The following is a 70,410-nucleotide window of genomic DNA, read 5'->3' on the forward strand; positions in this document are numbered from 1 at the left end:
GCCCCGACGCGCGGCACTCTCCAACGAGCGTGCAAGGAGTTTTCCACGTCTCAGTGGAGAAGTGGGGTTTTCCCTTTCCGCGTTCGCTTCTGAAGACAACACAGAGTCCGTTGCTTTGCTTTCGGAGGAATTACGACGACGGTCCTCCTGTGTGTCTCCTGACATGTCTTTTAGAAGAAACGGGTGGTTCTAGAAGCAGGCGGTGATTTCTTCCCTGCCTGTTTCCTGCGCCCCCTGCAGTAGCCGGACGGCCGGTCAGACGGCTCAGTGCCTCAGGGGCCCTCTCTGTCCTCGCCTCTGACCGAATAAACCAAATGCATCAAAGCTCACGGTCGGTGAAGTGCAGGCAGACAGGTGTGTGCACGTACATGTATGTGACGTGTGCGTGTGCAGACGCGTGACGGAGGCAAATGCCACGGAAACAGTTTTATTTTTATTTCTCGAAGCGTGAAGACAGGTACAAAATCTGCATGACACTGAACACGGCTGCAATGAAAGGGAATTCTTCTAGAAACATCTAGTAACATCCGGTCTTTAATAGCAGATTTATTTCCCCGGTGATAATTCTGGATCATTCCCAAAGCTACAAGATTCCCGCCTCCCAAACACTAGAGGCTCCCGGTCCCCCAGCAGCTACACTACAGGCGGCCTGGTTCCGGCTCACCCACCCCTCCCCCCGAGTAAGCTGCAGGGACCCCACGAGTGGGGCAGACCGGAAGTGTCCTCGTCATCGCGATGCAGGCCACGGAGGAGGGTCCGTCACTTCAGCCAGATCCACTTGTCACCCACGTCCGCATTGTACCCGGGGCAGTACTTGCGTCCCGGCAGCTGTGGGAGGGAAAGCCACGGTCACATGCTTTACAAGGAACACGGAGTCCCCGGCTCACCTGCCCGAGAGCTTGTTCGAGTCCGAGCTTCCTCAGCAGGACCAGGGGGCCCGCCCCATGACGGGTGCTGCTCCAAAGGGAGTCACACAGGCCCCCGGTGAGAGCTCGGCCGGCTGACACGCTCCGGCAACCAGCAGACCTGGGGGCGGCCTCTGGCCTGGCTTTGACGGCCATGATTTAAAAACACGGTGACACTGCAAAACCTGCCAATGAAATCACACCTCCGGGGGGCACAGTCTGGACCAGCACACTCTCGTGAGTCCTCGGGTGAGGCTAACGCGGGGCCCTCCGCCCTCCGCCACCTATGTGGGCAGGTTATGAAGCGGGTGAACTGTCAGGCCCGACCTCAGTGGGAACCTCCAGGAGCAGGGGTGGGGGAGCGGCTGGACCCAGGAGGGCTGTTTGTCAGGGGAGCAACGGGGCCGGGAGGAGGGAGGTCTCCTGCCGGCCCGCCCGCCGTGTACCCGAGGGAAGTCAGGGGCACAGACGGGGGATGCAGGGCAGAGACACGAGCCCAGCCCCACGGGCAAAGGAGTCTGCATCGAGACCAGGGCTCGCCGGCCCTGAGTGGCTGCAAAAGGCAGCACCAGCGTGTGGCTCACCCAGACCCGAGTGACATGCTGCGCAGGCAGGGAAACACTCAGATACAGCATGTTTTTCAAGTTATGCAAATGGGAACAAAATACTGAATTTTCTTTTTCATATTTTCACATCGATGTGGAAAGATCTGTACATGCTACATGCAAAACTCTTCCAAATTTTGCACATAGTACTAAAGTATTAAAAAAGAAATAAGCCACGGGCACCTGGGTGGCTCAGTTGGTTAAGTGTCCGACTTTTGGTTTTGGCTCAGGTCATAATGTCACGGTTTGGGAGTTCGAGCCTGACACGCTATCGGCATGGGGCCTGCCTGGGATTCTCTCTTCCTCTCTCTCTGCCCCTCCTCTGATCACTCTCACGCTCAAAATAAACTTAAAAAAATAAAATAAAATAAATCAGTCTTTCCTTTATCCTGGTCAGCAAAAGGCATCCACCTGCAGCCACAGCGAGGGGAACCACGGAGGGGCATGTGGGCAGCGTGTCCGTGAAGGCCCTGAACGCCACTCCCAAGGCCAGACAGCCCTGACGACCAGCTCTGAGGCCCCCAACCCACGTTCTCTCCTGGCTACTGGAGCCGCAGGTTTGCGGGGGGATTCTGTAGCGGGCAGCGGAGGTCCGGCGACCGGGGCACTGGCGGGAGGGGTGAGCAGGGAGCTGGCACACAGGTAGAGGAGACAAGCGTGGGCCATCTCTACTTTCAGGCCCGGGGTGCCCCGCTAACGGGGCCCTACCCAGGTGCCACGAGCACTCCGGGAACACAAGAGGAAAACAAAGGACAAGACCCAGCTCTCCAGGAGTTGAGAGTCTCGGGGGCAGACTGGCAAGGGAGCACGCGTGACACGCCCACAGCCCACGGCGGCGCTGCGGGCCAGCCCAGCGCGGAGAACGGGGGACACCCCGGGGAGAGGCGGGCGCCTGGGGCCGCTGTGCGAGCTACAGGACTCGGAAGCGGCAGGAAGAGGTGAGCTCTTCTGCTCTCTGATTCCGACAGGCACTCGGGTGTAAGGTGGTGGCTGGGCCGGAGCAGGTGCAGGGAGTGCCGCGGGCGAGGGCCGCAGGGACCGACGCCGTTCTGGCCTCCTTGGGCCCGAAGGGCTCAAGGTCCTGGGTAAAGAGAGGGGAGCAGGGGGAGGACAGGCGATGTCCCCGGGGAATGGGGCCCCAGCCGGGCTGTGGACACCGCACGGGAGCAGCCCCGGGCACCTCGTGGAGATGGTGCGGGGCCCTGGAAGGCTGGGTCCGAGGCTCCAGAGACACGGCCGTGCAGAGATCCGCGGGCAGGCCCCCGCCACCCAGCAGGCGGCCCACCGAGGGCAAGAACAAGGAGGGAGGGCAGGCCGGGCGCCATCCGGAAACACCCAGCAAACGGCCGTCCGGGCACCAAGCCGCAGCAGGAAAGGAGAGTGCACCTGCCGGAAGACGGCCTCTCCCTGAGCACCCGCCGCAGCGCCACAGGCGAACAACACAACGCTGGCTGGCGTCTCCGCGCAAGAGCACTGAGGCTCTGACCCGCCCGACCCTGAGGCAACCCCGCGCGGCTGAGCCCCCGGGTTTCTGAGGTCAAGGTGTCCCTTCGTGCTGGCGTCTGCCACACGGGCCCTCATGGCAGCACCTGCCGAGGACAGGCTGGGCAGGCGACAGCTGGCTCTGTCCTCCTCTTCGCAAATCCAATTTCCCACCACGGAGCAAATAAAAACTAGCAGAACGTCAAACCTGCTGAGTCCGGCCAGTATCTGCTAACTGCCTCGTGAAGCCTGCTCCCCAGACATCTCAGGGCGCTGTTCCACTGGCCTTTGATTCCAGATCCTCAGGGTCCCTTTCCAGTGCATGTAAGCCCACAGAGACCCCAGGGAGGGTTTCCATTCGGAACATTTCACACCGCGGGAGCACAAGATAAGCTGCTTACACGTTACTTCATAGCTGCGTCTGCTCATTTAAATAGACCTGCAAACCAGCAGAACCCAGTTCACATTCGTCATGTGAGAAAACACAGCCCCGCGGCGGCACCGCTCAGGAACCGACACCAGAGCGACACCTGCCCGGGCCCGGCCACCCCTTAGCGCACACAGGCTTGTAGGTGCGCATCCCCGGACGAGGGCCACCCCCTCGGTGATGGGGCCGCTAGCCGGACTACTCTGTAGACAGGAGCTGCCCGGCGCCTCCCGAGTATAAGCCTCCAGCCTGTACAGGACAAATGACCACCTATCTCCCTCAAGCCGCTGACGTTCCGGTTTTCTGGTTCTCCCAGCTGAACTTACTTCTGGTCTTAATTTGTTCTTCATGCACGGGAAAATATCTTAGAAGAAATTGTGACTAGCGGAAGGCCCCCTCTTCACTCTGAAAACATCCCATGAAGCGTTACATGTGAAGTGTGGGGGGGCCACCTGCTGACCGGGCCTGAGGACCGCTGCGTGTGCACGGGGCGAGGGAGGAAGGAAGACGACCTAGGAACTCAAGCCTTCAGCGCCCCCTCTCCGAAATTCCACGTGGGACATGTGAGCTGAGGATAATCTTGCACACACCTGTCCTCTGAAGTCAAGGCACTGTGCCGGTTTAATACTCTCAGGAATTTGTTTCCCCACCTTTTCCATTTACCATCAAAAATCAAAAAGTTTAGGGGCACCTGAGGGGGGTGCTCAGTCAGTTAAGCATCCGATTCGATCTCGGCTCAGGCCATGATCTCAAGGTTCCTGAGATCAAGCCCCACGTCAGGCCCTGCGCTGACAGCGCAGAACCTGCTTGGAATCCTCTGTCCCTGCCCCTCTCCTGCTCATGTGTGCACGCGTGCTCTCTCTCTCTCAAAATAAACAAACGTTAAAAAAAAATCAAAAAGTGAATTTCCTTAAGAAAACACTGCAGCAAACCACAAACACAAACTCTTCCAGAAAAGTGGCCAAGCTGCCTGGTGCCCGATATTGTGGTGAGCCGGCCCACCCCTGGGGCTCTCTGTGATGAGTGGGCTCAGTGCCCCCGTAAACCTGGCGATCGGGGCTGGGCACTGGGAAGAGCCAGGAACAAGCAGGAGGCTCGGGTGAGTGGCACAGAGTGGGCACTGATGTCCTGGAGGAGGCAGAAGGGTGGCCTTCCACCCGAGCTCCCCCTGGGCAGCCCTCCTCGGGGTGTCGGGGGGCGCACAGCCTCGCAGTCCAGAGACCGAGGACGTGGGCATCCGAGGCTGTCCGCAGCTCAGTGGTTTCCTCCCCAGGCCCAGGTCTTGTTCCCACTGGCATCATCTTGATTGGCACGGAAGAGATGGGAAAAGACACGAATACCAAAGTACGTATTTGCAAAATCATTCCCGATTTCCCCAAATGATTTAATTGTGCAAAATCTGCATGTCAGACGGTCGTGTGTAATTTAAACTAACATTTATAACGGTGAGAACTGTGAGATCCCTGACCCTCCTGGCAAACAGCACACGACAGCTTACTGGAGAGCCCCCCCCACACACACACACATGCATGCTCGCACACACACGTATGCACACACAAGGCACGTACACACGTGCACACGCACGCATACACTTGCACATACACATGTACGCGCAAACGCGTGCATATACGCATACAGGCACACGCACATACACGCACACACACGCGTGTGCACGCACACAGGCACAAAAGTACGCACACACGCATGCACTGCTAGCACACGACCCCTGGAAGGGGACGTTCAAAAGAAACTTCTCCCAGGCTGCCTCTTAGGGGCCCAGGGGCCAGGGGCCAGGGGCCAAGGAAGGAGAGCTGAGCTAACTGCACATTCCACGCCTTCTGAAGCTCATAGCACACACAGTCCTTTCTCTTCTCTCTCTAAAAGAAAGGCTAAGTAGCCCAGGGACAAACAGCTAGAGCGTGCACGGGACTAGGATCCGAACCCACGTCTTCTGGCTCGGACTCCATTCCACTCCCTAGGCCGCCGGCCACAACTGCCTCCCGTGTGCAGCCCGTGGGCCAACCTGCTCCTGAGACTTTCCTGGAGAGAAACCATCTTCGACGCGTGCCTCCAGGTGTGTTTCAGGTACACTTGTAGAAGGGGGGCTGCTCACTCGAGGGCAAATAAACGGTGAGCAGACGGATGCTGACACAGCACTCAGAAGGCGCGGAAGCCGCCGGCCCGGATTGTGACGCCGCGGCTTGCCCCGCGGGGGCGATTCTGGGCTTCCACGTGTCCTTGTGCACTTAACACAGGCTGCTGGCCCAGTGCCGGGGACGGCCTAGTGCCGGGACCCGAAGACCACCTCCAGCCTGACGACTGTGCTCGGGGAAAACACGGTTTGGCTGGAAGTCGGTCATGCCGCTTGTCTGCAGACTGACTGTGGCGCCTCTCTGCCCAGAGAGGGGCCGGGTGAGGGGCCGTATGTGCCCAGGAGAGGGGGGCAGTGGGGGTACGTGCCCAAGGGAGGGGCCGGGGGAGGGGCCGGGGGAGGGGCCCGGGAAGCGGCCGTATGTGCTCTGCCACTGAGGACGGACCACGTGAGAGCCACCGGACCAATCCACACCAGGACAGACAGGTCAGGGTGGCTAGCATCTGTGGGCAGAGAGCGAGAAGGGAGGCCCCGGGCAAGGAAAGAGGCTCATCGCAGTGACCCACTGGGTCTGCGGCTGGGCACGTCCGTGCACGCGTGAGATGACGCTCCCGGAGGCAGGCAGAGGGCCACCCGAGGGAAAGAGCATTTCTGGGGGCTGCAAGGTGCTCCCCTCAGGCCGTGAGTGACTGAGCTCCAGGCAGCCAAGGCCCGCCACGCCACGTATCGGGCTAATCCTTCCCTAGAAGTCAGGCTACCTGAGACTCACCAAAAAGCTAAGGTATCAAACCCCAAAAGCTTGTTAAACTGATTTGCAGTTACCTCCAGCTGGCAGAGTACACGTTCTAACACTCTTCAGAGGAATAAAACAAAATCTAGTACTCAAAAACGTAGAACTAACAACACAAAGCAACCACTGAAAAGTCTCTAGACACGTGAAGGGAAAATGTAACTTGGGGCGCCTGGTGGCTCAGTCGGTTGAGTGTCTGAATCTTGGTTGCGGCTCAGGTTGTGATCTCCTGGTTTGTGAGTTCAAGCCCCGTATCGGGCTCTGTGCTGGCAAGGTGGAGTCTGCTTGGAATTCTCTCTCTCCTTCTCTCTGCCCCTTCCCCGCTTGCTCTCTCTCAAATATAAACAGAAAGGAAGGAAGGGAGGGAGGGAGGGAGGGAGGGAGGGAGGGAGGGAGGGAGGGAGAAAAGAAAGAAAAGAAAAGAAAAGAAAAGAAAAGAAAAGAAAAGAAAAGAAAAGAAAAGAAAAGAAAAAAGAAAAGAAAAGATCAAGAAAGAAAGAAAGAAAGAAAGAAAGAAAGAAAGAAAGAAAGAAAGAAAGAAAGAAAGAAAGAAAAAAAAACATAATCTGTAACCAGGGGAAAACAAATTAGGGGCAAAAACAAATCAGGCTCAGACAAATCGTCAGACAATGACGATGATGGATTAGGAAACAAGACCGTTAAAACAGCTGTTATAAAAATCTTCAACCTCCTCAAGGAATTAAATGAAAAATGAAAATAACGAGAAAACTAGAAAACATAAAAAGAAACAAAAATCCTAGGGTTAAAAGAAAATAGGATTTCTGAAATAAGATTCCACCTGACGGGGGTGGTGGTCACAGCAGCGCGCGGCTCAGATGTCCCCACCGCCCCCACGCGGACCCTGTGGTCCACCACCCCATTCGCACCGAGGCCACGCCCTGGTGAGGCGCTCGGCCCTCAGCTCAGAGCCACAGAGGGTCCAGGCCAGCCCGTCTGTGGGGGCCGTGGGACTCTCCCTCGTCCACCTGGCCAGGTCCATCCTGCACGGCTGCTACACCACGCTCCTCCCGTCCCTCTCCGGTCACGGACGGCACGCAGCGGAGGACTAAAGGCTCTCCCTGCACCTCGCATCTCTCCCCTTTACTCCTCACGGGTGTCTCCCAACAGTCTGGGCAATTTAATCCCATCTTGGCTTCTGTTCCTCGGAGGACCCAAACGAACACCAGGGAACTGCCAGCGTGTCTCACACACACGAGGAAACGGGGAACTGAAAGTAAGGCACAGAGACAAAAAGGCCCAAAACAGAATCTCGGTGACCTCTGGGTCACCGTCAAGTCGGACAACGTCTGTGCACGGAGCCCCCAGAAGGGGTGAGAGACAACACCCGGGGCAACAGGGCCCAAGCGTGCTCACAGATGCTACGGAGACCGAGCGAGCGCCGCGCACAGGCGGGACACGACGGCTCGCGGAGGCGCGTCGCGACGAAGTGGCTGGGAAGCGGTGACAAAGACAGAGAGCAAGAGACACAAGGGCCGCGGGCAAGCGGGACCTCACGCTCGTCCACGGAAGCCGTGTGGCCAGGATCCGCGGGGCCTCAGCGGGTCGGGGGGGACGCGCGCCAACCCGGGATTCTTCTCCGGGCGCCCGTGTCTGTGAAAGTGCAGCTAAAGCTGGTTCTTCTCTTTCTTCGAGCAAGAGCTCACAGGACGCGCTGCCCGCAGACCCGTGCCGTAAGCACCAGCGACGGAGGCGGCTCAGGCCACACGAGAGAGCCGCCAGACGGAAGCCTGGGACCGCAGAGCGCGAGCGCACGGAGGAGGGAGCGACGGGGCGGGTGGCGGGTCACGAAGAACCTCTCACTCCTCTCACAGAGAACTGACCGTTTGAAGCTGAGATAACAACAACAGGTCACGAGGCTACCGACACGGGTGACGTGAGATGCAGGGGAGCAACCCGGCAGAGGCGGGAGGAGCTGGGCGGGAGGCGCCCCCGTGAGGCGCCTGCGTTCCGCGGGGCCTGGCAGGACAGGACGGGCCGCTCGCGGGCAGCCGGTGGCAAGGGACAGGTGTGCGCTGGAGCGGCCCGGAGCGGTCATTAACGGTGAGACGGGTGTAGCCTTTGAGTCAACAGCGGAAATGAAACAGAAGTACAGACCATTATCAACCAAGCCAAAAGCAGCAGGAAAAGACAAAACGATGCAAATCACCCTCACTTGGCTACAGCGTCGACGCGTGGCGCGGAGAGCAGGTTCCCAGCAGGAAGAGACCTCGCCTCTCCCCAGTGGCTCACTGCGCGGCCCTCTCTGGGCCAGGCTCTGGCTCCTGCAGCCCTGCTTCCCCCCCCCTTCCCCCTTCCCCCTTCCCCCAGGACTGCTCCATCACCACCTCCCGGGAAGGAAGTGCCCTGGCCCTCGTCTGTGACAGAGACTAGAACACGGGTGCTCGGGGAACAGAGCGGCCCCACCTCCCGCACAGGCACCTCCCCGAGGGGGCAGCTGACGACTGGCTGTCCGGGCCTCTGCCTCTTCTTCGCTCCTGCCCTTCTGGGGTGCCTCCCCGGGCCGCTCTTCCTCCCGGCTCCTGCCCCTCCCTCCACGAGCCCTCCCTGTCCCCTGGGAGCCCCCGCAGCCGTCTGCAGACTCCCCTCCTGGCACTCGTCTCAAAGAGACGCCCAGGGCAGTCACCGGCCCACTTATCGACGCCAGCGATGGTCACCAAGTCCCGCCACCGGCACCGCCTCACACGTCCTGACGCCACGAGGGGCAGGCGGGCGCCGTCCCTACTTGACAAGATGTTACGTGACCTGCCCGAGCCACCGGGCTGCAAGCGGCAGGCTAGAACCGCGGGTCTCAAGTCAGGATCATCTTCCGGGACACCGGGAGCGGGTCGCCAGACAGGAAGTCCTCCCCGCTGCTAACTCTGGAAAATGATATAGTAGCTTTGTCTCTCTCGACCACAAGCTGCCTTTCCTGAGTTTTACCAAATTCCATTCACTCCCTCCGATTTTCTGTTTATCTGCCAGTCCTGGTGTATCATGCTGTGCCGCTCAAGCTTCTAGAATAGAGACGCCTGGGCATGTGTCGGGGCACGGTCCCCGCTCCACGCTGGCCTGGGAGGGTGGACGCCCAGCCTTTCCCACCTCCCCTCGTGTTTCCTGCAGAGTCCGGTCGGGAACCCTGGCTCTCAGCGGTCACTGCAGGGCACTCACTGAGGCTCACAGTCTCTTAGCGGCTCTCCAGAGAACTAGAACACAGGCAGGAATTCTGGCCTCAAATCCTTTGTTGTATTACTGTCGAGAGGTGAATTTTTTTAAAAGGATCAAATGTAGCCCTCCTTGCATTGGACCCGCCTCACCCCAGAGAGCCGGGACGTGCGTTATACCGGCTACGACGGACTCTGCTCTTTCCAGATGCTCTGCCGACTCGGTAAGTCTGGAGTGACCCCGGGATTCCAACTTCCGATCTCTATTTCCCATGATTACGTGGAAATGCTAATGGACTCTAAGAATTTTTCATTAATTTCAAAGAGCGTGGTGGAGATTATTTAGTAGAGGCACTTCTCTGATATACAATCTCCCTGATTTTCCATTACTGCTACGCGTAAATCAAGGATGAAACTCTGAAATCAACTCCCCCCTCAAAATCTCATTTTATCGAAGACAATTCTCAAAAGCCATCTTTTAAAGAACAAGTGCCTTCTATCTTTAGCACAAACACCACAGCCTGTTACGGACACGTCCACACTCAGCGGCCAAATCCGCTGCCAGAAGCACCACAGACTCGTGTGTTCGCAAGGACTCACGCGAGCAGTGAGTGGAAAAGGCCCTAACTCAAGCACTCGCTTAAATACCTGAAAACCGTATTCTTTCCAGAAACCCTAAAACAAAAGTACCGACTGAGCGCACCGCCAAGTCCGGGCACCCGGGCTTTGTCAGGCTGCGTGCTAAGGCGTCTCCCGTGACCTGCCACCAGCAGAGCCTCAGCTAACACGTGACAACCCGCAGTTTCCCTCAGGGGAAAGCACCTGGCGAAAAGCCCGCGTCGTGCGCTGGCGGTCTTCTCCGGGGGACACGTGTTATCCTCACACGCGGGACTCGAGGTCACGGGGCACACGGACCGATGCGGAGTCTCGGGGACGCGCTCTCCGGGCAGCGTGTGCAGGGGCACTCGCAGCGCACGTCTCGGCGCGTCTTCCAGCCCCGACGGGCGAAGGGCAGGCTGAAGAGCACTCTACGCGCTCCGCTCAACTAAACAACGTCCACGCTGAGAATCTGCACTTGGACACAAACACACGTAGCAGATTAAGTTCTAACTGAGGCTTACGCGCCGAGAGGAAGCGCGGGACAATTAAACGTCTGCACCTCTCCTCCCGAGCGTGTTCACGTGACGGATGCTGCGGCTCCTGGTCACTGCACGTCTGTCTTTATCAAAGGGAATCTCACAGGAGCGAGAGCACGCGGTGTTAGCATGCTGGCGTGACTGACCGACTCTGTTCTGAAACACGGTCACTAGGTGCTGCGGTGAAGACAACTTGAGAGAGTGGAGAAATAAAAACGGCAGGAGAGGAAGCAGAAGACCGTTGTCCTAGCAACTGTCTTGGAACAATCGGATTGGTGGAGGGAGCGCCGTATCTTAATAGCATCTGGCCTCCCTAAATTGAAAAGACACTGAATCGGTAAAGTGGAAACCAATTCACAGCTTGTCTGCCCTAAGGAAGGGCTGCACGGAAATAAAAAGTGACCCAATACCGTGTCTGAAAAATGACTTTCAAAAGTTAGCAGGCTGCTTCGCACACGTCAGCACCCCCGAGCAGGCCCCGGCCGTTCCAAGTACCGAAGGGGGCCGGGTGAACAGAAAGAGCACGGATGGACATTCTCAGACTCCAGGCACGCGTGCCCCTCTGCAAACATCACTTCGGGAGAAACTGGAGACAGGCGGTCACCCGGAGGGTGGCAGGCACCTGAAAGGACCCGGACCCCAGCCAGCGATAGAGCTGAGCAAACGCCGAGGTCACAGGATCAACAAAACCAGACGAAAACTAAAAAATCCTATTCCTGTGAAATCTCAGGTCTGTCTTCACTAGCCTGCACCCCCAGGTCACGACACAGCTAAGCCGGGAATGCTCACGCACACGCGCCTGCACGCCAGCCACCCCGGCGGCCCCCGTGTGGCTGCTGTGCCCGAAGGGCTGGCTGACGGGACGCAGCCCCAGTGCGTCCTCCGGGAACCTCCGCCCCCAACGGCAGATAACCTCTGTGCCAGGCGGTTCCTTTACAAATGGGAATGACGACAACGCTGCCTTCCTGGGGCAGCAGCACGGGGCCTCGCCCACAGCTCACAACTGGCCGCCCTCGTACTGCAGCCTCCCCGTCAGCCCTCTCAGCTCTCACCCCTGCCCCGGGACCCTCCTGCCTGCACCCCAGCCGTCCCCTCAGAGCCCCTCTCCTTCTCACTGCCGACCACCAGGAGGGCGCCGAGGCCCTCGGAGGATCCGGGCCCTGCTGCGTACCTGCTGTCTGCCAACAGAAGGCCCTCGCCAGCCAGGACGGCGTCTTCCGAACCATCACCCCAGACTTCCGCCCTTGACGCCCTTCCTTAGGAGGGTGCCGCCGGAGCTGATCTCTGAGCCCCGCCTTTCCCGAAAGGTGAGTCTACAACTCACCTCAGAGGCTTTCTTGTAGACAGTGAGTAATCCCAAGTGAAGCCCGCGGTTCAGCATAAAGGACTGACGAAAGTCCTTTCTACCGCTTCTTGTCCTCACCTGAAGCTGCACGGAGCCTGTCGGGCCCCGCGCCCCCCGCAGGCAGGTCCTCTACTGGGCCAGCGGCCCACCGGCAGGGGTCTCTGGCGCGAAAGAGCCTCACCCACCAGATCTCACGAAGTGGTGTCCACTCCCGCTCAGGGCGACCGCTCCTGCAGGCGCTGGGGCCCGCCTGCGCACTGTGCCCACGGCCCTGAGGGCGGCCACACCTGCTCGGCGGGCCGGCGACCCCTTCTGCACCCCTGCAGTCTCTGCCCACCTGCTGCGCCCATCCTCCGGTAACTTCTCCCTCACTTCCTGCTGGCTCTTGCCCTGTGCTACAAAAACACTGAGATCTCGGCCTTTCGAGATAAAACAAAATACGGGAAAGCCCACTGCCACCACTCTGCCCAAACTCTCGGTCGAGGGCCAGCAGCCCGCAGCACCCCGACCTTCCCACAGCACCCACACAGGCGCCGTGCCCTCGGCCGCGGGGGCTGGGCCGGCTCCGGGGGCTCCTCCGCTGCACCAGCCCTCCTCCCCCGCCCCTCCTCCCGCGGCGGCTCCCTTTGGCCCAGGCCCCGGGCCCACACGCTGCGGGGAAGGGGCAGCTCCTCCGGGGGCCATGGTACTTCCCCTGCCCCCCACCCTCCGAGGGGAACGGGTCATTAGTTCAAACAGCCACGCCGACGGTACTTGTCGCTGCAACTGCAGACTCGATCGAACGTTAAGAAAACAGAAAGCGTGAGCCTGAAAAGGAGAACGGGGCTGAAATGCTTTGGCCGAGTGGCCAGAACACAGCGTGGGAGCAGGTACAGGAGCTCGGTGGGGGCGAACCCTGTGCCCACTGTGCCCCCAGTGGTCCTCGTGCTTCACAAAGCTGGGCGGACTTGCTTCCACGAGCGTCCCCTAGGATGGCCTGACCGACAGGCAGTCCCACGAGAGCGCCACTCAGCATGCAGAGGGGACAGGCGTCCTCGGTGTCCAGTGGTCCTGGAAAGTTCTCTAGTGAGACACCTTTTCTGGGTTCACTCAGTTAACACAGGATCCATTAATAAGTGTGCCCGAGGCCCCACAATGGAGCCCGCCGTCAAAACAAGCAGCTGTGTGTGTCCTACAAACGCCCAGCTGGCACGTCACCGCCAATCCGCTTCAGAGCACGAGTCCTGGCGTCGTCTCTACCTGCACCCGGCACCGCACCCACGACACGGCTCGAAGAAACGCAGCGAGACAAACACCACGCCCAGCGCCTGCCCGAGGCGCCTGCCCCCGCCGTCACGGCCCTCCCTTGACCACTCTCCGGCACTTGAACCCTTCAACAACAGCGTCTTTCCTTGTAAACCTGTAGTGGGGAAGGGGGCCCTCGGGTAAGGGCACGTGAGCCAGGCCCCACCACGTCTCACCCAGACTCCTCAAACACCCCCCTTCCCTGCCCCCACTCGAGGGCCGGCGCATCAAGCGGAGCGATCCTTCCCGCGCGTGATACAGACGCGATCACCCTCAAAACACCGTGCTGGCTTCCGGTCTCACCAACACATCAGGCCGGTCTTCACAGCACGGCCTCCAGCCCCCTCTGACCCTGCCCTGCTACCTTCCCACCTCACCTCCAGCTCCGCCTGCCGCCCCACCGGCTCCGCTTCACGGGCGGGGACTCCGTGCCCAGCCTGCAGGTGCAGGGGTCACCTGCCCGTGCGGGCGCCCTCTCTCAGCGCAGCTCCCACCGGAGACAGCTTCACCTCTGCCCCGCGGCACTCAGACGCCCCGCTACGTACGTGTTTATGGTCTGTCCCGCCTTCCCCCAACCAGGATGCAGGCTCCTTGCGAGCAAGCTTTTGTTCTAGTCCCAGATGTGGCCCCGATGCTTACAACAGCGCCCGGAACAATAGGTATTTGCCGAGCGGTAAGTGAGTGAGCGTAAAATGATGACGACTGGGGGGAGGGACGGCAGCCAGCGTCAGGGGCAAGCCGTCATTGCTCACAGTATCTTCGTGCTCCCGAGATGCCCGAGGGCACCCTCTGCCTGGGATTCTCGGATGATGACAGAAGACGGAGTTCCCTCACCAGCCAGGTCTCCCTTCTATGCCCTGCGGGTCGGGCACTGAATGAGTCCTGTCCTGGGGGTTCACCAGGCAAACACCTGTTGAGCACAGAGAGACACGGAGCTTCCGACTCAGACGCCCCGGAGCTCGGACACGGGAAGCACCGGCACCAAAGCCGGCGTTCAGATCCCGTGGGAACCCAGCGGCTTTCCATTTCCAGCAAGGCAACAGCCCCAACGCCAGGAGAAAGCTCTTGATGTAAAACCTCTGGAAATGCTTTAAATGCACCGCTGAGCTCTGCAAGCAACAACAGGGGCTGAGAGCGAAGAGCAGACCGGAAGGCAGGATGGCGGGCTGTGGCCTCCTTGCCCCGGGGACATCTGGAGAGCCGCCCAGAGACAACAGGCAGGGCGCGGGGCCGTGTGGGAAGGGGATTCTTTACGGACGCGCAGCACAGCTCCCGGGCGGCCACGGTCAGTCCTCACCCTGGCGTGGGAGCCCGGAGTCCCCGCACAGTCCCGGCTGCCCCGAGGAACGGAATGTTCGGGGCATACTCACACCGAAAGAGTAGCTGTTGCTTATCTGAATTCAAACTGAAGTGGGCACCTTGTATTTAGGAGGGACTCTCACCAAACGCCCATAGATATATGCCCACAGAGCATGAACTTCGCGTCCAAAGTCTCCAAACACAGAAGGGAATAAGCCACCAAGGGTCAGAATCAGAGGACACGAGAAATGACCAAGTCTGATGCTCTTCCAGACCTGACGTTACCACGTGCAGAACACAAGGAACTATATATTTGAGACGCTTCAAGAAAGAGAAGCCAATGAAACCATAAGCAAGAAATAACATCCTGTCAATGAGATTCAGAAAGCGCTGGCAGAAGGAAAAAGAGACTTAAACACACACCCAGAACAGCAAAGGCAGGAAGAGAAGAAGGACCCTCAGAGGGAGAGGGGACCACAGCACTTAACTAAAAACAAAAGGTCGGCGCCCTGCTCCCGCTTCCAGTAACCTCCTACCACAAGCCCCAGCAAGTTCAGGGTCTGGCGTGAAACGCGCGCAGCGTGTACTGGGGCTGCGACGTGCAGAGCTCGGCCCTCCCCCGGCTCCTCACGTCTCTACAAGCACAGGGCACACACTTTGCGAGGTCCTCACGAAACCGGGATTGTGACCTTGGTAACTTCATCACCTTTACTACCTGAATCAGAATCATACAAACTTGTCATGCCGTCGAGGCACTTTGGCTGAAACGCATTTTCAACACCGAAACTAGTTTTCCCTGGAAAATGAGAAACTGGCCGGCAGGGTGGCGGGCTTCTGAGGGTCCTCCCGCAACGGCCCCCACCCCAGCAACTCACGTGTGCCAGGACATACGTGGCCACAGGACGCCCCCGGCTCTGACACCAAGCAATTCCTCCTCTTGAAGGAAACAATTCTCATGCGTCCCCACCCTGCTGTCCTCCAGGCAGCAGACCACGCGGTGCCTTGGGTGTCCCGGGGAGGACCGGCCTCACCTGCTGCTCCCTCAGGCATTTCTAGAAAGCACTTCTGCAGCCTGGCCACGGACCCCTCCTGGAACCACAAATCTCTCCAGTCCTACAACAGCTGCGGGAGAAATCAGCAGCAGGGGCTTTGCCGCTCCTCCCCAGATGCCCCGCCACGTGCTGTCCAAGGGACACCTGGGAAGAACTGATGCCCATGTTTTCAACGTCCAGACGAAGGACTCTGCCAATGAGGACAACAGTTACCGGTATTTATGTTCTATCTAAATTCAATCCATCATTGTTTGGTGTTTTGTTTTTTTAAGTAGGCTCACACCCAGTGTGGAAGCCCAACACGGGGCTTGAACTCGTGACCCTGAGATCAAGACCTGAACTGAGATCAAGAGTCGGACTCTTAACCGACTGAGCCCCCCAGGTGCCCAAACTGATCACTGCTTTAATATCAAGCAACTGCATTTCCTTCAAAAACATCAGGATCCCTCTAAATGTTCACACGATTCCTACTCAGTGGACAGATGTCAAGTGTGCGGTGTGCTTGGGGACTGTAGAAAGGGAGCGTGCGCATCTGCGTGGCCTCGGCTAGGGGGTCAAGGCCGACACCAGCAGGGAGGAGGCAGGTTTACGATCCGTGAAGGGATGGAACCGGTGCTTCGCCTCTGCAGGCTCTCTCCCCCAGAACACAAACACCGGCTCGCCCTGAGAAAAAAGGCAGACACACCGGACCGGTCCTCCTCGGAACCGTCACAAGGACTAACGGAGATCTGACCCACCGTCACGGCCAAATGGAGCTTTTGGAGACATGGCAACTTACTGTCACACGGTGTCCTGGATGGGATCCTGGAACAGGAACACGGCATTAGGGAAGAAGTGAGGAAATCGAGGAAGGTATGGAGGTACGAGTGCTGGCTGATGCACCGTGACAACACGCCTCGCGAACATGACGTTAGCACGGGAAACTGGGGGCGGGTGCGTGAGAACTCCCCCGCGCCTTCACGATGTTTCTGTAAATCTAAAACTGTTCTAAAAAATGGAGTTATTTTTTAAAATGCTTACAAACTTGGGGCGCCTGGGTGGCGCAGTCGGTTAAGCGTCCGACTTCAGCCAGGTCACGATCTCGCGGTCCGGGAGTTCGAGCCCCGCGTCGGGCTCTGGGCTGATGGCTCAGAGCCTGGAGCCTGTTTCCGATTCTGTGTCTCCCTCTCTCTCTGCCCTTCCCCCGTTCATGCTCTGTCTCTCTCTGTCCCAAAAATAAATAAACGTTGAAAAAAAAAATAAATTAAAAAAAAAATAAATAAAATGCTTACAAACTTTAAAAACCAATTAAAACGTCCAGCATTTCTCAACATTTAATTAGTATCGTAAGTCTGGGGGTCCTGGGCAGCTCAGTCGGTTAAGCGTCTGACTTTGGCTCAGATCATGATCTCACGGTTTGTGGGTTTGAGCCCCGCATCGGGCTCTGTGCTGACAGCTCAGAGCCTGGAACGTGCTTCAGATTCTGTGTCTCCCTCTCTCTCTGTCCCTCCCCTGCTCACGCTCTGTCTCTTTCTCTCTCTCTCAAAATAAACATTAAAAAACCCATTAAAACTGTAAGTCCAATATAGTAGATTCTCTTAATATTCACAAATTAAATAACACGCGAAACACAATAACAATAAAAAACTGCCAGATACCGCCACCATGTCTCTGGTTAAAATGGCTGTCACATCCAGCTCCCGGTGGACCAGTGAGGACAACATGCCCCTCCTGAGCCACCAGGAGAGACCGGCAACATGAGGGAAACACCTGAGCGAAGGCACCAAGGTGGGGAGGCTCCAGGTCCCAGCGAAGAAAGGGGAAAAGGCGAGTTGCCTGGTCTCCACACGCCTCCCTCCCAGGGCTCGCCTGCTCTTAAAGGCGGTTGCTAGGAAGCTGAGGGCACCAGGGGAGGCGACGGTGGGCACAGTACGGTGGGTCAGGACCCACCACAGAGCAAGGGCCCCACTGAACGCACTCCCATCAGCAAGGGCAAAGGGGGAACACAGCAGACCCTCACAAGCCTAAGCGCAGCACCAACGGGCGGTTTCTCAATGGACTCGGGGACCCGGCCCTACTTTAGGTGCCAGGGGACAGCACCTACGTCCTCTCCAGAGTAAGGTAACACCACCAGAGCTTTGAGCTATCTTTGATGGCTGAAACGTAAAGAAAAAACAAGGCACACCAAAAATAAGACTAAACGACCAAAAAGGAAAGGACGGCTCTCCGTCCTACACTACACTACAGGTAGCGTAGACAGATCTAAAACAGGAAAACGAAGGGACGGAGAGAACCAGGCAGTGTAGACAGATCTAAAACAGGTGCAGGTAGGGGCGCCTGGGTGGCGCAGTCGGTTAAGCGTCCGACTTCAGCCAGGTCACGATCTCGCGGTCCGTGAGTTCGAGCCCCGCGTCGGGCTCTGGGCTGATGGCTCAGAGCCTGGAGCCTGTTTCCGATTCTGTGTCTCCCTCTCTCTCTGCCCCTCCCCCGTTCATGCTCTGTCTCTCTCTGTCCCAAAAATAAATAAACGTTGAAAAAAAAAAAATTTAAAACAGGTGCAGGTAGTGCAGTTACCTGGTATGTTCAAGAAATCAGATAACAAAATGATTTCAGCAAATACCTTGAAATTAAAAAAATGGAAATTCTACAGTCAAGAAGGACTACGATTAAAATTAAAAACACAAACAGGAAATGCAGGTTTAGAGGCAGGCTGGGAAGAGCTGAAAAAACTAGTAACTGGGGGGACGGACAAGAAGAACACACCCAGGGTCCGAGAGAAAACAGGGTGCGGAGAACAGAGAAGAGCGCGAGGGCACGGAACGTGCGGAAAAGGCCCACGGGGCTAACTGGGGCCCCAGAAGGGGGCAGACAGGGAGTGGGGCACAGGCCACACCGAAGACGCACCAGCAGACCTTTTCCAGACAACGTCAGGAACCTCGAGCCAAGCAGAGACCAAAGTGGAGATGTGCGTGGCGGGGGCACCGGCGGGGCTGGGGACGTCAGTGGTGACGGCGGAGACAGGCATGGCAGGACACCGGTCACACACAACGGTCAGCTCGGGAAGCACAGAGACCGAAGCCGCGAGAGCCCAGCTCCTTGCTCCGTGAGGACCTACGAGTGGGGGGCGAGGAGGACGGACCCCGCGGGGCTGCTAGGGGCCCAGAGTCGCCGGCACCCGGGACGGGAGGAGAGTGAAGCACAGGCATGCGGGCGAACACGGGGGTCCCGGGAGCCCCCAGCCTGTGTCCCCTGCGGCACAGCCAAATAAGTGAGCGCACAGGGACAGGAGAAAGCACTCGCACACAGTGGAGCGCTAACCAGCACTGGAGGAAGAGTGACAGCATTAGCAGGTGACCATTTGGCAACCGTCATGTTAGTAACTGAGCCATGGAAATCGGCGGATGTTAGGGCCACCGGGTGAGAGTCTGATGATGAAATGGACGTTTGCGAAGCTTCAAAGTACTTTCCCGGAAAACATTTATATAAGTTACAGGGAGTAAGAGACTGACAGTGAACACATCATCTCCGCCAAGTGATCAAAGTCGACGTACGTGGGGAGGGGGCCCACGGGAACTGCGCCGTCTGAGAAGACGTGACGAATCCTGGGACGTCCCTACAAGAAGGCACACGACTGAAACCTGGTTCCGGGGAAACCAAACGGAGGGGCATGCAAAACCCGCCTGTCCCGTCACCTCAAAAAGTGTCCCAGAAAGCCTGAGGAACGGATCCGATTCACGCCCTAATCACACGCAGGCCATGAGCCTGCACCGGGTCTTTCCGCTCGCAAGAGCATCGCTCTCAGAGGCGCAACGGTTACCTTCAAAGGGGTCTCTGCGTCAGAGGCGGGAAGATGCGAACGCTCACCTCCCGGTGTGGAGAGCGGCACGCTTGTTGTGAAGGAGTACGTCCTCGTTTGCAAGAATTACACGCCAAAGCCACGGTTCTGTCCTTACAGCAGATTCCTGGGCCACGCCCCCAGAAGCCCCGTCCAGTAGGCCCGGCGTGGGGCCCGAGAACCTGCATTCCTAAGGAGAGCCAGCGATGCCGGTGCAGGGACCACACTGGAAATCTCTGCACGAAGCGTCTGCAGCCAAGACGCCGTCGTGTGGAGCACGGGCACCGGTTCAGCGCGAGTTAGTTTTCTATTCCTGCTATTTCTGGAAGTTCAACACATCCCGAAATGAAAGGGGAGATAAAACGAAGATCATAAAGACCATTTTAAACTCAGAGAGAGGATTTTCTGTCAGCCACGACTCTTCAGGCAGGACAAGGACACGGAGCGAGAGCACGGAGAGCGGGGCCCTGGGCAGACCCGCGGGAGCGCCGGCCACAGAAAGCGGTGACCGGAGCGTCGCGGGGGCTGACGGCGCACCGACGAGCGGGCAGTCGGACAGAGGATGACAGCGGCACGAGAGCCAAGGGCCGGGCAAAGGGAGGAAAAGCCCCGGGGCCCCCGTCCCGGCCATGAGGTCCAGTTCACCGTGGACCCCACTGAGTCAAGGACACATACTTCGCCACCAGGCTGGCTACTAACAGCTAAGAGAATGAGAGCCAGGAAGCAAACAGGGAGGAAATGGAATGAAAACAAACAAAACCCTGAATCCGAAAGAACGCAAGAAAGGAAAAAAATCAAAAGCAGGTAAGAAACACACAAAACCCCAAGTGAGAGGCGCCCCTCAGACACGGCAGCGGCACGAGACGCGAGCGGGTACACCTTCCGCGCACGGACCGCACGGGCTGAAGCACACGCGTTTCCAGGTGCGCGGCGCCATCGTGGATCCGCACAGAGAGCGACAAGCACACAACACGGGGGACGCGTGACGACACAGGCTCGGCGCGCATGAGACACAACCCTAGGCCCGACAGACGTGACGCCTCGCCAACAGGGGCACACTTCCACGCACCTCGCACAGCACACCAGCACGGAGGACGGCGACGCGAGTCCTGCCGCGACACGCGTCACCACGGGATGCCAGCGGGACGCCGCGCACAGCACGGGGAAGGGGCACTCTCCTCCGGGACTGCGAAACGTCACCAGATTGACCAAATGCTGAGCCGAAAAGTAAGCCTCAGTCACATCCAAGGATCGGAATGATAAAAGGTATGTTTTGGATTACAGTGGAATTAAGCCAGAAATCAGGAGCAAAAAGATAGTTAGAAAGATCTCAACTGCTTTTAAATGATCCAGTAGACTCAAATGAGTTACCGGTGTACACAGAAGTCAGATTAAAATCCGAAAACATTCTGAGTTAATGACAGGGAAAACCCAACACAGAGACTTAAGAGCTCAAATTAAACCAGGTCTGGGGGGCAACGTGTCCAGCCTTACACATACCTGTTCAAGAGCAAGACAGGCTGAAAAATCAATGATCCATCTGTTCATCATAAAAAGTTTGAGAGACAGCAAATAAAAGAGAAAAAAATCGGCGAACCAGACTGTATAACGGATGATACCAAACAAACCGTTCCTTGGATCCTGAGCTCCTTCCAAGAGCAAAGGAGGAGAGAGACACCAGGACTGGCCACAGGGCTGAGGACGGGGATGGCGGTCACCCTCCAGCCCACTCGAGTTAAAAGCATAAAAGAGAACATTGTAAACAACTTCACACCAAGAAATTAGGAAATCTAAATGAAATGGGGGCCAGTTCTGTGATAAATACAACTTCCAAAACTGAACCCAAGAAGGGACAAGATACTGAATATTCCGTGTCTATCAAAGCAACTGAAGCCAAAATCGGGAATTTTCCAACAGAGCCCCACCAGTCAACCCATGCACATGCTAAAGGAAGCCATGACGCGCCCCTTCTGCAAACTCTGGCAGAGAACAAAAAGTGAAGGTGCCGCCTCAACTCCGTGTCATGTGTCAGTGTGACCCCGACAACACCTGAGGGCGATCATCACAAGAAAACTACAATCTCTCAGGAACACAGGTACAAAAGTCCTAAATCAAGTACGTGAGTTGGGTTCAGCTCCAGATGAAGAGGTTAATACACACAAAAGGGGGACTGATTCCACCAGACCGAGATCTGTGTCCCACTAGAAAATCAACGGGTAAGAGGGAGCTCACGAACAAAAAAAGGAGAAAAGCATCGTCTGAGGCAGACACAGGTGATCAGACTCGACACCCACACAGGACGGAAATTCAACTACTAGTCAGATGGAACTTCCTTCAGCTCCTAAGGGAGAATATCTACCGCTAACCCACGGCAGCATAACCCCTACTGGTGAATTACTGATGTCAGAAACATCAGCCACTGTCACAGCGCCTACTTGCCCATGAACCAGAGATCCATCCAGCCCATCAAGGGGAAACAGGTGGCATAAAGGTCAGAAAGAAGTGACGCTGCCGTTACCTGCTGGCACGCGTTTTCCTTTTTCTTTTCCCACGCTGGGACTTTTAAGTGTTGCCCACAACTGTCATTACAAAGGCTGGGGCCGCGGGTCAACCGGAAGCCTCCTTGCTTTGAGCAGCGTCTCACCACAGTGGTGAGCAAAGCCACTCAGGGGTCCCATCCACCGCAAAGACACCCCCCGCCCCATCCATGGCGCGGCAGAGGGGTCCGCCCATGCTCCACAGCGGGGCAGTGCCCTGCCCACTCCCCACACGGGATGACGAGAGTCTCATGTGTTCTGGATGCCAGTCCTGCTTTGCTGGGATAATCCAGCTGTTTCTCACTTACACAAGGAAACGTACATAAAGCTACACTTTATTGTTTATTTTTATTTTTTAAGAGAGAGAGAAAGAGTGAACGCAAGTGCTAAAGGAGCAGAGGGAGAATCTTAAGCAGGCTCCACGCTCACGACCGTGACATCGTGACCTGAGCCTAAATCAAGAGACGGACGCTCGACCGACGGAGCCACCCAGGCGCCCCAAAGCTACACTTTGTTAACAGACGTGTATCAACAGAAAAATTCCTACAGGCACTACCAATCCCCACTTGTAAGAATAACTAACGGAATAAAACACATACTCAACGTACACTCCGTGAAAACGGTGACGCAGTTTGGTTTTCTGCTGCCCCCTCAACCCCTTGACCTCACTCTCTTCCTCTACCTGTGCTCACCACCCGTGAGCTCCACTAGCTCCGCGACTCCAAACGTCAACCACACGCTGACCACCCCTAAACGTGTACTTACAAGTCCCACTTACTTGCAAACTGCAAACTCACTGCACGTAACCTATTCAACATCTCTTCATGGGGATCGTAAGCATCTCAAACACCCCCAACGACAAATCCTTCGTCCTTCACGGAAACCTGTGTCTCTCTTTTGCCAACATCCGCCAGTTCCAACTCAAGTTCTAGTTCCTGAGGCCAGCGACCTAGCGAACAGCTTACTTCTCTCTTTCCAATACAAAATTTCAACAGACTGTTGGTTCTACCCATAATAATGGCCACTTTTTGAAACCCATGTGAGGACCACCCTGGTCTGAGCTAATGCTACCTCTCCGTCTATCTTCCCGTTAAGCCTCCTAACTAGCCTCCCTGCTTCCATCCATACCCCTACTCAGTCTACTCTCAAATCCGACACCATCACATTCCCATTACAAAATATGCAATCTTCCTCCTGCACCTTCTTCCACAGGCCCAGGAGGCCTCTCTTTGGCCTCCCCCGTCTCTTTACCACTTCCCCCTCCCTGCCCCTGCTCCAGCCTCGGCACCGTGCTGGAAGCGCTGAGCCTCACCTCTGCATCCGCCCGTCTCCCCTCCCGGGCCTTTCCCCCAGCACCCACCCCTGCTCCTCTCACCTCCTGCAGCTCTCCGCTCACAGGCCACCTTCTCAGTGTGGCCTCTGGGAGCAAGACCCAGGCTTTCCAAATCCAGCCCCCACCTGGCAAGGCTCTGCCCTGCCCTCTTGTGGGAACTCAGGTTTCTACACAGCACCTGCCACATTTTAACAAACTCTCAGTTTTACTTTCTAGGTCCTTCCACCCTGACGTCAGCTCCACGAGGGCAGGGGCTCTTGCCCATCCTGTGCACCGCGATGGTCCCCCGCACATACCCGGAAAGCACGCGGCGGCCTGGATAACTGAACTGATGACCAAAGGCAGTGAACGTGCGGGAGGACGAGGTGAAAACGCCTGACGCCTATGGAACGTTAAGCCAGCAGAGTGCGGCACAGCCACGCAGCTCACCGGAGGCCCCTGCCCTGCTCCAGCCACAGCTGTGTGCCCAATCTATTGCTTACGTTTAGAAAAACTGAATGCCCTTTGTCACAGTAAGTTTAAAGAGGAAACTGTATCGGTAATTCAAGTGGAAAGCCAGTACCACCCACCATAAACGAGAGAGCACAACAAGAAACTATAAAAAAGGGCTTATTGCTAAATTCTACCCACATATCAGCGACTGCAAAATCTCTGAGCCTGCGGCCCACTGCTTTCTTGTTTAAAAGTGAGGTCATCAAGGGGCAGCTGGGTGGCTCAGGCGATTAAGTGTCCGACTTCGGCTCAGGTCACCATCTCCCGGTTCGTGAGTTCGAGCCCCACGTCGGGCTCTGTGCCGACAGCTCAGAGCCTGGGGCTGCTTCTGAGTCTGTGTCCTCTCTCTCTCTGCCCTAACCCCACTAGCGCTTTGTTTCTCTCTCAAAAATAAAATAAAAACGTTAAAAAAAAAAAATGAAAAAAAATTTTGTTAAAGTGAGGTCATCAAAAGTAACAGAAATGTTACAGACATGTTATCAGTAAATCAACATGCTCACACAATCAGATGAATTTTTTTAAAAATTTAAAAGGGCAAAAATTTCTCACTAGATAACTTAATACCCATCTGGTTTTAAATTTCCTGTGCGTGCACCGCCTTCAAGCCCACAGCGCCAGTGGTATGGACCAGGAGACGACACCCGGGAGACGGTGGACACCCTTGGGGCTCCAGTGGGGGACGAGGCTCCCTGGAAGCCAGAGGGAGCATGTCCCAGGGTCTGGCGGGGTCCCAGGCAAGGGGAGCCAGGGCGGGGCCGGAGGGGCGGGGCCGGAGGGGCAGGGCCAGAGGGGGCGGGGCCAGGTTTTGCATGCACACCTGCAGCTCTGGCAACACGGGAGAGGACCCAGGGAGATAGAGAGGAAGCCACGGTGCCAATCCGAGCACAGCGCCGGCTGCCTGGAAGGTGGGAGTCGTGAGGACACAGAACAAAAGGAGGCCGCCTGTGCCCTGGGCTCCGCAGGACCTGGAGAGCCATCAGCTGCAGAGCGGAGCCACCAGCAAGGACAGGCTCTCCCACCTGTGCAAGAGCCACGACAGAGGCAGCAGGGAGGAGCCAGCCCGGCCCCCACGGCCCCCACGGCCCCCCAGAGCTACGCGCACTTAGGTGCTACGACACTCAGAAGAGACGTGCAAACGTACTAAGCGTGGGCACTGCTGAGTGACAGCTGCGTGGGTTTACTGCGTACTTCCCCGAATCTCCACACTGAATAAACTCACTTTCAAAACAACCAAAAGTACTTAAAGAAAATGCCAAGTATCCCAAGGAAGACAGTGAGCAATGGGATATACTCAGACACCCGATCGGTGCGTCAAGCAATGCGCTAGCATTCTAGAGATGCAGAAATACCTAAGATTTCAACTGAGCTAAATGCTGGCTGCTTAGCCTGAAGAGCTAATTTGAATACAATCATTTCACACATTTGCCAATAACAAACCCAGTGACAGTGGGTGTAGACACAATCCTGCTCTTATTCTCGATCCGACGTCAGGATCCCCAGGGGAAGCTCCCCTCACCCGCCGGCGTCTAGAACACAACAGGTTTAAGTGTCCTCTAGGTTCGTGGGATTTTGCCAACGATTCTCCAAACCGTTCTGAAAACAAGTGATTCACTACAAAGGTATGGAAAGCAGATAAGATCCCAAACCCAGTTGGAGCCCCCGAGCTCGGCCTCACGCCCGCCCCGCGGGCCTCCTGCACAAACACGCCTTCGTCCTCCGCGGACACGTGTCCCGTGAGGAGTGAGGCGGTACCCCAAGGGAAATCTGACACTGGAGAAACGTAGACAAGGGCTAAAGAGGAGACAACGTTTCCACATCAAGAGAAACTACTGCCCAGGAAGGCCGCGTGCCACACGCGCTCCCCAGGGTGGCTCGCTGCCCACGGCCGGGGCCGTCCGAGGAGCCTCACTGGCTTTGGACGGAGTGAGGAGGGGAGGAGAATTACTTCAAGGGAAGGGAAGCTCTTTCACTAAAACCAACACGCAAAAAAACCAACAAAAGCCACTCTCTGGAGAAGTGACCTTGGTACAGTCGTGGGGGCCCAGCAGCCAGCGCTCCTGGTTCAAAATCTCACCTCTGTGAATTTCTGGAAGATGCGGTCACTCTGGTGAGCTCCGATTGTGATTTCTGGGAGATAGATGGGAATGGTTGTGTAATTCAGCACCTCCAGCTTATTCTGAACCCTACAAAATAAGACAAACACAGATCACGCTAAACCGTAAAATAAAGACACAAGCCGTAAGGCTTTTCAAAACACCCATGTTACAAAATTCACACGTGCAAATAAACGCCATTCATCCCAGCATTCTTCTGGGAGCCAACTTTCACCTCAGAGACCATGTGGTCTGTGTGCACCTGCTCTTCTGAAACGACCTTCAGAACCTGAGGGAGAGTCTTTCAAAAGGCTCAAAGGCCACAGAGGACGGCCTTTTGGGAATGGAGGAGGTGTGGGAGACACATAAAAGGAGCCACGGTGTGCTTTAGACACAGGAATGACCCAGAGAAAAAAACTAAACCCAACGCCATCTGTAACAGGGCCGTGCAGTGTGTGCCCTTGTTAAAAGCGTGCACAATTCGTGAATTCCGAAGGAAAGGTGGCAAGGAAGTCCAGTTCCCCCAAATTCACCACGCAGCGTCCTCCTTCTCTGCCTGAGAGACTCCAGGAGAGCAAGGCCATGGGCAGGTCCGGAGCACGTGGTGGGGAGCCACACGCAGGACGGCCAGGTGCACCCTTGCCTATAAAGGTCTAACACTGCTTGTTTCACTATTTTATTTTGCGAAAACACTTACATTGTGTTTTAACTGCTTATTTCAAATTAAACTCAGTCTGAATATGACCACTGTCCTTGAAGGCGAAAAGCATTTTGAGGGCTTTTAGGAAGAAACACTTAAATAAAGTCTCCTTTCTGAAGGGCTCAAAACAAGGAAATAATTATTTTAAATGACCACTTTCCCATTAATGAGTTATAATGGCAGAAGACGTTTCTGTTCGTAATGGCCCAAATGGAAGTTCTTCAAATGCATCTGGCTTTCAGCTACTTTGTGATAAAGAGTCCAGGCCCATGTAAACCCAAGGCATGGGCACCCTGGCACCCGGGGCACACTGCCACCGCCAGAACAACCCAATTCGAACCCCGAGCCCAGCGCCCCTCAGGCCCTCCCCCGTGGAGGACCACACACCCCGAGAACCCGCGGCAGGTTGGACGTGGACGGTGGGAAAAGGCAGCGCCTGAGTGTCACCAGTACAAACTGTGTCACTCAGACACGGACTAATAATGACTCAATGGCAAACATTACCCGAGGAGTCTTCCTAAGTGTATTTACGTGGACATCCACTGATCGTGTAAGTGGCCACAACAGACATGCTCAGAGGAGAGCTATTTCTTACCTCTCCCAGAGAGCTGCTCACAGAACGTGTGGCCTTGTGAGCATGTGCAGATAACGCCCAAGCACACATCTCTTTATTTTTCACACAAGTGGAATTATTCTTACTTTTTATTTTACAAGGATAATTTTTAAAGTGACCTCACAATAAACAATTTACACTAAAAATGAAATTAGTATTTTTAAATGATACCAGATATCAAGGTGGAGTTTGATTGGGTTTTCTCAGTAAGTTCCAAAAACCTGAAACATTCTGGAAACCCTGAAAGACCTTCCTGGCCCGGGAGCTGGTCCGCAGCACACAGAGCGACAGTGCCATCTAGGCTCCGTCGGGCCGAAGGAGAGCTTACACGAAAGCCCCCAAAACGGTGTCTCTTTGAGCAAACACGCTTCCAACTGGTTTGGAACATTAAAAAAAATACCCACTGCCGCTGTTCTCACTGAAACGTGGCTAAGCGCCTGTCCACTTGTCGCCGTGAGCTTAAAGGGGGCCCGTTACGAAGAGCCCACGGTGTCGCGTCTCCACCAAACGCCAGGAGTCGTAACCTCCAATCAACCACAGATTCACTCCAGATGGAAGAGAAGTGAGGCACGGGAAACCTTTTATGACCCAGGGAGCAAAAAGCGGAGACAGAAAACATTCTGTTCACAAAGCACTTAGTCTAATTGAAGAGAATTCAAAAACTGGCTGAGGATAATATAACCTCTTAACATCATGAGCCAAAGTGCCCGAAGAAGCAAGAGCGTACCCGGGCCTGGTTTACAACACAAGATGCTATGCCACGTACTCTACAAGAGTGAGGCAGGAAAAGAGAGAAAAAATGAACCGTAGATAACGTTTTATGACTCGAACTGTTTCCCAATCAACAGAATGTCCACCCTTGCTCCTAAAACATGTCCAAAGGGTACTGGTTAGTCCCTCCCAAACCGCAAAGTTCTGTCCGAACACTACACTTCTGATACCAAACTCATACCCCACAGTCTCTCTAACTGAAACTTCCTACCACGAGGACCTTCTCCTAGAGTCACAGGAAACAGAAGTCTCCATGAGGAAGCAAACTGGGGGGGCGGGAAGGCCCGGCTCTGGGGAAGCAGGGCCCTGCACACGTGGAGCCATGCCTGGTGACCAGGGTCTCGAGCATGGGAATGAAAGCAGCAGAGGCAGGCGCTGGTAAGTTACGGACCACGCATATGAACACAGAATGCCATCAAGGTTGAAAAAGACAGCGGCGGTCCCTCGGCATAAGCACACACACGTAATTGTACACCAGCATCCGTAACTGGCGTGGAACAAAAATGCTCTAAACCAGTAATTTGGTCAGGTTCTAGACAAAATGGGTGTAACTGGTTAAGTGGCATGTTTATGGTACTTAACTCAGAAAATTGGTCGTAATTTTCACTGGAGTCCCCCAAATTAAGAAATGATGCTCAAATGAAAATAAACAGTTACCATGGTTCACTGTGATGAGATATCCGGGCGTCAGGGGCAGGGGGACAATAAACTGGGAGGAGAGGACAGGCCATTTTTAGTAAAATAAGTGAAAACAGTTAATTGAATGCTATCATCTGTAAACTTGAAGGGAATTACTGAATCCTTCTCTGCTCCAATAACAACATAACTAAATAACTACTAAAATTATGGTCTTAAGACATCAATTTTGGACACAGTCTAGAATCAAATTAACACACATTCCAGATAACGTTTAGACAATGGCACTGTGGGGGCGCCTGGGCGGCTCAGTCAGTTAAGCATCCGACTCTTGATTTTGACTCAGGTCATGATCTCACGATTCAGGGGGTTGGTTAACTCCTGCGTCGGGCTCTGTGCTGACAGCGTGGAGCCTGCTTAGGATTCTCTTCCTGCCTCTCCCCTGCTCATTCTCTCAAAGTAAGTAAGTGAAGTTAAAAAGAAAATGACACTGTTATCAGTGGAACAAGTCGAAAGGCCCTAGCACATCGCCAGCCACAGGGGGTGGGGACACCGGGACAGCCACCTGCCCTCACGTGGTATTTCACGTCTGTGTCCAGCAGTAGCCAACACTGAAAAGAATCACATAGAAATCCACAAGCTAGCACGTGGCTGTTACAGTTTGAAGTTAAGAGAAGGTACTCAGGGGTGGGGGGAAAAGGTGGCTACAGCCAGGCTCAGAAGAAGGCTAGGACTCGTAGATAATTACCGGGCCGGTGGGGGAGACCGCAGATTCAGGAAGAGGCAGAAGGACGTCAATAGGACCCTGAACTGATTCCCAGAAACTAAATGTGGATTCATGGCAAGACACAGATAAGCAAGCCACTGAAGGATTCTGAGGAAAGGGAATGCAGGGTCACGGTGACATTTTCATGAAAATTAACCTGCTAGGCGTGTGCACACGGGACAAGCAGTGGGAAGAAATAACTAAGCACAGCATGAAGATCAAGAACGAAGGGGCAAACCGCCAAGGCAGCAGGAGTCACAAGAGAACAGGGCAGGGAGAGAAACCACTGGAGACAGCGCAGACCCTAGCACGTCCCTTAGGGTACGGCGGGGGCGAGCCAGCCGGCCAGGAGAAGGAGGGTCCAAGCGGGATGCCGGCTGCAGAGGTGACGGCCCCACTGGGATCCAAGCCTGAGCCACCGGGCGGAGGGAAAGGCAGCACGGTCTGTGCACACGACCGCGGGCGGGGTCGTGTCAGCCCATCCACGCCCCGGTCACCTCGGGGGGCGGGCCAGACCCCTGTACAGCGAGGAGGGCCCCCACCAGGCAGGAGTGCACTGGAATCGGAAAGCGCTTCCGAACACCGTCCGGAAGCAGTGCTGACACCGAAACTGCGACTCAGGCTCACGCCTCCAGGCCTCAGACCTACACGGAGACACCAGGCAGCAGCTGAGAGAAAGGACACTGCGTTTCCAGCAAGGCCCCGAATGACGTAGGAGGCGAGTGACCTCATTGGGGTAAATGTACAAAAACACCTGAATATACAACCATCTCGACACAGAAACTCAACCGGAGTTTTCAAAACCAGAGACTGCAGTTTTTAGCTCCAAGTAAAAAGCTTGAAAGTCCCCACTCTCATCCGCACAACAAATATTCCTGACAACCAACCACCTGCTCTGGAAGAAGAGCAACGGTGCGCCGGGAGGTGCTGGCGCGTGGCAACGGTGCCATCTGGGTGGTGGGGAGCAGAGGGGAGCACCCCGCCGAGGCCCCCGTCCCGCCTCCCCCACCCCGCCCCTGCACTCCTGTGGCCGCAGACCTGGTCACCCCTCACCGGCCCACAGACCCACAGGCAGAGAAGCCACGGGGATGTGGATGAACCGCCCGTTCTCCCTGACATCTCCAGAACATTCCATCCACACTGTGCTCACACTCGACCGGAGCACGAATCCAGACAGGAACGTTCCTGAGCACATAAAAGGCCTTCGCGGAACTCAGTGTGTTCTCAGACTACAAGTGCAGGCACAGCAGAGGGAGGCTGCCAGCACCGAGTGCACGCGGGACATCTGGAGTCGAGCGTCCAGGCCTCTGCCCCAGGAGACCAGGGAAAAGACGACCGAAGCCTTGAAGGAAGCAGAGTAAAAAAAGAATAATAAAGGCTAGAGCGGAAATCAGACTGAAAGCAGACAACAGAGAAATTCAAGAAAACAAAAAGCTGGTTCTTTAAAAAGATCAATAAACGTGAAGAGAAAATTCACCAACGACAAACAGGCACCCGAAATACAAACTGTTTGAAGTTCAGGGTTCATAAAATGCAAAATAAAGCAACCACTCGTCTCTGGTGTCAAAATCACAAGTGTCCGCTGTCTGCTCGAACTACGCGGTCCGTCCGGGACCCTGGGGGATGGTCGAGCGTGCAGCCTGGCTCGCCTTTTCTGGAGAACGGTTCTGCGAGGGAGAGCTGTAAGCTGTGTTCACACGACCTCCCCCGGTCCCTCCGCCTTCACACCCGGTGTGGAACAGACACACGTGCAACGTGCTTGCTGACTACGAACAGGAAGGGATCAAAGCAACCCGAAAATCAAAATTAAAGAAACAATAAGTGGATTAGGGCAGCATCTCAGGAACTGACCGACTTTATTTGTAAACCCAGACAGTAAGTACTTCAGCCTCTGAGGGCTTCAAAGAGTTTCTGTAGCATAAACCAGTTTTCTCTCACGATCCTTTAAAAATGTAAGAACGATTCTTGGCAGCTGAGGGCTGGATTTGGTCCACAGGCCACAGTTTGCCAACCGCTGACTTGTATCTCCATCAAAGGGTTCAAACAGCATCCCCAAGCAGCCATCAAGAAATCAAATTTTTAAGTTTTCACTAAGAGAGGGACGTGCTTATGGTGTTAAAATCTAGAATACAAAGACACATACGAGGTAACTTGTATTTAGAAACATGAGCTCACACATTTACAGCCTGCCGTCCGTGGTCAGGAATCACAGGTGATCCTGGACTTGGGCCTCCTCCCTCTCTATGGTGAGTGGTGTGGCTCCCACCCCTGACCCGCTGGGGCCGACGGTCATTTCCGTGTTCTTCACCTGCCTCATCACCCGAGTCAAAGTTCTCACCACGACCCTCATTGACTTCTGTACGCTCCCGGCTCTCCTGCCCTCTCTCCCACTCACCCCCAGACCCCGACCCTGTTGGAATCCAGGGTCCTACAGCCCGGGGACGGCCGCAGCAGCCGGGAAAGCCCTCTCTCCGCTCGGCGTCAGGGTCGCTGCCCCACCAGCCGCGCACAGCACGTTTCTCTCAGGTCCTCCCAACGGTCTTCCCCACACCGAGGCTGAGACATTTCCTCCCTCCTCAAACCTCCATTGTGTCCCCCGCGCCCCGCACCCTCACTGGCACTCACGGCCGCCGGTTCACTTCCCATCTCACCATGAAGACGGGGCGGCCAGCAGAGAGCTTCCACAGGCCCAGGGCACATCCCCGCTCGCCCTGAGCCACGTGAGGAGCACGGACCGCCACGGAGCGCTAGGCCTCGCCTTCAGCGGCCACTCCCAGCCTTCCCCCGGGGAGCCTCCTTCCCTGTCCCTGTCGACCCCACCCCTACAACCACGGGATCTTTCCCACGAGCCGCTACTTTTTCCATCTGAAGCACAAAACAAGAAAAAACAAAACAAGAGCCATTAAAAGTTACCTTACTCGTAATACCTAAGTCAGTAGCTTCAAACGAGAAGTAATCCCACCTCAAGCACAGGATGTGAACAGCTGATGGCACCCTTCCACGTGTGCCGACGCTGGGCTGCATCCAGCTATCAGACAAAAGAAACCGCAACGCAGCAAACTACCCGGCACACACGGGAAGGTCTGGCGCTCGGGGCCCAGCTCCGCGGGAGCAAGTCCGATGGGCAGACTGGTCACCGGGGCAGGACGGGTGCTACGCGTGGGCTCAACACTGAGACCGGCGCTCCTCAAAACTGAAGTGGCCCTGCCACTGTGCGTGCCCAGCGTGCCACAGCAAGGCCAGTGCTGAGCCCCCAGCATAGCTCGTCCTGGGGGACAAAACAGGGAAGTCGGTAACATGGGGTCCCCCCGTCATGGAGGGCAGCCAGTGGCCCTCACAAGAAACTTCCACTTGCTGGGTTCAGATTTGCCTTCCCGCCCGAGACGTTTCTGTGAGAAGCCCAGTTCACGTGCACATGGAATCCCTTCTGCGTCATAAACAGAGCATGCCTGGGAGCTCTGTTTCCAAACAGCGCCCCGAGGCCGGGGCACTGAACCCTACGCACCGAGGTACGATGAGATTTACATGGGCCTTTTGCCTGGAGGTCAGGCCTTGAGTAGTTGCTAAGGCAGAAGGTGCCAGTGCCCCAAAAACCACTGGGCACTGATGTCCAACGGGCTTTGTGGGCAGAGATCCTGCCCACGTGTTACTGCCTTTCCCTGAACAAAGTAGCACCTTTGGCACGTCCCTCAGGGCAAGGAGGGAGCATCGAAAGCCGGGGCGGGGACGGCTCCAGATTGGCCATGGTTCTTCCTCACTGCCCAGCCGTGCACCTGCTAACTCCCTGTGACCCCGGCCGTGCGTACAACTCCATACAGAGACTCCTGAGTCTTTCCAATGAGTTTCCAAGCGTGCAGTCGGGCTTAGGGACCCTTAAAACACATGGTGTACTGGGTTGAATAGTGTCCCCCCCAAATTCATGTCCACTTGGAACCTGTGAGCGTGACCTTATTTGGAAAGAGCCTTTGCAGACATTAAGTTAACATGTGATCCCAGGGCACTGGCACGGATCCTCCTCCCGTGACTGGTGAACTGACAGGAAGACAGAAATGTAGGCAAGACACAGACGCACAGGGAGGAACGTCACGTGAAGACAGAGGCAGGGTGGGAGGGACGCAGACACCTGCCCGGGAAAGCCCAGGATGGCCGGAGGCCACCAGAAGCTGAAGGGCGGGAAGGAGTCTTCCTAGAACCCGCAGAGGAGGGCGCCCTGGCAGCAACCTGGACTCTGGACTTCCGGGCTCCAGAACCGGGAGAAGCAGCCTCCGTTGTGTGCAGCGCCCCCAGTGGGTGGCGTCTCGCTACAGCAGCCCCAGGGCACGCACAGGGTCATCTGCACCACGCGGCCCTGACCGAGGAACTCATGCCGTGGCACAGAAATGTGACAACGGCTCCACGCACGTGACGTCTGCGGTCTTGACACAGCTGGCCTGACCTGAAGGGAGTGGTCCCCTGAGGACGCCAGGGCACCCGCAGGAGAAGGCCCTCTGCTGTGTGTCCGCGAGGGCCGGGCTGTCTGGCAAGCTGAGCGGTAGCGGGACGCACGGCCGCGTCCCCACCATCCTCTGCCTGGAGCTGGAGGACAAAGTGCCCACCGGAGATGAAAGCAAGACTGCTATTTGATTCTAATTCCTCTACACCTGGCTCAGGGCTCGGCACACGGAAGCAGCAAAGGATCTGCCGAGTTGATATTGGCAATCGATTAATTAACTGTCCGACTCGGGGGCGGAAGAGCCTGTTTGAAGGAAAAAGGAAATACACCTCGTTCCTGGTGGCACAGTTAACATCTAACTTGAAACAGAACTCCTTCACGTTCTGTCAGTTTCTACCGCGGGCCGTGGACTATTCTCAAAGACCCAGCCCCGCGCCCCGTCTGGGTGGTCCCCAACAGCGTGGGACTCACAGCATCCGCAGGTGGTGAAGAGTCCGGTCATCCTGCTCCAGCCACGGCCCCTTGTCGTACTTGAGGTACTCGATGTCCTCCACCACCTACGACACAAACGATTCCAAGCCTGACGCGGAGGCCCATTTTGGAAATTTAAACGAGGTCACGTTTTAATACATTGCAAGCCACAAACACCTAGCAGGAAAAATCCCCAGGGAAGTCAAAAAGAAAGGAAGTTGGACAGACAGCCTTCGGTGAAGAAATGGGACTGAGCGCTGACCCTCAGTGTGCGCGCCCGGCCCGCTGACACGTGGGTGGCGCAGAAATGACACGTCGGGCCGGGAGACGAGGCGCGGGACAAAACAAGCCTCAAGACGGGGGAAGTAGTGATCATGACAGACTCCCCCGCCCCAGGGACTTCGTTCTAGAAGACGAGACCTGGCCACCGGAAGCAACAAAAGAACAAGAAAATTAATCCACTTCCTGAAGAGATCCAACAATCTGTGTTCCCAGCCTCCAAACCCTCAGTCTGTACTCTGATCTCCCAGAGGGGCGACCTTTTCAGATGCACTTTTCCCCAAAACACGCCACACCCGGGGTCCTCTCTTGAGTCTCAGGAATTTGGGTACTTCCAATTATAAACTGAAAGCATGGCACGGTCTTAGGAGCAAATGCAACGTTCTGCTCGGACACGTGGCATCTGATGGGTCCGTCCAGGCGTAAAACCGCCTAGGACAAACACACCCGCCTCCCAGGGACAAAAGTCAACAGAACTCAGGCAGTCCAAGCGGGTGGGCCATGTGCAGTCCTTGGAGCTGGCCCGGAGCTGCACTCGGATGCGGCCCCGGGCCCTAAGGGAGCGTCCCCCTCTCCGTGGACATGACCTCACTCCATAACCCTCTCCTCCTCTCGTGCCCAGAGCCGACCGGGCCCGTTGTCTCTGCAGCGGTCAACTCCACGGTACTGTCTGATGTCACCACCTGTACCTCAGCCCCAAACCATAAAACCTGTTCTTCCAGAATTTTTGTACCTTTTGTTTTGCCTTTTAGTATTTTATGATTAACTTCTAAAACATGGGACCTTCTTTTTGCCTAATGGATGATCAACTGCTTCAACACCATTTAAGAAATAATAATTTTCTTCTACGTCATGTTTTGTTTTCCCTTAAGGCACTGCCTTTGCCAAAGTCTCACATGCACACGCACGCACACGCACGCACACGCACATGCAACTGCTTCTCTACTCTCTGCTCTGCTCCATTTAGCCATTTATCAATTCTTGTGTTAAGGCCACACGGCTTTCATTACCATCGTTTTGTAATATGTTTTTGTTATTTGGGAAGACAAATGTTCCTGCATTATTTTTTTCCACTGTTTTTGGTTATTACTCATTAAGTTCTCATTGCACTGAGATTGACTCGAATTTTACAAAATGCACTTACTAATGTATTTTCTACAATTTTAAGATCCTAGAAACTAAGGTATTCACATAAAAATCAAAATCTCATGACCAGGGGAGTGAGATACGCTGGCTCAGTACCTCTTTTAAAAACCTTATGAAATATAGACATTTCTAAGACTGGTGGCAGCTAAACTGATTATCTGATTTATAAGAACCCTACACATGAAACAAATTTAAGAATAATCACAAACTTTCGGCCGATTTCTTACCTTTTCCGCATCTTGAGCTTCCCTTGCGCTATACTGTAAAACCTCACACTTCTCACTGCAAGAAAAAACAAGATGGAATTCAACGTAAATTTTCCAAGCTTACGTTAATGCGCAAATGAATATGTAACGTTAAAAACTATCACCACAAACAATGAAACCTCCCATTCTTTGAACAGGGTAGGGTGATACGCTGGGCACGTGCTGGCTCACGTGGTCTGAACGGCTAAGGAGGACCCACTAGCAGCAGAAACGTGTTCTAGGCTGGACAGCGGGCGCGTCTCCTGACTTCCCTTCTGACGATCTTACCCCCACCCCACAGGCGCCAGGAACAGTGGCGAAGGGGGACGGGGTCCATGGGTCACCTCCACGGGTTTCGCTACAGGACAGGACGAAGGCGCCCGGGGCCTCACTGAGGCATGGGCACAGAGAGTGGCCATGTGGTGGAGGAGGAAGGACAGGTTACTTGAGCTGCTAGAATCCAGGAGACAAACCGGCCCTCCGGATAACCTTTATCAGCCCAGGCCCGCAGCAGGGCAGAGCAGCTCACTCCCCCGGTCCCTGGCCTGAGTCTGGACACTGGAAAGTCACAACTGGATCCCAGACGGGGACAGCGCCATTTCCAGCACTTGTGCCTATCCCCCCGCCACGTTGACTGCCACCTGCCCAGCCAGGAGACGACTGGACCGCCACAAGCCACAGATGGGAAGTCTGCCCCCACCGCCACCTCCAGACCAGCCAGTGGGAGACCTGACGCCCCAACCCCGGCCGGAGGCCAGCAAGGCCGCCCAGACCAGAGGTCCACTGGACGGCCCGTCACCACAGGAGTGCCTCACCCCCATCCAGCAAAGGGGACAGCAGGATGTCAAGGACAGACTGCTACTTCCCAAGGATCATCTGCACAGCGTAAACGAGGCCATTCTCTCTTCCGACGTCTACACCACGGCACCCTGCCGCTGACAGAGGGTCCAAGAACGTACGAGCTACGCTCAAACTGAAATCCACGTGCCACCCTCCACCACGGCATCGGACGTCGCCAACTGCCGGCCACCTTCGACAGGTCACCGGTGCAGTGAGCGGAGTTAGTGCGGGGAAGGCGTCTGTATGCGTATCGTCACCGTGGCCTCACATTCATTCCAAGTGTAAGAAAAAACTCCCCAAGCACTGAAATTGCAGGTAAGCCCGCATGGCGCACTCCAAGACGTCCTCCAACGAGATAAGCGTTTCTTGCTGCAACGAGGTCACTGCGTTTCCCGTATCGCCACAAAGACGGGCGAAACGGTCAGAAACCATAAGCAGGTCGATAACGACCCCACAGAGCTAGAAACACAACCTCGGTGCACTGGCCGTTGCGGCTGGAGGGAGAGCGGCCCCCAAGCGGAGAGCCTGACGCACGCAGCCCCTCCTCAGGGGCCCGCGGCCTCTCACTGTCACTACGAGGAGAAAGGCACGCGGCGGGGAGTCCTTTCCCTCGACAAGTCCCACGAGGCAAAATTAAACCAAGTGCGTAGGAGACAGAGGCTGTCACCTCCCCTGGATGAGGAAGGGAGGGCGGCTGGCATGGAAACAACACGACTCTTCCTCACACGGCGACACGGTCTGGCGTCCTTGACCCAGCTGTCACGAGCGTGCGCGGGAGACATCAGGAACACGGTGACGCGTACCTTCGACACACGTAACTGAGCCCACCTCTTAAGTCCCCGCTGGCGGCACGCACCGTGTGGGGCGTACACGGTGACAGAGACAGGGTCCCCGCCCGTGCAGAACTGGCGACTCCAGACGGTCAATGGAAAACGGCCCGCAGAGCCGATTTCATAACCTAACATCTCCATCTTTCGTGTGACTCCATGCACCCAACGTTTATTCTCCGCGTGTCTACAAAGAGCAGCGTCCTGTGCCAAACGCCTCAGTAACAGAGCGACGGACGGCAGAGGATCCTGCTGTCGGGTCATGCCCGCCCCTCGTTCCCACTGGCCTGTGAAGGGAGGCTGAACCAAGAGGGTGGCCGAGATCTCAGAGATTCGGAGACACCCTCAAGGCCTATGGAGCGAACTCACGTCCGGCGGACCCCCTCAGGCCCCCCCCTCCCCCCCCCCCCCCCCCCCGTCTCGGGAACCGCTGTGCCTCCCGTGTCTCCCGTGACCCCAGCGGTCGTGGCAACATTTACAAACAGAGCAGCGTAAAGGCCTCCTCACGAGCGTGTGAAGCCAAGCCACGGTGCAAACTCATTCCCGACACGTTTCATAATCAAGGTAAGGAGGACAAAACACAGGCCTTCCAATGATTTTAAGCATAAATGTTCTCAAAGCCAGAAAACGTATTCCTGTGGTGGGTAGCTGTGTCTCCTGGCGAGAGCTGCAATGCTCCCCACGCTTTCATGGTCAACACGTAAGAACACGGCGAAGCGTCGCGTGCCTGCTCGGGAGAGGAGAGCTGACGGGACAGGCAGCCCGGACGGCAGTTGCCCTCAAGTCAGGTAAACCCACGCTGCTTCAAATACGGACATTCGAGCTAAAAAGAATTTCTCTTAAGCGATTTTGATTTTATTGCTTAATTACTGATACTCTAACAATGTTCTCTTCCAAGGTGAGTCGCTGTAAATACATAATATTGAACCAAATGACTTCGAATAAACATGCCCGGGAAACCTAAAATCGTTCCTGTGGGAAAACACCTCCTGAACTCTTGTGGGGAATAAGTTTAGGAATTCCCCGAGCTTGCAGCTTTGCGTTAACAAGGTTTAGGACTAAAGCATCGGAGATTAGGTCAACAGGGCAAAGCACCCCCAGCAGAGGACGAGAACGGAAAGCTACTTTCACAGGACGGAAGGTCCAGAATAGGTAAACACGTAAACAGGCTACAGACCACGGAGCAGGGTGAAACTGCCCGGAGCTAATTCGCAAAAAAAGTGTCCTGTTGACCCTGAGGTAGCATGCTCTATCTGTCTTATCCCCTAGGCAAGTTTGCTCGGGCAGCCGTGATTTTGACCCAGACCCCTAACACCACACAGCTTCGACACACACGAGTTGACGATCGCCGTTTCGTTGTCTCTTTCTGCACGTCCATCACGTTTGCGAGCCTTCTGACCCTAATAAATATGGAGCGAGGACCCTTCCTCAAGACTCGTATCCTCCCGGACATTAGCCTCTCTCACATTTAATTCTGCGTCCGCTCTCTCTGCGTCCGCTAGACAAGAGAGAACTCCAGACTCTGAGGCTGTGACAAATTCTAAGTCACGAACGCTTAGACACTTTAGATAACCTACTCGTCGTAGATTGCTTAAAGTTTTACATAAAACTTGTGGTTCCAGTCAAAGTCCAGTGAATTTCTAAGAGAACACCTTGGGAGTCACGTACGTCCCTCGCTGCACTGTGACCTGAGCCTGTGAACACTTAACATAAGGCAGACTGCACAGAAAACCTCACGTACGTGTTCACTGTGACAAATGGCCTCCAACTTAAGTGGGTCCCATAAACCCACATGGCTTGAGCCAGGACAATGCACAGGTCGTATCTGTTTAGAAGACAGGGCACACAGACATCACAGCAGGACCAAGAGGTAGAGCTCGTCCCCCCAGAGCGTGGCTCTCTGTTTCTCATCGGGGGTGGCACTGTCCTACCCGGACTTACTAGCAAAGGCCCCGAGGCCCCAGGTCAAGTCCCAAGAACACAGCCCTGCCCACCAGAGCGCCTCACCTCAGCGCGGCTGGCTCCCGAGGTCCCTGAGCGCCACGCTGGGGCCTCTCGGTGAGGCGGGAAGCACCCCGACCTGCGTCTCGCAAGGTGGACCGCGGGCAAGGACGCCGGGGAGGAGGAGCGGTCGCCGGCGGGCCTGGGACAGCATTTGCGACGCCGTGTATAAACTCAGCCAGCTCAGCGCGCTGGCCTGAGGCGCGTGTGCCGTGTGCCTCGGCGGCTTCCTGCGGCTCCGGGTCCGTGACCGAGATGGGTAAAAACCCACCCTGAGGAACCGTCACGCTAGCGCCGGGCGACAACGTGCAGACCCCGTGAGCGATCCGCGAGGCCCGCACAGCCCGACGCCGTACGGCCGCCCCGGCCCGGGAGGGTGTGTGCTCGGCTCTGCTCTGCTCTGCCCCGGGCTCTGGCGCCACAGGAGGGAAGCGGCACCTGCCTGGACCCGGGAGGGGCGCACGTGAGCTGTCGAGCGTGGCACGTGCGGCCCCAGGAGGGGGTCCCAGGACAAAGCAAGTACGGGTAGCCAGACCACGCCGTGGACACTTAGGGGCGGCCGGACACACTTTGTGATCTGGAAGCCCTCAAGGAGACGGTCTTCAAAATAACCACCAAGTGAAAGGAAATCCCCTCCCGACTGCAGCAGGATTCAGGCGTTATGAGCCGAAGTTCTACGGGAAAATCTGCGGGGAACAACCGGGGCCAGGGCCGTTCTCAGTTGTTTTGCAGCCGAAGATGTTCCAGAGGCATTTCCGGAACCGACGCGCTGCGGTCCACCGTCTCCCTCTGCCTCTTCACACACCTCCACACGTTGCCCTGGCGCAGGTTTACAAAACCGAGGTGTTTCCGCACCTCTGGTCTTACAAACAGAGCAGCGGGACGGGACGAAGGGGGCCCGCAGCTCAACCCTCTGTACCGCTGCCAGAAAGGGGCCTGTCACAAGACGGCGGCGGCAGTAAGCATCCATGCTCACGCTTAAAAAAATTAGTTTTCAACTTAAAAACCAGATTTTTCTTCCAAAGTTACCACAGTTTTTATTCACAATTTTATGCTCTGAAATCTTAAAGGCATGAGATTTTTAGGTACCAAGAGGGTTAAGTTTCCGAAAGTTTAAGAAATACTGCTAGGAACCTTCAGTGAAAGCATCAAACAACCTAATTCTGGCGGGACGCGAGGGAGGCCCACGACCACACGAGGATGGGCCACATGGAGGGGGCGGAAACACATTCGCTTTGCGCCTTCAGAAAAGGAAGAGAACAGGAGAAAAGAGAGAAACAGGAGAGTTTGGTGGGATTTCATTTAAAATTCCAAATGACCTTTCAGAAGAACTCTTAGAACCCGTAGGGATTGTTTATCCTCCTGAATTTTCTGTACCAGCAGGGGGCACTGCCGAGCAATCCTGGGTAGCCGTGACCGTCCAGCTGCCGGCTCAGGTGTCAGAGGAGTCCTCTGATGCTCACACCCTATTGTGAAACACGGCAAGGGTCTGCTTCCGGCTTCCCGTGATTTCAGAAGTAAAACAAAGGAAGATGGACGAAACAAGCAAGCCAAGAAACAACAAGACCCCACCGATCAAGCCGGAACGTGCGCTGTCCTGCTCCCTCGCAAACCTCAGCGCACGACGTGCCGCACAACACCCACCGTAGGGAGAGTGAACCCCCCGGGCTGCGGCGCACAGGGAGCCGCGTGTGAAGACGTGTGAATCGCGCGCCTGGCTCACCTCATCTCAGGCAGGAAGGTTTTCTTGTAGGCGTTCTCGATGTCCTGCAGATAGGCCGAGGTGACCTTCATCTCGTGTGGCTAAGCAAAAGAAGAAAAAAACAAGCGTGAAACATTTAGGCGTCTCTTTCTTTTACTTGTGCACGTGTAAAACGTGAAAACAAGCAACAAACACGGTTTTCTGGGAACAACTTGTGGGTGTCGTAGGGACGACAGAAAAGGGGCCTCGGTATCGGTCAGGATTAACCCGTTTGCCCAGGGAACCCACGGCATGACCTTGCACAGGCCTTCAGACGCGTGCTTCGAACAGGCTCAGGAAGAACACGGTGCGCATGTGTGCACACACACTGGGCCTGGCTCGCCCGCTCCGCTGCGCGCCCAAGACGAGAGGACCGGCCCACCTCTCCCCTCCCCCCTCACCCCCCTCTCCGCCACCCACTCCCTCCGTCCTTCTCGCTTCCCCGCCGCTCACACACCCGGCCCGCTCCCACTTCTCCACCTCTCACCCCCCTATCACCTCCAGGTGTGCTAAGCCAAATTCGGAAACTGAAAACTCCAATCACGAGCAGCAAGCTTCAGAATTTAAGACCTCTTCCAGTTCAGCCACGCTGCGGTCAAGTCACATCGCTGTTCCCTGGTTTCTTCGTGGCATTTACCTCCGCCTGATACACTGCCTACGCGTCCCCCTCACACAACTCTACACTGTCACCACGTGTCAGGAACAAATACCCTAAGTGGGAGCAGTGCTTCCCAAGAACCAGTCCTAAGGGCGGCGACGGTCTTCACGACCTCTGTCCCCCGCATCACGCCCACACGGCCGGTGGGCACCTTCAGTCTGCAGTGTCCAGGCCACCTAACCGAGTCTCGCCCGGCGCCACGTGCGTGGACCTCGCTGCTCAGCCGCTGCAGGCTCAGCAGGCAGGAACACGGGGACAGGGCTCAACGGGAGTGAAGCACCGAGAGGTGCTGAAGTGACACTCGGTCTGCCCAGACACCGGGCACGGAGACCCCGCGGGAGAACAGAAAGGTGCAGGGCACCGGGAAGTGGTCAGGACCCTGACCCGGCCTCACAGCGTGCTTTAGGGGACAGGGGACGACCGAGAGATGGGGCCAGGGACCGCGGGGCTCCGGTGGAGAGCAGGGACTGCGCCGGGACCCCCCTCCGTCCACCGCACGAGGGCCCACCCTCCGGGGGCTCCGCTGTGGGTGCCGCCCAGCTCCGTGAAGGAAGGTGGCGACTCAGCAAAGAGCCGCGAGCACTGGCACCGCAACAACGGGGACACGCAAAACAAACGGGGTCTTGAATTTAAGAGCTGGTTACATTTCCTTTCTTCTGAATCCGACTCTGGATCTCCGGAACCGGCACATCGATGTAGATGACCACGTGGGGAGGCAGGTACTCAGAGGCGGTGACCTTCTTCACCTCGTTGTAGTGCTCCACACCTGCCACACACGAGCGGGACACGTCTGTCACCCGCGGGCGTCCACATCGTGGACATCTTGTACACACTTTACTTTTCAAAAAACTCAACTGAAAAACATCTGATTACATGTACTCGGGTTCAACGTATTTCAGTAAATTTAATCAGCCAAGCAGACCGACCTTCTGAAGCAGATTTAGCAATGAGAAAACAAAGCAGCAAGCAGTGAAGGCTGGGGGAAATCCTCCTGAAGCTGTCGCCGTACCGAGCAAGCCGTACGCACAACAGCCACGCACGGCCGGTGATGCCGAACCCCATCCGCGCCGTTTCCAAGAAACCCTGCACCTGGACGTCCTCTGGCGCACAATGACGCCACTGGAAAGGCAGCCAGAGCACATTCTGGGTCGCTGGAACGAAACCACCACCCTCACCCGCCACAGCAGCAATGTCAAGAAACGACCATCTGCAGGTTTTCACATGGTAGAAACTTCCAGAAGCGATCACACGAAGAGCCACAGAAAGACAACTACTTTGCTGTCAAGAAAAGTCCCGGTGACCACTGCTAGCGACGCCTGCTTTGGGGGCGATTCAGGCGGACCTCTGACCCAAGGTCACAAGGGTCTGGGCCGGAGGGACAGGCTACGACGGTGGTGCACTCCAGGTAAGTGACCCAGCCTCACGGGACTGTGGGCACCGTTCTAACACTCGGCCTCATCCCGGCTTCCTGTCTGGTCCTCCCCACCCCCAGGCAAGACGTCCGTCCTCCTGCTTCCTCCGCCAAGTGCCCCTCCTCGGGCGTGTTCTGGGAGTCCCCACGGCTGAGGGGACCCTACCCCTGGCTGTGCGTGCGCCGTCCACCCCAAAGGAATCTGTTCTCCCAGCCCAACACAGAACTGACTCTCACGAAAGCCACTGCCCCCCACCCCGGGTCACTTCTCCGTTCCCGTCCCACGAGATCCCACACACTCGGTGACGACCGTGCCCCTGCCACCCTCACCGACCCCGTTTGGGTGCGATTCCGCAGCGGGCTTCCCTCCCCAGAGAGCCGGAAGCCAGCCCCAAGGACCCTGGCCTCGGTCCTCACTCCCTCTCCCGACTCTCCCGGGACAAGCGCATCCTCTGTCCGCGTCAATCCCCCAGACCGCGTCTGGGACACGCAACCACCTGGCCACCTCAGGGATCCCCAGCTCACACGCCCGCGTGGGACACCCGCACCTCGGCCCGCTGCCGCGCCCCGTCCTCTTCACGTGGCAAGGAGCCTGCTGAGCCCAGTTACTCCCCGACCTCCTCCTCACAAGGCCGATCGCCGGGCCTGCCCCTGCCCCGCCCTGCCCCGCCAGGTCTGCGCCCTGCCCGCTGTGGTGTCGGCGTGCCATCCTGCTCTGACATCCTCACCTCTGGCCTCCTGTCCTTGGATGTCCCCTCACCGAACACGTACTTCAGACGAACGAACGCAATGCAACCACATCCTTCCCACACCCGACACCTTGGGTGGCTCCTCGCCACTTTCAGGAAACAGCCAAGCCCCCCCCCCCCCCCCCCCCCCGGCCAGGGCGCAAGCCTCCCCTCCTCCCGCCCTACCTGCCTCTCCTGGGCCGTCCTCCCCCCGCGCTGGCCTCCCTGCCACGCTGCACCTCGCTCACCCGCTACCCTGCTGCCAGCCTGCTCTGGGCTCACCCAGGGCACCGTCCCGGACCGCACCCCGTCTCCCAGCCAGAGTTCTGGGTGCTTCCACAGGGTCCCGGAGTAACGGCGTCCACGTTGCTTCAATGCCGGCCCCGCCCTGGCCAGGACGGCAGGAGCTTCCCCGTCTCCTCACCCCAGGTCCCCGACGCCTAAGACGAAGCCCGGCACGCAGCCCACGTCCCAGAAAGGCTGTCTGACTGCCCGCAGCTGCTGCTCGGATAGCCTGTGAGGTCCATGGCCAGAAGCAAGGGCGCCGCGGCCCCTCCCGCGAGCACGGGCGGGCACCCCAACCGCCGGGCGCCTCCATCCCAGGCCGTCTCCTGGCCTGCTTCGCTCTCCACAGTCACTCACCGAGCGCTCTCGCTCTGCCCTCCAGGCGTGAGCCACCACCGCTCCAGCCAGCCGAGTGCCCAGGTGGACACGGTCACAGGCAGACGGCACAGGCTCTCCCGGCCCCGCCCTGGCGCGCTCCTACTTCCACGTCCTGCCCACCCTGACGTGGTTCCACAACCGCTCAGTCGGGCCACCTCGAACCAAGAGGCCTTCACTCCTGTCCGTCTGCCACCGTCAGACCTTCCACAACACCCTACCGGGGCTACCGTCCCTGGACGCGGCAGACCAGCACCACATCAGACAGAGGGAAAGGATGATGGTGTCCCTGGCATGCAGGTGCAGCCACGAGAAAAAGAAGACATCCCGATTATGCACAAGATAATACACTAAAAAACCGGCCAGTTCAGGGAAATTAACCCACAGATCAGAGAAAGCGGCTGCGGTATCCTGCAAGACCGAAGAGGGTCGGGGCAGCTCAGGGAGGTTGGGTGGAATCCGGGAGCTGAGCTGTTCAAGGATCCAGAACGCTTCCCTGCTTCCACTGGGAGATGGGAATTTAGGAGGAAAAGAGGGTGGAAGGAACCCGCCTTCTTCCTGTGGAAATTTAACAAGGACCAGCTTCTATCCGTCTGCCTGACAGACGTGCACGGAGAGAGCAGGGGCCGCGTGGGGAGCCCGCCAGAGCCTTCGCGAAGCTACGCAGCGTGTCCAGGAAGGCCCGACCGCCACGCCGACTCACACTGCTTCCGGATGAATCCTTGGTTATACATCGCGTCCAAGAAAACAAAGTCGCTGAAGATGGAACGTTCCAATACGACACCTTGTCCTGGTTAAAAACAGGGAAACAAGATTCAAAGTTCAGACACAGAAAAACCCAAGGCCCCAGAAACGAGTAATTTCACTTTACAAAGAGACAAGTCCTCTACCATACCGTTCAAACGTACGTATGTGTGCTCGTAAGTGAGAGACTGTTTTCAAGAACTAGAACATTTCTGGTTCGGGCAACGTGACATTCATCTCGTTCCGCCGGCTGCAGCAGAAACCCCCAGTTACGAGGAAGGTGCTTCACAGCTTCCGTAGCTTTCCCACCCCACCTGCTCACCGCACTCCCGACACACCCCGACGGCTCTGCCAGACCCCAGCGGCACCCACCACTCTCCCCACCCTCCCCCCCCCGTGCCCAGTTCATCAGCAAACCACCGGCGTCCTCCCAAGCACATCCAGAACCTGACCTTTCCCGACACACCCCGACGGCTCTGCCAGACCCCAGCGGCACCCACCACTCTCCCCCCCCCCCCCGTGCCCAGTTCATCAGCAAACCACCGGCGTCCTCCCAAGCACATCCAGAACCTGACCTTTCCGCCACAGCTGCCTCCCTGCAGCCAGGCCTCCCCACTGCTGGCAAGGTTCCCGCCCCCGCCACCAAGTAGGCCCTGCCTCCGTGCTCACTCCCGGCTGCTCTCACGGCAACACAGGGGCATTTGCAAAACTCAAGCCAGACTGCGTTACTCCTCCGCTCAAATCTGCTAGTGGCTTCCTCTCTCCTCCAGAGGAAAACCCATCTTGCCCAGGCAACTTCTCTGACCTCATCCCGTCCACTTCCGGCCTCACTCACTGCGCTCCTGTCACAGGGGCCTCCTGTGACTACAGCCACTCCGAGCACCGGTCCCCCCGGGCTCAGCCCTGCTGTGCCAGGATAGAGGCCTTCCCCAACCTTCCCACCTGCAAGCAGGGCCCCGGCCCCACGGCAAACCCCTCCTCAGCTTCTCGCGACCTGACGTGGCACTGAACTCCCCCACGTTTACTGTTCATCTCCCCAGGAAAATGTAAGCTCCGGGAGGGTGCGGGCTTCACTTTCTGAACCCCAGCTCCTAGAATGCACCTCACGCAACGGGCACTCACAAAACACTTAACGGTTAGTACAACATAGACAGAGACGAGTAAGTTTTTGTTTAAAGTGATTCTTCTTAACTTTAAGAAAGGGAGAGTCCCAAGAGGTGAAGTATGCTTCAGAAAGAATCTGGAATGAGCCAAGTGTCAGCGTTAATCCCAAGCCACCAACCAGTTCCCGTGAGCCAGGTCCTGGTACAGAACATCACGAGGTGACCGCATCTTTTCTTAGAAGCAGCACCAACGAAAATCAGGGCTTCCGTTCATAGAAGGAAAAGTACCACTAAGGACGTTCTGAACACCCAAGACAAAAACTAGACTCCTCTGTAACCGTTTCGGTCAAGAGCGAATCCTGCACCTCCTGGCCTGTGTCGTATACGTGGAACCCTCCTGGCAGTGGTTCCCAAATGCCGCTTTGCAAACCAGTTCCGTCAGTCACCTGGGGTCCCCGTCAAACATGCTGTACCTCCTCGTCCTCACACCCCACGAAGCACACCCTCCAGGCGGCAGCTGAGCGGTCTGTAAATGGCTCACCAGGTAACTGGCGACCAGGCGTGGCCATCACTGCCGTAAGAGACGGACACAAGGCTCATACAACCTGCACCCCCTCCTCTCACGTGCACACACGTCATCTCCACCTGCGAACTCAGCACCGCCAAGGCTTGGGAGCTATGCCCAAGCACCCCGGTGTCTGTTACCGATTCTTAGGGCACGTTGGGGTAGGGGCCGAGCGTCACCCACGCTGCTGGTGCCCAGGATAACGCAGTCCCTCCTGGATTGGACCCTGCTCTGTGCTAACTTTATGTCCTGAGCCCTGCTGCTGGTCTCCCAGACTCCAAACGGTACCCACCCCAACATACAGTCCTCGTCCATCTCTTGCCGGCTTCCAGTGACTTCCAGAAACACACCCCCCTTCCAATCGTCTGGGCCCTTGGGGCCTTGCGTGTTCTGCCTCCACCACTGCTGCACTTCCTCCAGGTTTAGCTGCTCCCCAGTGGACTGATGGCAGATCCCAGCCCATCTCTGGGCCCTAGGGACGAGCTTACTTTGTGTGTCACATCTCTGTGTGACTCACAGCTCCGTCTGCAGGAGTCTGACTCCACTTCCTCACAGCCCTTTAGAGGCTCTCTCTTTCTTCCACGGCTTTGATACATTTCACTGCCATGCCTACACCGGCGGCACAGAAATTCCACACAACCCACACCCCTCGCTCCAGCACGCGAAAATGAAACACGATTCGGGGACTTTCATTCCGAAGCAATAGCAGCGTGGGTCTCGGGGAATTTATGATCCTGTTAAAAAAACAGAACCTGCCCCCGCCAACGCCCTTAAAGAAAAGCTCTGCTTCGAGGCAGTCTACAGTGGCGATTCCAGAAGGGGTTCACGTGCAGGACACGCCCGAGCGCCGCCCGGACACCGTACCCGTGCTCAGCAAGTGCTCCAGGGCGTCGGCGTACTGCAGGAGGCGGCTGGCGTACAGCCAGGACTGCAGGCGGTAGCTGTTGCCGTCGTTACTTCTCGGGTCCTCGTAAAACTTCTCCACGCTGCAGCTGCCGCTAAGCTCCACGTCCAGGGGCCTCCCGTCTCCCGTCGCGCCGTCCGCGTAGTGGATCCCGGCTTCGGGGAAGTGCTTCAAGCCTGAGAAGAAGCAATGTGATGCGAACGCCTCCCCCGCCATCGGCGGGCAGCAGGGACTCACAGAAAGCGAGCCCCATCTGCATACAGGGCGGAGGCCGGTGGCACAGGACCCGGGGCAAGTTACCCTCACGCCTGCCTCCACACAGGACACTAAAGACGACGTGTCCAGAGCACTCGTGGAAGACAAGCATGTCGGCGAAAGGGCCGGCCTACAGTGCGTCCCTGGTACCCTCGCGGGAGTTCCTCCCGAAAAGGAGAGCGGCCCACGACCGCGGGGAGCCCCCAACGCGCGACCGGGCACCAGCCCGTCAGCTACCACGGGAAGTACGACGGCGTCTCCACCGGGAGTCAGGAGACGTGGTTCGGGTCCCGGCTCCGCACTCACCAGCTGCGCGACAGCAGCCCCCTCCGGAGCTCACCCGTCTGCAAGCGGCAGCAGTGATCAGGGCCCCACCCCGGAGGACCGTCACAGAGCTCGGGTGAGACCGCTCACGTGAACGTGCTCTGCTGACATTATCAAGAAAAAGTTCCAACGCAAACTGACAGCCAGTATGGATTTAAAAATGTTTCCAAATCCGAAAGATTAAAAACAGCTTTTAGTGTATTTTAAAAATGTAAAATACCTACCTCGGGCCCAATTCCACCCAGTCTATACGAAAGGAAAATCAAACTCAAACAAGCAACGATGCACCTGAGAGAAAGGAACTCCACGTGACATACATCCGTACCTAGTTTCTCTGCTATTTGTTTTGCAAGCTCGCCTTTTCCAGAACATATATTGCCGTCTACAGTTATCACTTTGCTGTATTCTGTGAATTTTTTGGTGGTTCTTTCGCCGAGTATGTATGCCAAAGGGCCATACTGTAGCCTGCACTGGGCGCCTGTATGAATTCCTTCCTGGAAAACACAACAGCATGACGTGAGTGAGCATTCCACTTCCCACAGGCACCAGCAGCTATTAGGTAAAAATGCCAAGAAGACCTCTGGTGATAAAAATACCAACATCTATCCGACTTTGGCTCAGGTCATGACCTCACAGTTCCTGAGTTCAAGCCCCATGTTGGGCTCTGTGCTGACAGCTCAGAGCCTGGAGCCTGCTTCGGATTCTGTGTCTCCCTCTCTCTCAAAAATAAACAAACGTTAGAAAACAAAACAAAACAAAACAAAAAGAACCCAACATCTAGGGGCACCTAGGTGGCTCAGTAAGTTAAGTATCCAGCTCTTGGTTTCGACTCAGGTCATGATCTCATGGTCTGTGGGATGGAACTGTTTCAAAACTCTGCACGGACAGTGCAGAGCCTGCTTGGGATTCTCTCTCTCCCTTAGCTCTCTGCCCCTCCCCCCGCTCATGCACGCTCTCTCAAAATAAATAAACTTGAAAAAAAGCCAACATCTACATTTTTATTACCTAGTTATTTAATTACCGGTCTCCCTGCCCCACCCCCCAGCGTAAGTTCGTAAGTACAGGGGGGTTGTTGGTTTTGTTCACCGTTAAATCCTCAGGGCCTGGAACAGTGCCTGAAACAGAATACGCTTACCATGTTCAATATAAGTTGGATGGATGGATGGATGGATGGATGGATGGATGGAAGGAAGGAAGGAAGGAAGGAAGGGAGGAGGAGGCGAAGGGAAGACAGGAGTAAGGGAACAGAGCATTTTTCTAGTCCAGATTCCTGTCCTGAGCTCTAGACCTGGTTACCTGCCTTTAAACAGCTCCATCCAGAAGTCCTGAAGGTATCTGACAACTAACAGGCTTAAAACTGAAATTTAACATCCATGCTCTAACCCCCAAATCTGCTTTCCTTCCCAAGTTCCCTATCCGCTATCCACCAAGCAAAACCAAGCAAACACAGGATCACCTTGGATATCCTCCTCCTCCTTCCAACCCTACAGGCACTCACAAAATCCTATTGACCTTAACTCTTAAACCTCTCAGGAGTGAACTGTCCTGCCCCTGTCCCCACTGCACTGACTGTGCAGACATCTTCACATCTCTCACCTACAGCGCAACATCTCGTCTCCTGTCTCCAACACACCCGTTCTCTGCTCAAAAGCCACATGATCTACTCTCCACAGCACGCAACACACTCACACAGAAAGCAACGCAATCAAAAGGCAAGCAACTAAGAAAATCCTTAGTGTATATAAAAGTTGTATAGATCAATAAGGAATAGTGACAGAATAAGGAAGAATAGGAACTCACAGCTTATTTTTACAGTATTAAAAATAGCCAAAAACTGTACGAAAAAATGTTCACTCACTTAGTTATTCATTCAACAAGTATTTACTAGGAGCCCACACGATGCAGTGCGCTTTTTCTAGACAACTGGGGATGTGGATATGAGCAAAAGGGTTCCACAGGACAACAAAACAGAGAAGAAGTTACAGCTGACCCTTGAACAGTACAGGAGTTTGTGGTGCCGACACCCCCCCCCCCCATGCAGTTGAAAATCCACGTACAACTTCTGACTCCCTAAAAACTTGACTATTAATAGCCTACTGTTGACTAGAAGCCTTCCCGGTAACACAGAAAGTTGATGAACACACACTTTGTACACGTATCATGCACCATATTCTTAAATTAAGCAAGCTAGAAATTACCAAGAAAATCATAAGGAAAAGAAACTACATTCACAACACTGTACTTATAAAAAAAAAAAATCGCAAATAAGCAGACCCATGCGGTTCAGACCTGTGTTGTTCAGGACTCAACTGTCAACAACATATGAGGTGCTGTGGAGGGCAGCATGGCACATGGGCTGGGCCGTGTGTTACAACAGGTGGCTACGGACCCTCTGAAGAAAGAGTAACATTGAGCAAAGACTGGAAGGTGCTGAGGGAACTGGCCAAGTGGACATGTGGAAGAGGGTCTTTCAGGCAGAGGAAACTGTTCGCACAAATGTCCGGAGGCCAGAGTGCTGCAAGCCAGCATGGCCAGGCTCACCTACGCCAAGTGGACCAGGCAAAAGCAGAGGAGATGATAAGGAGATGTTGATCATATTGTACCTTGAACCCTAGACATTAATCACCCCCTCCTCCAGGCTACGTATGAGCCATGCGCAAACTGTTCCCATTTGCGTCCACAACTTGAACATAGCACCGATGTGGCACAAAGCAGGTGCACGGTAATGTCTGGTCAAGCAATCAGCCATTTCCCGACTTCAAAATCTTTAGGAAGTGCTTTTTTATAGAGTTACAGTAGTACTCTCTACAATTTCCCATCCTCAGTCCCGTTTACTGCTCTCTAGAATCATATGGAATAACTGATCTTTCATGACACATTTCCCATTCCTTTGCGTATTCAAGTTACAAGGTGTGTACCTTTTCATCTTACTCATTTTTCTCCCACTTACTGAAGTTCATCTATATCCGCTGTGGAAAGTACCAGGAAGTGAACGGTTATGGGGCGGGGGGAGGGGGGGAGCAATCTGTCTAGTGCATGTACTGCAGCAAAATAGCAAAATATCACCTCCTTTATTCTGGGTCCCTCACTTCCACTATCACAATTCCCAGGACTCCAGATATTAAAAAGATAACCACTTTTCTTCGGCGGCCTGAGTTATCGCCTAAAAACACGTATATGACTTTGATAAGACAGCTGCACTGTTCTAAAATCCTCTCATCAAAATCTTTAGGAAGGAGGTCAAGCAAGTCCCTTTACAATTTGACACCAATGTAGTTCCAGCCCTTAGCAAGCAAACACGCTACTCTGCGACCACAGTTACAAAAGAAAGTTCCCTAAGGTTGCCGGCCTCGGTTCTTTTGCTTCCTTGGTCCTCTCTGCGTCAACGCCATCCCACTGTTCTCAGCCATAGGAAGTCCTAATCCCTTCAGAGCTAACCGAACGCCTTCTCTTCGCTTTCTGCTCCACAGTCACATCCCCGCGGCGCCCAGCAAGGGCTGGGCCCCAACTGGGCTTCACCGAGCAGCGGTGGATGCCGCTTACTTAGTGGATGAGGAGCGCGGGCCCCGGGCTCTGCTAGGCTCGGCCGCACCTGCTCGTGCGCCCGTCGTCCTGCCCCCCCGGGGCACCTGCAGGCTGGCCTCCCACGCCACGGCGGCCCGGCGGCCGAGTCACCTCCGCTCCCCTCCAAGCCTTGTGCTCGGAGCTCAGGTGACACGGCCTGGAGAAGCTCCCGGCCCCCAGCAAACCTGCCCGCGACTCAGGACCGAATACTCCGGGGGCCGCGGGTGTCCCCCCGAGAGTGACCCCGGCAGCCGCGGCCCCGAGGCGCGGGGAGGTGAGGGAGTCGGCGCCGGAGGACGGGCCGGCACCTCCCCCCGCCCGCCGCTTGCCGCTCACCACGCGCTGGACGACCGCCGCCAGGCCCCGCGCCGCCGCCGAGGCGGGGAGCCCTCTCAGCAGCCTCAAGGCCATGGCTCCGCGGTCCGCACCGGCTCAAGGACCCGAGGGGACGCGGTCGCGGCGGGGTCCTCTTCCGCGGCCGGCGCGCCGCCGTGACGTCACGGCCGGGGTGCCCGCGCGACGCCTGTCAGGAGCGTCCGGGCGCGAGGCGCAGGCGCAGGCGCAGGCGCAGGGCGACGGGGTGTGGGCTCCCGTTGGACGGCCGCCCCGGCTGGGCTCCCCCTGCGCCTGCGCCTCGCTCGGCCTTCGCAGGGTCCGGCCCCCCGACCTGGGCCTGCGGCTGCGACAGAGACGCTGGACAGCGTCGGCGGGACTCCGCCGGGGTCCCGAGGCCGCCCCGGCGCTGGCAGATGCTGCGCCCGGGACACCCCCCTCCCGCCCGCGGCCCCGAGGCCGCCCGGGCGGACCTGCAAATCACCTGGGTCTCCCCGGCCCCCCCCGGAGCCGGAAGCCAGTCCGAGGCCGGGAAGGTGTCCCGGGACTGGGGCGGGGCAGGGAGAGGGGCTGCGGGCGGACCTAGCCGCCCCAGGGCCCTTTCCGGCGTCCTCGTCCTCCAGGCCGGGCCCCGAGGGACCCCGGGTCTGGCGGGGCGTGCGGCACCTCGGACGACACTGGAACACGCGCGCGCTGTGGGTGCTCCATCACCGCAGTCCTTTCGAGGGTCCGGGTGCTCGCCTCCCCGGTTAGCACGAGTTGACTTCCACGTGAGATGCCTTTCCCGCCTGCCGTTCGGAAAGGTGTCCGAATCTCCCATCTCTCGGGCTTGTTCTCAACACCCGGACGTTTCTATCGTTTAACCTCCTCTCGGCTTCGGCTTTTCGGAACGATCGTGGAATTGCATGCCCGAGTGGGAATGCCGTTGTGAACACGAAGGTCGGCCAATGGATGCTTCTCCGATGCGAGAATCCTGCTTATCCACAGTGCAGAGTCCTACTCCGCAAAGCCAGAGCGTCTGCCTTAGGAGATCGGGGATAGGCCCTGAAACCTGTTTCACAAGCGGACTCACCTGCGGTATCGGAGGGACTGTCCGACAACGCAGAGGAAGAATGAGCCCCTGGGCCGGGACTCCTGCACCCAGCAAAGCTGTCCTTTAGATGTAAAAGGGGAAACAGAGACACTCTGGGGTGAAGGAAAACGGAGAGACTCTGTTTCCAGCAGGCCCCCACCCCTAAAGTCTGGCTAAAGGAGCCCTCCAAACAGAGAAAACGGTAACAAGAGGAGGCTGGGGGTTTCGGAAAGAAGGGATGACCATGGCATGGGTGAGATGGGGGTAAATATAATAGACCATCCTTCACCTTGGGAGTTTCTCAGATCACATTGGATGGTTGAAGCAAAAATTGTAACATCATTTGGTACAGTGTTTAATGTATGTGGAGGAAACACTCAAACAAGCACATTTAGAAATTGGGGGGTGGTGGTGGTGCAAGGACTTCAGTGAAAGTAGCATTTCGCTCTCCCACCAGAAACGATAAAGCAGTGATATGACAGGTTAAGTCACGAGCACTCGCTGTGATATCTAGAGCAAGCGCTAAGGAAACCACACGATACAGAACCGTACTGCCCAAAACATCACCTCAGAAGTAAGCTGAATTGTTATTATTATATTACATCTAAATCAAGATGGCTCTCTAAAGAATGTAAAACTTTCCAACCAGAAGGTAAGAAAAAAGGAGCAAAGGAAAGAAAGAAAGAAAAAAAAAAAAACAGACATCACCCTAATAATGATTTGCTAACCTAAATTATCCAAATTGAATTTGTAATTTAGGGGGCGCCTGGGTGGCTCAGGAGGTTGAGTGTCTGACTTTGGCTCACGTCGTGATCTCACGGTCCATGAGTTCAAGCCCCGTGTGATCACGGAGGTAAATGTACACCTACAAAGTCATAGACACTAGTGACAGAATTACCTTCAGGACCGAGGACCAGGGAAGGACTTCTTGGACTTGACCTCAAGAGCGTGATGCACGAAAGGGAAAGGTGGTTCATGGAACCCCGCAAAATCAAAAAGGTTTGTTCCGTCGGGGACCCTACGCGGACGGAAGGGCAGCAGCAGAGGGGGAGAAGAGGCGCGCAGCCTGACAAAGGCCTTGCGTTCGGGACCCGTAAGGAACTCTCAAAGCTGAACATTCAGAAACAGCCCAGCTAGAAAACGGGGAAAAGATGTGAACAGACACTTCCCGGAAGAGGACGCACGATGGCCACCAAGCACGCGAGAAGACGTTCCGCATCGCTAGCCGTCGGAAAAAGGTAAATTAAAGCCCGAGGAGGCGCCGCCGCGCACTTGCCGGAGGGGCGGAGTGAGACACGGCCATGACCCCCGCGCTGGAGAAGACGCAGAACCTGGTCACGCGGTCGCCGCCGGCGGGACGGGAAGCGGCGCGGCCGCTCTGCTGGAGAGTCGGCAGGTGCCTTTGGCGCTAAAAACGGGCTGAGATCCAACCCGGCCCTTGGTCTGCGGAGAAGTGAAAACCGGTTCACAGAGAGACTTGTGCTTGTGCTTGACTGTTTACCGCACCCTCGTGCCTCGCAGGCAGCCAGCCGCTGCCCCCGCCCCCGCTTGTCCTTCCGCGCTGGGGCACCCCTGCTACAGAGCACTGGTCGGCAATAAAAACAGACTGTGGGTGGACCGCAGGGGAATCAGGCTGAACGGGAAAAGCCGATCTCAAAAGATCACGCACGGTGTGATTCCGTTTGTATAACATCCTTGAAGGCACAGTTACAGAGATGGAACAGATCAGCACTTGCCAGAGGCCAGGGCATGGAGTGTGCCCCCTGTGGTGACGGAAACATTCCACATCCTAGAAGGTGGCAGTCCACGAAGCGACACAGGCAATAAAACTACAGAGGTACACGTGTGCGCGCGCACACACACACACACACACACACACACACACAGATGAGTGCGCGTAGAATTGGTGGGAACCCAGATACCTTCTGTGGATTGCACTGAAGTCAGTGCCCTGCTATTCACGCTGAACTCGTCACACTAGATGGTGTCATCAGGGAAGCCTGAGCGAAGGATGCAGAGAGCCTCCCTCTATGTCTCCCTGCGACCTCCTGTAAATCTATAATTATTTCAAAAAGAAAGTTCTAGAGGTGCCTGGGTGGCTGAGTCACTTAAGCGTCCAACTTTGGCTCGGGTCATGATCTCACGGCTCATGAGTTCCAGTCCCGCCTCGGGCTCTGTGCTGACAGCTCGGAGCCCAGAGCCTGTTTTGGATTCTGTGTCTCCCTCTCTCTCTGTGCCTCCCCTGCTCATACTCTGTCTCTCTTTGTCTCAAAAATAAATAAAAACATTAAAAAACAATTTTTTAAAAAAGGGGGTGCTTGGGTGCCTCAGTCGGTTGAGCATCCGACTTTGGCTCAGGTCATGATCTCATGGTTCACGAGTTCAAGCCCCGTGTCAGGCTCTGTGCTGACTGCTCAGAGCCTGGAGCCTGCTTCGGATTCTGCATCTCTCTCTCTCTCTCTGCCCCTCCCCTACTTGTGCTCTGTCTCTCTCTGTCTCTCAAAAATAAATAAACATTAAAAAAATTTTTTTAAAGAAAGTTCTAAAAATTGTGTTCTAGGTGCCAGCAACAAAGGAATAGAGATTAATTTTTTTAAATTAAAAAAGTAAAAAATTTTAAAGTTACCATTTGTGTTAGTTTAAAAAACCCAAAACTCAGGGGCTCCTGGGTGGCGCAGTCGGTTTGGTGTCCGACTTCAGCCAGGTCACGATCTCGCAGTCCGTGAGTTCGAGCCCCGCGTCAGGCTCTGGGCTGATGGCTCAGAGCCTGGAGCCTGTTTCCGATTCTGTGTCTCCCTCTCTCTCTGCCCCTGCCCCGTTCATGCTCTGTCTCTCTCTGTCCCAAAAATAAATAAAAAAACGTTGAAAAAAAAATTAAAAAAAAATTAAAAAAAAAATTAAAAAAAACACAAAAACCCAAAACTCAAATATGCCCAGAAAGATGTGAAAGATGAATACACTGAAAATGACAAACAGTATTGAGAAGTTGTAAGTGAACAGAGGGGTGTGCCTTGCTCTTGGATTAAGAGTCTCAAAATTCTAAAGATGACAGTTCTCTCCAGACCGATCTATAGATTCAGTATAATCCCAATAAAAATCCAACAAATTTTTATTTTGTTGAAATTGACAAGCTGATTCTCAAATATGTATCCCCCACCACCCATTTGGGAAGGGCTAAAGATAACCAAGGCAATCTTGAAAAACAAGAACAGAGATGCTGGGCTTACTACCAGACGTCAATATTTTAAAAAGCCATAGTAACTACAACTGCATGGCCAGTGCAGGAATAGACACATAGACAAGTGGAACAGAATTAGGAGTCCAAAAAGAGAGGAGGATGGACAGACAGGGAGATGGATGGCTGGGTGAATGGATGAGTGGATAGATAGGTGATAGAGAGATGATAGATAGATAGATAGATAGATAGATAGATAGATAGATAGATAGATGATAGATGATACATAGATGATACATAGATAGATAGATAGATAATAGATAATAGATATATAGATAGATGATAGATAGATAATAATTGATAGAAAAATAGATAATAGATAATAGATGATAGATAGATAGATGATAGATGATACATAGATGATAGATAGATGATAGATATATAATAGATAATAGATATATAGATAGATGATAGATAATAGATAATTGATAGAAAAATAGATGATAGATAATAGATGATAGATAGATAATAGATACATAGATGATAGATAATAGATAGATGATAGATAATAGATGATAGATAGATAATAGATGATAGATAGCTAATAGATGATTGATAGAAAGATAGATGATAGATAGATAATAGATACATAGATAGATGATAGATATATAATAGATATATATATAGATAGATGATTGATAGATAATAGATAATAGATAATAGATAGATGATAGATAATTTGGTTTATGGAAAGGGTGACAGTACAGGGGGGGAAGACATGGTCTTCTCAATAAATGGCAAGTGCCGGGCACCTGGGTGGCTCAGGCGGTTGAGCGTCCAACTTCGGCCCAGGTCATGACCTCACGGTTCGTGATTTAAGCCCCGCGTCAGGCTCTGAGTGCTGACAGCTCGGAGCCCGGAGCCTGCTTCGGATTCTGTGTCTCCCTCTCTCTGCCCCTAACCCACTCACGTTCTGTCTCTGTCTCTCTCAAAAATAAATAAACATTTAAAAAAATGTTTTTAACGGCAGGTGCTGAGTCAATTTGATATTCAGATAGAAAAGCAGGAACTTTAGCCGGTATCACATACCGTAAATTAAAATCCACTTCAGGTGGGTTGTAAATCTAAACATGAAAATTTAAACAATAAAGCTCGTAGAATTAAATAGGGGAATATCTTTATGGCTTGGAACGGGCAAGCATTTCTTGAGTGGGAAGTAACTTGACTGTAAAGGGAGCAAACGGACAAACTGGACGTGAAAATAAAGCAGGTCCTCCTTATTGGAAGACACCGTAAGAGAAGGAAAAGGCAAACCCAGAAACCCAGAAACTAGGACATTTTTGCAATAAATGCATCGATGGAGGCACGTGCCCAGAACGTGGAAGAATGCCCACATGTTGAAAAGAAGCAGCGAGTAGATACGCGGCTAGGGGAAGACGTGGTGAGGGGCACCTGGGCAGGTGCACCTCCAGGACAGCCGACCGCTAACCTCACGGGGACACTGCGTTTGTCACTGGGGAACTACAGACTGAAGTACGGTGAGATCCCAGCATGACCCCAGGAGAGTGAATGTATATTAATGAGAAGAAATGACCCAGAATGCTCGCAGGGGCACTGCCCCTAAGAGACAGCATCTACAGCACCGCCCACGCAGTCAATGCATAGGTGTGTTGTGATACGTTTATGCAAGGCGATATTACAGGCGATCCGCACGAGTCACTGCTACATGCAAAAACACAAAGGATTCACCCAAGCGTCCTAGCGAATGAAAGGAACCTAGCGGCATCTTCGTGACTGCGTTCATAAAACGCTCAAAAATACCAAACCGCCTCCTGTCCTTTCGTGAAAACGAAAGCAGATGAAGCTTTATGATTTGGGCGCGGTTCTGCAGTTTGCTAAATTTCACTTGCAAATTGACTGTCGAAAGCATAAAGTGCGACATGAGATAGCATTTTGTTATCACTAGGCATGAGACTTTAGGACATCGGATTGTCCTACCGTGAAAATCGACCTAGCCCAAGACCTTTTTCAAGGCAGCCTTAAATTCTTTGTTCCTCAGGCAGTAGATCAAGGGGTTGATTATTGGGGTGAGGACCGTGTACACAGCAGAGACGAGCTTGTTGGAGCTCCGGGAGTCAATGGCCTGGGGCCGGACGTACATGAAAAGCAAGGCCGTATAGAAGATGGTGACCACGGTGAGGTGGGACGCACAGGTGGAGAAGGCCCTCCAGCGGCCAGTGGCCGAGGGGATGCGCAGGACGGCCAGGGCGATGTGCCCGTACGACAGCACGGTGGCCACGAGCGGCAGCACCAGGATGACAAAGGCCACGACGAAGTCCACCAGCTCTGCGGTCGAGAAGTCTGTGCAGGCCAGTTTGAGGATGGGGGAGATGTCACAGAAGAAGTGGTTCAGGACGTTGGAGCCACAGAACGTGGCGCTGGAGATAAAGTACACCTTGATCACGGAGACGGAGAAGCCGCACGCGAAGGAGAAGGCCACCAGCCGGACGCAGAGCCCCGTGGTCATGATGGCGTGGTAGCGCAGGGGGTGGCAGATGGCCACGTGGCGGTCATAGGCCATGGAGGCCAGGAGCACGCACTCGGTGCATACCAAGGAGCTGAAGAAATAGAGCTGGGTCATGCATCCGACAAAGGAGATGCGCTTCCGCTGCAGGAGGAGACCGTCCAGCATCTTGGGGACGATGGCAGACACGTAGCAGATCTCCAGGGCGGACAGGGCGCCCAGGAAGTAGTACATGGGCCTGTGCAGGGAGGAGCTGCTCCGGACGGCGAGCAGGACGGCCAGGTTCTCCGCCAGGACGAAGAGGTAGGTGAGCAGGAAGAGGAGGAACAGCACAGGCTGCAGCCCAGGGGCCGTGGGGAAGCCCAGCAGGACGAACGCGCTGACCGTGCTGCCGTTCTGTCCCCTCATTCCCGTGTGCCGGGAGCCCAGGCCTGCAAAACACCATTGTTCCAGGGTGAGGGGCCTCGGGGCCACTCGGGAGAAGGCAGAGCTCCCCCCGCAGGAGAGGTTCAGCCCCAAGAGCGAACGCCGCGCTCCACGAGCAGCTGGGGGAACAGAAACAGTCCCCACGTGAAGCCTTTCCCATCACGAGGTTCCCGGTGTCCTTGGGGCCAGTCATGCTGAGGAGGGGGCCCTGCGGTGCCCGCCCACGTCGTCCCCCCTGCCCCACGAGGTGTCGCTTCCCGACAACCTGGAGTTCTCCAAAGACTCTAATCCCAGTAAGGAGATCCACAGTTCTCTGCAGCCAGGGTCGCGCCACGGTCGCCTGGTCCGCTCTTTGTCATCTCGCACCTTCTCCCTAAATCAGTAGATACCGACCCTTCCGCCTGGTTTCAGAGTTGATTTCATAAGAGGAAGGGACACCAGCGGGGCTCGTGGGACGGTGGGATATGGTGCCCCAGGTTAGCCAGACCCCAGACCCAGGCACACCCACGGGGCTGGGGGTCTTAGGGAGCAGCAGGCATCGCCCAGGCTGAGAGGGAAAGCGGTCACATGTCTATCTTTGTGCCATCTCGAAACTCCTAAAAGTATGGCAAAGCAGTAAAAAGATAAAAACCCATAACATCGAGACAGCAAAAGAGACCAGGAGGGGAATATCAGCAAGGGAAAGATTTCCACCCAACTCTGGAAGGAAGAAAGCAGATGGCAGAAAGTGGCCGGGGCAGCAAGGGCAGAGGAATCTAGAATCTTCTCAAGGGCCTGTATCTTCCCAGCACCTGACAGGTGTGACGGGAGGAGGTGGAGGCGGTGAAAACAGGGCTCCTACATGTGGTCTGCTTCCAGAAAAGTCTAGTGGCTGCCCTTGCACGGCTCTCCCCATCCCCCGTGTGGGTCCCCAGAGCCGGCCTTGATGGGACAAAGGACCACGTCACCCTCATCACCCTCTTCACGAACCAAGTATTGTAACATGAAACACATCCCATCATCGTCACCAGGGCCCTAGGAAAACAAGGCTGACATCTCCGGGTTCAGATGAAGTCAGACCCAAATCGAAATGCTCACAGGGCTTACCCGACATCGAGGCAGAACCAGGACACAAGCCGGGTCCTCCGCCCCCACGGCTGCAGCCCCTCCCCCCAGAGAGCAGCAAGAGAGAAAACAAAGCCATCTGGTCCTGGGTCAGAAGTCCGGAGTTGTCAAGAACGAAGATGGAGTTGCCTTCTGACACGAGACCCTAATAGTTTATACGAACCGAGATCACAAAATAAAAATATTTTTCAGAAGGAAGAGGCAGACGATGCCCTTTAAGGAAGAAATGCTGGCTACATAAGCTTTGTCACATCTGTGCTGGAACACTGTGTGGGACACGTCTCTCCGTAGGTATGGAGTGATTCCGAGATACACAGTTACATTTTCTAGATATTCTTAGCAGCGTGTACAATGCGCCTCCCCTGGTGTAAGTAAGGGCGCATATGTGAGCGGAGCGTGTGTGACGGTCACACGGGGGACTGGTGTGCCCGCTGCCCCAGGAGGGGGGAAGCAGGTGGCTGGGACACAGAGGTGGAGGGACACAGCGTAGACTTTTGCTGCTTTTTTCATTTTGTTTCCTGTAAATGTATTATTTATTCAAAACAGTGATCTATTACCTACTTTTGAATTCTCAAATTTTCCTTTAAAAAGAAAGTGTTACGGGCTGGATTAAACATTCAGCAAGTAGGTATTTCCCTAAGCCACAGTTCTACATCCATACAGAAAACCCACAGACTGAACGGGTCACTGGGAGCAAAACGTATCAGACGAGGTGTCGTGTGCCCCTAACGTGGCAAAACCCTCAAATCCGGGATCGCACAGCATCGTGGCGAAAATGAGGTTGAGTGAAAAACCACAGAATCACAACAAAAGCATCGGTTCCTCCCAAAATAATAGAGGAATTAAAACACAGAAAAGAAACCCCGGACACGTCATGGAAATACAGCTGACCCTTGCACAACATGGGGTGAGGGGTGCTGACGCCTGTGCAGTCGAAAATCCACATTAGAACTTCTGACACCCCAAAAACCTAACTACGATGGACCACTGGTGACTGGGAGCCTTACCAATAACACGAACAGTTGACGAACACGTATTTTGTATGTTGTATGTATTATATACCGTATACTTACGATAGAGTCAGCTGGGGAAAAGATGCTATTAAGAACATCATTAGGAAGAGAAGGTACATTTACAGAACTGTAGTGTATTTACGGGGGGAAAAAATCCACATATAAGTGGACCCATGCGATTCAAACTTGTGTTGTTCAAAGGTCAACCGTACATTAATGGCATCTGTCAGGGCACGAATAAGTAGGTCCATTATTAAGAATCTAAATAACGAACACGAAGTTAACAGATCTTTAGAGAAAAATGCATAGGAAATACCAGGTCAGGGCCTGGCTTGCAGTGAGCACTTCATCAATGGTGGTAGTAACGTGCACAGGAGCCGAATTCATGAAATATAATAAAACAGTTCTCCCGTCCGTATACTGGTTAAACCCAAATATAAACCATAATGGAGCCCAGGGGGACACCGTGTAAAGAGAGCCCCCAGCCTCGCGCACACGTTCCTGATGTCTGGGGTGCCCCCGGCCTGCCCTCAGCTCCGGCTGCTCCTGCTGTGGGGCCCATCACCCCACACCCCCACCCCCCGCCCCCCGCATGGAGGCTCTACTCCCTCTGTTTGCCTCCGCCTGCCATCCTGGTCTCTGACGACCTCACTTCCCCAGGCAGGAGCTGCCCCCTCGCTGACCAGTGGCCCGGCCACAAGCACGGTTGTGGGACCCGAAGGGGGGTCCCCGAACCTTAGGGGAGTGGACGGAGACGTGAAGCCCGGGACGGATAGGAGTGGCAGCTCATGCAGCTCGGCCAAAAGTGCCGAGGGAGAGGTGGGGACCCCCCCAGACAGCTGCTCCCCTCGCCTCTCCTCCTGGTCCTCGAATCCCAGAGACTTTTCTTCGAAAATGCAGAATCAGAGAAACCCTCTGATGCAGAAGTTGGGGAGGACAGAAGGCCACGCGCCTGGCGTCTGGAGTATGTCGCCAGACCCCTGCACGTGGAAGAGGAGAAAGTGCTGAGGAAGTCGACTTACCTGCAGAGCGTGTGGGAGCGATACAGCCCAGAGGACACGGCGACGACGGGAACGTGACCCCGGTTCTCTGACTAGGAGGGCCGGAGAGAGCGAGCAGTACGGCTCGTGGGGGACTCGTTGTCGCTGCAAACGAGCAGGACTCACACGAGTGTGGCGGCTGGCTGGGGGCGCGGGAGGTTGTAACAGGGCGGGGTGCCGGCAACCCCAGGTCGCAGGAGAGACCGGTTTTGGAAATTCAAGGAAAAAGAATCCTAAAGGTATCTAGACAGAATAAAATAACTTTTATAAAATGGAAGATCGGCGGGGTTAGCTTTACTTTTCCCCAGGTCACTGGAGCCCAGAAAACAATGGAAAAACCCGAACACATGCCTGGGACAGCCGGTCGACCCAGCAGAGGGACAGAGGGTGCGGGCGAGAATGCTGTGTCCAGACCATCGCACGAGGCGTTCTCCACACAAGCCAGTTCTGAATGTGGGGCTGACCCACCCCTCCTCCACATGCAGCTCACATGTCACAGCTGTCCACCTGCGAGTGGCGACCCCTGCCACAGCTCTCCACACACAGAGACGGGCGGGGAAGGAGAGCCAACACACACACACACAGCACGGCACTTCCCCCGGCAGCCGCGGTCAACACAGTTACAGAACCAAATGCGAATGTCAGTCCTTGTGGACGGAAAAGATATATAAAGCAGAATAATAGCCACGGTTCCTTGGAAAAAAGAGACAGAAACTGGGTTGACGCACATCAGGGAAAACCCAAGAGAGGCAATGATTATAATGGGGAAAAACTGTGTTATTTGCCTTGTTTTTCAGAGCAGGACACCAAATGAGTGTGTCTCATTATTTATGTTTATTTATTTTTGAGAGAGAGAGAGAGAGACAGAGCATGAGTGGGGGAGGGGCAGAGAGAGAGGGAGACCCAGAGTCCGAAGCAGGCTCCAGGCCCCAAGCTGCCAGCACAGAGCCTGACGCGGGGCTCAAACCCACAAGCTGTGAGATCATGACCTGAGCCGAAGTCGGACAATCTACCGACTGAGCCACCCAGGCACCCCGGGTGTGCCTCATTCTTGGAGTTTATAATGAGAAGTAAAAGCAACACCAAGAGAGCGCACAAATAAAGTGTGACAGTGACAGGAAAAGAAATGCATCAGTCATGACAATAAACGTAAACGTAATAAAATTTGGCAAAAGGAGAGGACTCTCCGTGTATGAGAAAGGAATCAGCGTGTGTACTCTGCAGAATGAAACATCCAGGAAGGTTGAAGTTACAGGCGTAGCTCAGGCATGTCAAACAAACAAGGAGGAGACAGGATTTCAGAATTAATACCTGGTCAGGTAACATTCAGGACCTCGATGGTCGGTCCTATTTACGGCCCTTATAGCGCACAGTATGACATCAACACAGAGTCAGCAGTGAGGTAGCCAGAAGGAGAGAGGCGGCAGGCCTCAGCACACGCCGCCGACACCTCGACAGAACCCGCACGGCAAGATGGCAAGAGGGAGTGAGGATTGAACGTCAGAATAACGTGACCTACAGGCTGATTTGAGAGCTTTGGTTCAGTGCCTTGGAAAAAGGGAACTGCCCACAGAGAATGTGGAAAAACCAATCCGAAATAACATGAAAAATTCACGATATCTCCAAAGCAGACATCATGGTTTCCCCAATTTCTTAAAAGCGAAGGGACAAAAACTGAGATTAGTTAACGTCAGACTAAATGCGACTCCAAGCGCGTGGAAAAGAAGGGAGCACCCCGCTAGGGGACTCCTACGGCAGCGAGGAGATCAGAGCCGCAGTCACAGCCCGTGCAGAAAAGAATGCCGACTACACCGCGCGTGTCCATCGCGGCCAGGCTCTGCGCGTGGGCGACTTTGTGCTTCCAAGTGCTTTCACTTTTTAGTCGGAAAGAAGGGAAAAAATAAATACGTGGTCGCCTGAAAAAGTCAGAAAACGCATTAAGCCAATCTGAGGACAAGCAGAGGAAAGAAAAGGGAGCAGCAGCTGTTTTAATCAGGAAGAAGCATAGAACTGAGCCATCGAGGCAAGAACTGGCCCGGAGGCAGCCTCGGGGTGGCGGACAGGGACAGACAAACCCCAGCTAGTCTAATAAACGGGAAATACAGGCACCGTTTTAATGATGAGAGAAAGGACCCCCCGAAGACAGAGATTCCACAAGGCTGATCAGCCGTGTCTCTGAAGTCCCTGTCGTGTGACCACCGTGTGGTGTCCCCCCCCCCCCCCCCCCGCAGCTTCCCGGCTCCTGAAAGCAGCTGTGGAACAGTAAAGGTCCGAGTCTGGAGCAGAGACGCGACCTTCCGAGAGACCTGAAACAGAGAACTCACCGTCATCACAATAGAACTTTGGGAGTTGCCGGAGAGGTTTCGAAGATGCTCCTTCCCTGCCCGAATCTCCAGTTCTGTGGGGGGCTGGGCTTTGCCGTGTTCTGTAAACCATCACGGGCAGGGGAAGCGCTTCCCAACCCGTCGTATGGAGTCGAAGCTTCCTGATACCACGAAAACCCGGCCAGCACTGCACAAAAGGAAAGCTGATGTCCACGATCTAAATTTTGTGTTTAGTATAGTTACAAAATTCCAATGAACCGCCAGCAAATGGAGCCCAACAATATATTAAAAAGGCACAGGCCACACCCTGATCGTGATTTGTTTCCGGGCTGCAAGGGGGGATCACGGGCAGCAAATCTATTCCAGTGATCACAGCCACAGCCCAGCCGATGCTGAAAAGCTTTGATGGAAACCTATTCCATTGTTTATACGTTTGTCACCCCAGAGGAGTGATTTGACTCAGTGTGATTAATAATCCCCGTCTCAGCCAACAGCCTACCCCATCCCGGCAGCCACAGACGAGAGTCACGGAGGCAGCCGGGTCCTCGTGAAAACCGCCACAGGGTAAACAACATGTCACCCCCCGCTCCGCAAAGGGGGTAAAGGAACAGACAAAACTGTCACTGTTGCACGTAAGGCGGCTAGAAAACCCAGGACAGATTGATTTCAAAATTTCACTCAAGTATCACTGAAATCTCACCAGATCTTATTTTTCTTAAGACAGGACAAAATGATTCTTAAAATCGTCTGAAAATACGAACAGATGGGAAGAGCCGTGCAGGAAAATCAGACCGTAAAAGCACAGAATTCTGGAAGATGTGGGGCCACATGGCTGGGCACCGCTGTGTGCCCACAATGGGCAGGACCCTCTGGCCCACGCGGGAGCCCCTGCCTCCCTCCATGGGCGGCACCTGTCGGCTCCCCGGCTACTGATGCAGGGGTGTGGCATTGGTGGTAAGGATACCGGACCCTGCTCCCGGCACTCCCCAGGCGCTCACCTCTAGCCCTCCTCTTGGGCCCCTTCTCTCCTTTCTGTTGGCTCTGCTGGGACTTTGTGTCTTACAGGAAAAAAGAAGTCTCCTCTTTTACATAAATGCTCACCTCCTGCCACGGCCTGGTTCCTGCCTCCCCCCCACCCCCCCACCGACCTGCCGCCTCGATTCCGTCCCCATGCACCTCGGTCTGCCTGTCCTGCAGATGCCAGGGACCCACCTGTCGCTAGTTTCCGTGTTTCACTCCCTGCACCTTCTTCCGCACTCGGCAGTGTGGCCCCAGCCTTGTGTTCTCACTGTCCACGCTCAGAGCAAACACCCAGCCCGCATCTTCAAGGGTCACTGGCGCCCCTCAGTCCTCCCTTGTCTGTCTGCAGACTCCACCCGGGCGTCCGGCCATCCACAGGCCGCCTGCACTGGCCACGGCGTTGACATCCGTCTTGGGTTCTCTGTCCCAGGAAATGGCAGCACGGTCCCCCCCTCGCTGTCCAGGCCAGAAACTGAGCTTCTGTTCCCCCCTTCCCTGCCGTCAGCTAAGCGGGCACGAGTCCTACCCCCTGTGCATCCTGAATGTTCCCAGAACCCGTTCTCTCATCTCCACACTGCGGGTTTCCTCCACTCCCTGCCCCCGTCCAGGCTCCGTGTCCCCAACCTGAATTACTGCCACTGCCTCCAACTTCATGCGGTCTTTCCCGCCGCTGACCGGTCCGTTGTCCGCATGGCAGAGAAGGGCACGTGGAGCGCCGTCCCGCCGTCCCGTGGGCGTCCTTCCCATCAATGCCACACCCTCAGGCACACCCTGGGGAGTCACTGCCCGGCCCCCAGAGCAGCTCGCTGACCAAGTGCCCTGCTGTCCCGTCCCCGGGAAGGACCTGGTCCAGACGCCACCTCCTCCTAGGGAGCCCACCTCGTCCCTCGAGCCCCCAGCACTGCCGCTAGATGCCCCAGAAGTGGGGCATTCCAGGGTGGCTTCCAGGCATCTGTCTTCCTTGGGCTTTGGGTGTAGACAGAAAAGCACATTCTCAGAAAGAGAGGAAGGTGGGGAGTGTGGTTTCAGATGTGCTGGATTTGAGGCATTTGAGGTGGACCGGCCTGTGCGGGCCTCCCGAGGAGCCTGTGGTGCCCGGACTCAGGGAGAGGCGCAGGGCGTGAGGAAGAGGCTCGCCCTTTATTCATCCGTCCTGTGTCCCGACCGCCTACTATGTGGTCATCACCGCTTCAAGGCAGCCCAGATAAATCGGGAGAGAAAGCAGTCTAAACCTTCTGCGTTTGCAAAGGCAGACAAGACGGATGATAATGCTGACCATCGAGGTAACTCCTGAGCAGGCAGGGGGATGGGGGCAGAGGGGTCGGGGTGGGCACGGCCAGGGTGAGAAGGCGACTCGGGTACGGTCTGGAAGGAGGTGGGTGCCAGCCGCATGGCTGTCGTGGGGTCACAGTGGGCGTGTCTGGAGCGCCTGGGGGGCAGCATGGGACTGAATAGAGCAAGAATCTAAACACCAGCCCTTCAACAAGGGTCCTCTGGAAGGTGATTCTGGAAGGTGATCTGGGACAGGTCAGGGAGGGCGTCAGGGCCGCCTGCTCGGGCCCCCAGCCACGAGCCATTCGGGGAAGAGTCCACAGGGCAGAGGGAGCAGACAGAGGTCTGGGGGCTTCGAGTCTGCGAACGTGCCCCCTCCCTCTCCACGCCCCTCCCCGAATCCCAGACCTGCGGAGTCACCCCCTGACCTGATGAGTGGGGTTGGGGGCTCTGTCCAACTGCTAGTTTAGGAGTTTGTCCCGGATTCGAGCTTGGCACGGTGTTCAGCCCTCATTACCGGTTAGGGCTGGACCCGCCCGAGGCCACCGCTCAGGTGCACTGGTCACAGCACACCTGGGGCAGCGCCAGGGAAACGGTCCCGCGTCACCTCCCCTGACCCTTAGCCCACCTGGCCGGGCAGAGCGTTCAAGGGACGCGACTCTCGGTGTTTCTTTCGCACTTCTTGCAGCTCCCAAGTTTCCCAATTTTAAAGCGAACGTGTGCACTTCTGGCCTCGTCAAAGACAGGGTAAGCAGAGGTCTGATGACTGAGAGGCGGACGTGGGGGCGGTGCAGGGGAGACTGAGCAGGAGAGGCGAGGGGCAGGTGGGCAGGGCAGTCCTCCCCTGAAGCTGGGCCCATCAGCACCCCGACTGGGGGCAAAGGCAGGGGGGAGGCGGGGCTCTGAAGGAGCCCCAGCTGCCACCCTGCCTCTCCCACCGGCCAGGTCCCCCGGCTCTGGCTTTGCTGGGACCTGGTTTTGTTGACAGCCACCGAAAAGGTGGCCCCTTCTGAAATGCTCGCATTCAGCAGACCACGGGCTCCTTGCAAGGACCAAGGGGACAGAGGGGGACAGGCAGGGCAGGCTGAGGCGCCGGAGGGCAGAGCGCTGGCATCACCTGTGTGGCGTCCACTTGGGGCTGCTGACCAGGCAGGCCTGGGGCGTGTCTCCGATCCTGGAGCGGGTAGGCGGGCACCACCACGGGAGGGGCAGGAAAGCAGCCGGCGGACACAGCAGAACGTGGCCCTCGGTGGCAGATTTCTGAGCTCAGAGGGAGATGGGGGCGCTGGAGACACAGGGTGGGTGTGAGGCGGGCGTGGGCACACCCTGGCGCTGCGGGACGAAGTCCCCACACCGCCCGCTCAGGGGCCAGGGCCCGGTGCCGGTGAGGGGCTCGGCCTCCCTCCAGCCCCTGCCCTTGAGGGACCAGGTCCAGAGGCCACCCAGACGGCCAGCTCGCTGACAGGAAGGGTGTCGGGGGGACCTACTGGGGCAGCTGCAGGTGTCACTGGCCACCCTGCTCCCTGACACCCTGAGTGGGCAGCCCCTGGCAACACCTGGCCAGCCCCCGAGTGACTGCTGGTATAAAGGAGGTGCCAGGGTGAAGGGGCTGTTGGCTGCCTTCCCCCTGATGCATAGATGTGGGGACCCTAGGGTCCAATTACCATGCCACGGAGACGTGACTGCCCCACACTGCCAATTAGCACAGAACCTCATGTCCGCGGGCCCCTGGGCCCAGATGACGGCCTCTGGCTGAGGGGCAGAACGTTCGCCTGTCCGAACGTCCCCCACGTGCTGTCCAGGGTCCAGGCCTCTGGACCAAACATCCTCCCCTGTCCACTCAGTCTCTGGCCACACAGCACTGTCCCCACCAGGGCCTCCGGCACCCCTCCCTTCAGGGATGGGGGTTCAGGTCCAGCTTGGGGACAGAGGACCCTTCTGGATGCAGTGATCATGGCCCGGTCCAGGGAGAGGGACTCTGGGAGACACTGCTTCACCTTATTATTCACAAGGGGACAGAGAACTTCAAGCACTGGCCTAAGACCAGAACTTTTCCCGCAAATATAACCAACCCAACAGCACCGACCAGTCTAAGCCAAAAGAGGTCTGTCTTGTAAACCTTTCCCAAGGCATCTGAAGACACGGGAGCCGTCGAGGGGCCCCGGGGTCCTAAGAGTCAGGGAGCTCAGGCACAGGGGAGGACGCAGTGGCAGCGTGTGTCTTCTTATAAACAAATATTCCAGCTCACCCACATTTCCCCTCCTCTCAGGAGAGCAGCCAATAGAAAGGGCAAAGGATGGGGTGCCTGGGGGGGCTCAGGGGTTGAGCATCCGACTCCAGCTCAGGTCATGATCTTGAAGTTTGTGGGTTCGAGCCCCATGTTGGGCTCTGTGCGGACAGCGCGGAGCCTGCTTGGGATCCTCTCCCTCTGTCTCTGCCCCCCCCACCCCGCTTTCTCTCTAAATATTAAATAAACATTAAAAAGAAAGAAAGAAAGAAAGAAAGAAAGAAAGAAAGAAAGAAAGAAAGAAAGAAAGAAAGAAAGAAAGAAAGAAAGAGGAAGGAAGGAAGGAAGGAAGGAAGGAAGGAAGGAAGGAAGGAAGGAAGAAAAGGATGGCCCAGTCACAAAACAGGCAGATGGGTAGACACTTCATCAAAGAAGATAAAGGGATGACAAACAAGAACTAGAAAACGGTGGCCGTGAGCGTCAGGAAAATGCAGATCAGCCCCGCAGACACACCTGCACGCCGTCAGAATGGCTAAAATAAAATCAGGGCCTCACCCGGGGCCGGGGAGCGCGCGGGCAAGGGGATCCCGCTCTCTGCAGCTTGGGTGCGAGACGGTCCTGCCCGGCCGGAAGACAGCTTAGCGCTTTC

The 70,410-nt window shown here is 55.6% G+C and overlaps 2 protein-coding genes across 10 annotated transcripts; both read right to left on the minus strand.

Annotated features, from left to right (window-relative positions):
• Positions 1–420: 420 nt before the first annotated feature.
• On the minus strand, positions 421–52,725 carry NDUFA10 (NADH:ubiquinone oxidoreductase subunit A10). 9 transcript variants are annotated; one of them, XM_045034700.1, is made up of 13 exons: positions 52,568–52,725; positions 48,993–49,161; positions 48,049–48,264; positions 45,476–45,562; positions 42,618–42,739; positions 41,298–41,377; positions 35,889–35,943; positions 34,237–34,322; positions 33,769–34,068; positions 25,829–25,937; positions 23,305–23,313; positions 9,717–9,723; positions 7,205–7,326 (listed from the first exon to the last, which is right to left on the minus strand). In XM_045034700.1, exons 1-13 carry the CDS (start codon positions 52,640–52,642, stop codon positions 7,220–7,222), a joined length of 1,422 nt encoding a protein of 473 aa, XP_044890635.1. In that variant the 5' UTR covers positions 52,643–52,725; the 3' UTR covers positions 7,205–7,219. The 9 variants fall into 9 exon arrangements, 7 of the variants coding, with proteins under 7 accessions (XP_044890636.1, XP_023115711.1, XP_044890639.1 ...); XM_045034702.1 differs by lacking the exon at positions 23,305–23,313 and adding an exon at positions 23,495–23,499 and having other exon boundaries at positions 7,299–7,326; positions 9,717–9,725; XR_006583678.1 differs by lacking the exons at positions 7,205–7,326; positions 9,717–9,723; positions 23,305–23,313 and adding exons at positions 421–828; positions 10,285–10,531.
• A 5,967-nt stretch (positions 52,726–58,692) lies between these two features.
• Positions 58,693–59,743, minus strand: LOC101089458 (olfactory receptor 6B2). The gene has a single exon (XM_045034705.1). It carries the CDS (start codon positions 59,741–59,743, stop codon positions 58,823–58,825), a length of 921 nt encoding a protein of 306 aa, XP_044890640.1. The 3' UTR covers positions 58,693–58,822.
• Positions 59,744–70,410: the final 10,667 nt, after the last annotated feature.

Source organism: Felis catus, chromosome C1 (assembly GCF_018350175.1).
Source record: "Felis catus isolate Fca126 chromosome C1, F.catus_Fca126_mat1.0, whole genome shotgun sequence".
In the NCBI taxonomy this organism is placed as follows: Eukaryota; Metazoa; Chordata; class Mammalia; order Carnivora; family Felidae; genus Felis; species Felis catus.

What these genes read in the sequence shown, in the direction of transcription:
- NDUFA10 (XM_045034700.1), bottom strand. Translation starts at nt 52,642, where the DNA reads ATGGCCTTGAGGCTGCTGAGAGGGCTCCCCGCCTCGGCGGCGGCGCGG. An exon ending in ACAAATAGCAGAGAAACTAG is followed by an intron (nt 48,265 to 48,992) that starts GTACGGATGTAT and finishes GCTTCTTCTCAG; the next exon opens with GCTTGAAGCACTTCCCCGAA. An exon ending in AGGATTCATCCGGAAGCAGT is followed by an intron (nt 42,740 to 45,475) that starts GTGAGTCGGCGT and finishes CGTGTGTGGCAG; the next exon opens with GTGTGGAGCACTACAACGAG.
- LOC101089458 (XM_045034705.1), bottom strand. Translation starts at nt 59,743, where the DNA reads ATGAGGGGACAGAACGGCAGCACGGTCAGCGCGTTCGTCCTGCTGGGC.